Source organism: Galendromus occidentalis, unplaced genomic scaffold (assembly GCF_000255335.2).
Source record: "Galendromus occidentalis unplaced genomic scaffold, Mocc_1.1 scf7180000076630, whole genome shotgun sequence".
Taxonomy (NCBI): domain Eukaryota; kingdom Metazoa; phylum Arthropoda; class Arachnida; order Mesostigmata; family Phytoseiidae; genus Galendromus; species Galendromus occidentalis.
Window position 1 is genome coordinate 168,067 of NW_003804619.1, and position 55,045 is coordinate 223,111.

General features: G+C 52.0%; 2 protein-coding genes across 2 annotated transcripts; one reads left to right on the forward strand and one right to left on the reverse strand.

Moving 5' to 3' along the window:
• Positions 1-492: 492 nt before the first annotated feature.
• LOC100897289 (immunoglobulin domain-containing protein oig-4) lies at positions 493-29,124 on the reverse strand. The gene is made up of 4 exons (XM_003739955.1): positions 29,001-29,124; positions 5,780-6,023; positions 1,052-1,201; positions 493-848 (listed from the first exon to the last, which is right to left on the reverse strand). The coding sequence occupies exons 2-4, from the start codon at positions 5,963-5,965 to the stop codon at positions 690-692; spliced, it is 495 nt and encodes a 164-aa protein (XP_003740003.1). The 5' UTR covers positions 5,966-6,023; positions 29,001-29,124; the 3' UTR covers positions 493-689.
• A 13,368-nt stretch (positions 29,125-42,492) lies between these two features.
• Positions 42,493-46,154, forward strand: LOC100897433 (uncharacterized). Its single transcript, XM_003739956.1, has 4 exons — positions 42,493-42,606; positions 42,988-43,159; positions 43,818-43,918; positions 45,436-46,154. Exons 1-4 carry the CDS (start codon positions 42,561-42,563, stop codon positions 45,804-45,806), a joined length of 690 nt encoding a protein of 229 aa, XP_003740004.1. The 5' UTR covers positions 42,493-42,560; the 3' UTR covers positions 45,807-46,154.
• The last annotated feature ends 8,891 nt before the right edge of the window (positions 46,155-55,045 follow it).

Here is a 55,045-nt window from a genome sequence, read left to right on the forward strand (position 1 = left end):
GTAGCATTGAACCTATTATTATTTCTTCATTCATTCCCAGAAATTTCCTCGAGTCGTCTGACGTATGGCGGGGTCGCCGCGATGGTTCGCAGGCGACGTCTTCTGTGTGCGTTAGTTTATTGGCCCGGTTGTTTGCTTCGCTATGATCTCTCGGGATTATAATGGTGATTCTCCATAAAAAAGATACCTCCCCATCTTAATAAAAAGTTGATGTTAATGAGGTTATTATCTTTCGCTTATTCGCGGCTTCAACGAGCAGGCTGAGATGCCCGCGCCAAGGAGTATATTTCATTCCTCTGGGATTAAGTCGTTTGTGACAACCATAATCTGACACGAGTGATCCGAGTTGATGCGGTCTGCTGTCTCACAAGCGGTGCCCCTCAAGTTGAAATTTCATTGCTCTGACTCGAGTTCTGAGTCGTTTCCTCCGGATGCTGAGGTCCGAGATACCGGACTCTCCGAGAAGAAGACGATGTATTCTGATGCTCCACGCGGCTCCAATCGAGGAATCCCCTTCACATTGTGATGAAGTCGAGTCGCTCGACGTTCGAGAAGTTGAATTAGAGCTCGACAGTGCAGGGGAACGATCCAGGAAGTTTCTCCGTGAGGTCGGGGTACGGAGTGGGAGCCATTAAGTCTGTTCTTCCGTGAACATGTCGCGCTTCTCGTCGGCGGCGCGACACGCTAATTTAACTCGTCAGGGAAGAGAAGTCAGCTCGGAATGTTCTTTGGTCGATGGCATACTTGTTGTCTGCCTGACACTCGTAATTCCCCGAGTCCATTTGGCGGGCAGGATCTATCTCAAGTTTGGATTTGATCCGTCTCTCATCCCGGAGCCACTCTGAGATCTGTGGGAGGAAGTCCGACTTGAGAAAAAAACCAAGGTCTCATCTTGAAGATCGTCATCACAGGAAAATCATTAGAGGCCCCTTGGAAAGGCAAGGCGTGGCTATCCAAAGGGAGTCTGGGGGGCTCATTCGCCTGCAGAACTCCTCGCTGACCCACGCAACTTGTTCCTCCTCCGAGGGGACTGAACATCCTTCCAACATACCTGGACATAGGGGTGGCCAAAAATCTCGATACCGTCTTTGAACCACGTGATCTTTGGTCTCGGGAAGCCTCGAGCAACGCAAACGAAGACGATTTTATGTCCGAGATAAAACTCATAATCGAAGTGCGAGGCTTTTTCTATCACTGCGCCCTGCAACGAAAGGAATCGATGCTGTACATTAGCGAGAATCATCGTTCGCCAGCGTAATAATACTAACTCATCCGAGGGGGAGCGCACGACGAGAATCAGGGTCATTTGATCGCGATTGTATCCCGAGCCTCGAGCACGCCAGAGGCACGGATGTCGGGATTAATTTTTATGTTTCTTCGCCCGGCGGAATCGGAAAATTGTCTTGAGGGCGAGCGGTGCATCGAAAACACGTAGGAACGCGCTGGTGATCATTGGAGACGATTCAATCCACCGATTTTTTTTCTCATCGCGGTCGCGAATCAATACAGCTCTCCAGGTTTGATCCGGGCCCTTCAGAATTCAGGGAAAACCCCGTGAAACTCGGTGGGAAACTAATGTATGTCAACCTGCCAACTATATAGGCAAAAACGACGACGACCATCACCTCAGCCAATACTAGTCAGCGTTCCCGAGGCCTTCGCGGAGAGTCTGGACGCTTCCTCCTAGACGACAGGAATATTCTCAGGCAATTTACAGATCCTTGACCCCGGGCTCCTGCTGACGCTTCGAACCGAGATCATGTCACCCTCCGTTTGACTCGAACGAAATTCGGCCAAATAGAGGAATAGACCCGGACACCTCCGACCCGTTGGTCTCTGAGCGGGATACGAGGTGTACGGAAACGGCAAGGGACGATTCCCGAGTGGAAAATTTATTAATCGCGACCACGACTTGGCCACGTTGCTCTTCCGGTCTCAGGAATTCCTCCTGCGCTCCAGGCTGCATGCGGCTTGTTGCTCCTTCCGATGCAGCAGCTGCGCAGCTCTTGTTCCCCGTTGTTGTCGTGGTCGTTTCTTGAGGAGTCTTTGTTTCTCTGACAGGTGTTGGTAACGGGTGATGGTGATCTTTCTTGGATGACAAGCTTGGCAGATGTTTGCACCGCGTTGACACCCTCTCTCTCGCCGAATCACGAAGCAGAAGAGCGTCTGAGTAGTTCCCCTGTTCCACATTCATGCACTTCCCTGGATAGGAACACTCGGACACGCACTCAGTCACAAGCGCATCAGGGCTACTTGCAAGGGGGACATTCGTCGTCGAGCGACCGTGGTCATCAACCGGAATCTCATGAGTATCTCCAGTGACAAGGAACGACGAGCAAAACAGAGTAAGGAACCCGGGGTCGATGGAAAACCGCCATCTCATCAACGAGACACCTGCTGAAGTATTCCGAATCGGACTGACGAACTCAAACCCTTACTCAATGCTTTGAGAACTCGTTGACCTCATATTTTTCTCTCCTTGTCGCAAACCAACTTCGAAATCGCTGTCTTGGCTTCCGCAGCTCTCAGGCGAGGGAAATGATGGCATTTGAGGCGTGGCCTCGCGAACAGCAATACTCCATACCGCCACGAGGACGAGCACCATCCCTAATTCCATCGCTCTTCTGAAATTCGCATCACGTTCGTCAATCAAACCCCACGATCTTCATTCGGAGCGATGTTCATTTTCCACCCACTGCGACTGACGGGCCCCGAGCGGGTGAGCGATGCCACCTGTGTACACCTTGTCATGGCTCGAACATTTTGAAAAGTTATGTTGAACACCGGAACAGTCCTCTCTTGGGTCGCGGAACGGTTCTACGCGCTATTTTAGTCATGCTGGTATTGGATGCGAGAGCTCGTCTGGTTTAAAGAGGACACAATGGAGAGCCGTCAGAGGATTCCTATCTTATTGTTTGCTTCGGAAGCTTCACCACCGAGAATTCGGATGTCGGGACCGCAGGGACGCGATTAGATCGAGGCCACGTTCGAATGTATGCGTAGCGCACGGCGATTGATTAAGACCGGGTTCGAATGCCGATTGGGTAAACGGCGCTCGGGGGTTCACCGAGGTTCCGGTAGAGCTCGGCGGAGCGATCTGGGACTTCTCGTTAGCCCCATAGACCCGCTTGATAAGATCCTGATTGGTAATAGCTAATGGCTCCAGATTCGTGATAGTGTCCGCATCGACCGAGCTCGGAATCGCCATTTTCGAACAGAGGCGTGAAAGACGACGTCTCAAAAATGCATCAGTTCCCACGTGAAAATTCGTCGGAGGCCGTCACGGTACTGGTTTTCCGTTCTGATCCGATACCAGAATATCGGATCAGGAATCGGAGTTCAGTCTGAATTCTTCCTGGATGCCATGCGTTCGAATCGACTCGCTTGGTGACGGCGGTGCGTTCACTGCGCAACAATCATGGAGAGGAGGATACGTCCGAACTGGATCTTCCCGGTCCGGGGCTCTACGGATCAAAGGCGGTACAGCTTGGGAGGGGAGCAGAGGATCTAGTCGAAAGTAGTGTCGGTCAGTTGCGTGCTACGCGGAGCACATCATTAGTGCGGTTGCGAGAAGCGTCCGCCTATTTCACGCCATCGATCAGTTTGATAGAGGAGGGCGTGCTCCTGAAAGAGACGCGAAGAAGAAGCGGAACGAGAGCAGATAATAAGAGGAGACAGGCCGAAACCTGAGCAACTGACGGGAGGAAATCCGCCACAAACCACCAAGCCGTGTAGCTCCGCCGAAGAGAGATGTATGTAGACGCCAGATCTATCCGAACATCGTTTTCCGTGTCGACAGACTCTATTGAGGATTCCTCCGCAATCTCTGAGAAGTGAGCGGATCGCGGGCCTGCCTTCGAGGCACACCGTGTTAAGTCACAATTGTGCAACGATTACGTCATCGAGATAAGCGGAATTCCAAGCCATGAGAGATATAAGGGAACGATCATTTCTTCATGATGTTCGCGAATCATTTTCAATAATTATTCTCTCGAAGCCTATAGGCGCGTGCGTCGCATGCAGCCGTGCGCTTTGTTGACGCCGCCATCGTCGGAGAGGTGCCGGCTTCAATCCCCGAGGCCGGCGGATATTTCTAGTCGCGAGATTGAGGTTCCCAGTAGTTGAGGTTAGAGGTGGGTCAGGACTGCATTGTGAAGAAGCAATAGCAACGACGCTGATACCCTATCCCGCCGTTACTAAGGCAGTGAAGAGAAAAAAAAACTGTAATTATGATTCATGGTTCTCTCGCCGCGATCGAGAAGAAGTTGAACGGGTCGAACTCCGAGAGCTCGAAATTCCTTATGGCAGTCAACGATTGGAAATTGTCGACTCGCTCCGCCCCGTTCCCGTGTTTACACGAGGAAATCGTGTGGTAGATTTGGTAGGGCATCGCTCGAAGCGGGTTCGTGTGGTCGGGGAGACTGGAATGCCGGCTGCGAGGCGGTTCCCGCGCGGTGCCGTTCTCCGTAATGAGGCTCCCTGAACGCTTGCCAGCACTGTCTTTCGGCGAAAACAACCAATATCGGATTCCAGCAAAACATCGTCTCTGGTTTAGGGGTTTCGGGACGCCAGCATGGCCTCGCTCGCCCCGACGACATCGGTAACTCCGTCCGGTTCCGGCCCCGACGACGGCAACCCTCACCCCGCATGGCGGTACCCTCGTGCCAGTCGGAGTCCGGTGTTTGCGGGGCTTGCAAGCGAGCTAGGCTGCTTGCTAATGCCCCTTATCTCGCCAAGCTCCAACGACCTCGAGGCATTGAGAATAAGATTCCGATGCGGCTCCGTCCGTGTTATTGTTGTAACCGAGGCTGCGCACACCCGACCGATGGCTTGAGGAGGAGAGCGACGATGATGAGCGTGTTTGCGTAAGGAAACGAGCTCCAAGACACAATGCTCTCCGAATGGGAGCGGGAAACGATGCGTTTAGGATAAAGCTCGCGGCTTTGCTCTTCTTCCTTCCCCGCGCCGTTGTTCCACGCAGCGGCGGCATCGGTGTGGACCCAAGTCGGCTTCCGAACTGGTGGATTCCCTGAAGAGTTTCTCGATGATTTCAGGCCACCGGTCGCAGCTGCACAAATTTTTTCGAAGAGAGCTCTACGGTCGGCGATTGCAAGCGGCGAAAAACCGAGTGAAGTGAGCGGTCGGGTAAGCGATGTGAGCGACTCTGAAAACCCGTCGAGGCGAGCGAGAATTCTTCCCCCACCGGACTCCAAGGATTCGGGCTTTCGGGAAAGAAAAAGATCAACAAACTGTGCCCCTCCGGAGCTTGTGCCCTCGATAATAAGGTCATCTAAATGCGCGTCCCGGACACCATCATGACGGTCAGCTTTTAGATTCACTGCAGCGCTCCAGGAAGCGAACACAGGAGGCAACAGTCGAGTCTACGTTCAGCGTCCCGTAAAGGCTGGACCATGACTCTGATCGGGAGCAGAGAACCGTGAACGAACGGCCAGTGGGCGAATAATGAGAAAAATCCAACGAGTCCGTGGAAATAGGCAAGCTCGCTCATATGCGCCAGGCAGAATAGTCCGGCGATAAATAATTCACGTTTCCCGCGACGAGGGTATCCGACCCCCGTGATCCTCAGAATTATGCTGACTCCGGGTAATATACGGCGATCGACGCTTCATCTCGTTTTCTCACACTGGATAATCTCATGCTCGTGTGCATGGCCGAATTCCCGAAGATTGGAGTCTCCATTGAGATACATCGGTATTCAAGATCAGAACTCGCAATGGCGTATCGGATACCTCGACTCGATCGCATGTTTCCCACTCACATTCGGGTTGTCATAGTGATCCTTGTGCTTGTTCTGGTTGAAGAGAGCGTAACGAGAATTTCCAGAGTTTTTTTTGGCGTGGGCTCGGCTCCGCTTTCCCTCAGAAGATGCCGGGAGATGGCTCAGCAGCATAAGACAGAATATCGTTGTCAATATGACGGAGAACTGTGGTCGATTCCAAAGCATATTCCACCCCGATGAAGCCTGGAGACCTAGCTCCGATCTTACTCCGGAGTGAGGTACCCTGTAAGGAAAGACATCGGAATTAGAGCAGGGCCTCAGACGAGCAGATCCGCTACGGATCCGGGATGATCGAAATCATGAACGTCTCCCCGATCAAGCTCCGCGTGCTCCGACGAGTCTTCACGCTGGATTTCTCCGCAGCCGAGTAGTGTTGCAATCGCTCAGAGGCAGCGGAGCACGAGGGAAGCCTATGTTGTGAGCTTTTTTTCGAAGAGACTAGAGCCTCCCTTCCTTTGGATTGAGTGTCTGCCTACCGCACAGTTCCAAACGAGGGGTGGGACGTAGAAGAATAAAGGACAAAATACCCGTGAATTCTGAGCTCTCAGAGAAGGAACACGGTGGAAGACAGGCTTAGCTCAACAACGAGATAAACTGAAGTCGTACCGTCTCCCGCCGTCTCTGCAGTGTGCTTGAGGAACGAGACGGAGCTGCGAACGCAATCTTCCTCAAGCTGTCAAAGTCGAAGAGACTTACGCAAGCCAAGTGACATGCGCGGGAACGAACACCCGACATTAATAACAACAACAACCAAACGAAGACTAACGTCCCTGGAATAAAAACCGGATCTCAGCAAGAAAAAATTCCACAGAAGAGTCGATGTATGCAAAAAACCGGAGTTCATTAGAGCCGAGAGGGGGGACGTCTTCTCTGTCTCCAATATGTTCATTGCCGCTCTTTATTACCGGATGCGAGAACCGGAGTATAATTCGAAGCATGCCGACGACGAGAATCTCACGGCCCCGAGCGGAACACGAGGGGGCGTCTTCGCAGACCTTCGGAGAATATCAATCGTCGCAACGCGTCCTGCTCCATCCGAGGCGATTCCAATAATCTCGAATCGAATGACTCCCGCTAAGTGGCAGGAAATCTCTGTGGGAATCACTCCGCCACTCTGCCCGCCTACCGCTGGTCCGCATCACCGGGGAACCTGTCAGTGGAGCAGTTGTTTGAGTTCCAAATTACCGGGCAATTCGGCGGGCGCCTCGGCACCAGACGATAGACTGCCACCGTGCGCGGCTGTCAGAATTTTCCCGATTCTTTAGCGGCCGGGCCTCGTCGGGGCTTGAGCATCGATTTATCACCGCACGCTCAAGCCGTAGTAGACCGGCCCTAACTGCGGACAGATCGACCGACCGAGGAAGCGAGTAGACCGCAATGGGCTGCAATAGGCCGCAGCTGTTTGGTTTGCAGAGAGAATAAGACGGCTCCGCCGTCAGCCTCTCCAATGGTAACTATATTAAGCATGCTATGAGCTTTCACAACACCCACGGTCCAACTCCCACCTCGAGCGCGCCCGTTCGACGACCGGCCGGCCGGCCGGCCACCCGACTGCCTCGCTGAGCCCCGCACTACAGCTGACAGCCGATTATACAGAGTAGTTATCGAGCCGCTCCAGTCTCCCCTTCCCCCCACGCATGCGGGTAGGGGGCGACGCGAACTCCCGACTCCTCCAGTCGGCGGTCTTATAACGCCCGGGACTTCACCCTCCGGCCGTGCTGGGACCGAGTGTGGCCCGCGCGATTTCCACCGCCCTTCGGAAAGCTACCCAGATGGCCTTCAGAACCTTGACCCTATCCCGTCGGCGGATGGAGCGGGGGCCCCGACAGGAAGAGGGACTCATTTAATGGGTCTCTGGTGAAGCGAGCGATACTGTCTGTGTAGTGCCTTTCTGTCGGTGGGGGAGGGGGAAAAATCGTACCGGCTAAGATCGTAAAGCCGCATCCAATGGTTTCTTTGGCCGTAGTAAGACGATACGTGTGTGCTCGTTACTTTGTGTGGACTGCTGACTGCGTGCCTCCGTATATGAGGACTCTCCACGCTTCAGAAACTTCCGAGGAACATTTGCAAAGTTTTGCGGGAGTCAGCTCACGTTCCGACATTTTCTGTCCGTTCGAATGCCTCCTTTTTCGCCGGACCCCAATCGATGGGGTCGTCTTTTAGGTCAGACAGTTTCGAAATTTCTAATCGCGAGAGTTTTGTGGCGGTCGACGAGCGCGTTTGTCATGAGGTTCGAGCAGGGCCGGAGGCGTAGAAGCCAGTGTCCTACATCATGGTCAAAGTTCTCTTCTCTTGCCCCTGATTTTTTATCGTCACCAAAAACGGGCCGAATTCTCCGGTCGCGGACGTATGGTAAATGGTGGTTATGTCTCAGACCCGATTACGTCTCGATAAGGTGATGGACCTCGCGTGCGGCTTGTAATGACAGAGCTCCACCCGTGTCTCCGGAGCGCCGTGTTCCATCAGCCTTTGCCACATCGAGGGCTAGCTCGCCCCCGACGTCTCGGACTTTATCTCAGTGTTCTTCCGCCTCTGCGTCTACATATACCTACATACAAATCGTTCTCCGTTACTTCGCTATGTCTCGGCGTTATCCGAGTGCACGGGTCAGGGCGAGTGGGAGGTACTTTTCCATGATAGGAATTTATGTGCCGTTATTCGAAATCGAGTTTGTAATTTTCTTGTAGAATACCGTTCTGCTGTTCGGTGCACTTGCGCGTTCCGGAATCCCCTCCGTGTGAGTTCCATTATTCGAGATCCCTTGAGAAATTCCTTCCTCAACATTCTGCGCCGTATTCCCCTCTGAGCACATCTCTCCATGGAAGTCCGCGCTAGGCTTTCGTTACTCGTTCGCTCGCCTGCAGGCTGAGTGCAGGCCCAAATGTCCAGGAAAAAGTGGATGCCACTGCTCTTTGACACAGCAACTCGCTGTGGCGCAACGACACGCTTTCAGTCTCTTTTCGGTGCGTTTTTCCCGTCGTCGGTCGCTCCTCTCTTGTCTTTCAGGAAGAGCAACTGCGACCCACTCAACAGAGCAACTGAAAGGAAGCCGAAAGAGGCTCGTCGCTATTGGAGGTGGAGCGGGTTCCGGTTCCGGCTGCCGGGAGAGTGCACGTATCAGCACCGAGCCCGAACGCGAGGAGACAGCCTCGTGTCAAACAGCGGTCTCTGGTCTCTTCACCTCGACTGCTCGGCCCATCGTCGTGCGCGGGCTAGCGAGTGACGAAGACTCTAGTCGTTTCTCACCATGTTTTCATTCCGCTAGAATTTACGACGTGCAGTAATGTTTGTGGTCAGCTCGCTTCGATGTTCAGCGATATCGACTTTCGGCGAAAGGGAATCGCGGCGAAACGATTCTTCATAACCAGATCGTTCCGGAGAGGCATGCTCTATGCTTCGAGATTTCGCAACGTCCCGTCTCCGCTTTCTCGAGGTACAAAGGTCGAGTGGGTGTCGAAGCGCACATGGTTCCTACGTATTGCGTAGCCTCATTGAGCTCATCGAACTCGTCTGGAAGTTCACCCGGTAGCCACCGAAGTTGCATGAAGTTGGCGTCTACAGTTTGTATGATCGCAATTTGAGCGGTGGCAGCTGCTATCCAAACATGTGTTCGTGGGAAGCGTGTCTATTCAAACGTGTGTTCGTGTTAAGGCTTGTGCGTGACCACTTTTGGCTCAGAGAACCACCGTAGCCCCGGGCGTTGTTGGTGAGGTCTCAAATGTGCATTCGGAAGGAGAGAACACCTGCTGCCCGGTAGTCCAAACAACAGCCCGGTGTTTTTCCCTGTCGGATGAAGTTCTCAGTGAGCTCATGAGACGGCGAAGGACTTTGAGCTTCTGGTGGAATCAAACAGCTGGACTAACGCTGCCGTCGAGTAAACGGGGACTTGCGAATATCCGAGCGGAGGAAATTCAGCGGTAGCTCATACGGGCGAATAGATTCGCGTTGATCGCGCCCAGAATCTCGCGACGGCGAGGATGCCACGAGGATGCTCAGAGTGAGTCCTTCCCAAGAATGACAAATCGACGACAGGAACGGATAGTCCGTGAAGGAGGAGAAACCGCCGTACATTTACAAATAAATTTACGAGCGCCGGGGAACATTAGGCCAGCAGAAACAGATGGAACCTGAGCTCTGTACTGGATCGGCTGCTGGCTACTCGCCGCACGATGGACTCGTCTGCAGTACTCAGTCTCAGTTTCTCTCTGGATCCTCAGATTTCCAAGAACCCGATCCGAGATCCCAGGCCTTCAGACCGCGAAGCTTAGGGCTCTCCCATGACTCGACTTGTCGAGGTTCGTCGGGAATCGGAGCGAAATTCGTGGAACATGTCTCTGCTGCTACCTCGCAGTTTCTGCATATTTCTCGACGAGAATGAAGCAGGTTATCGGTCGGCATCCAGCGCCGTGAAGCGCTCCGAGACGCCTCCGTGCGGCTGTTCGCTCGGTATCGAATGACATGCCATCCCGGGTTCTGAGGTAGTTTTCTAGTCGATAAGAGCGAAAAAAGCGGAGGAGCCAAGGGAGTGGAACGCTAGACGGGAAGGGGAGATGCGCGACGGGAGATACTCGACGACCGTTTTGAAAAAGTTTCAAAACAGAAGCCTGTCATCATCGCGGTACCTCGCCACGCATTGATGCATCAATAGCTCGACGGTGACAGCATCTCGGGCTGTCCCGAGCTGCGTCCTCGTCGACTCCTGCCCTTCTACCCCTCTGCTCTGCGACGACGCAGTGCGCCTCATTCACGCTCAAGAGAATAAGCGAAAATTCCGCCGTGCCTTTAACACAAACTCGCTCAACAGATGCTCGAGCTTTCTGACGGAGTTCGACGAGCTCCGCTCAGAATAGGGAAAGCGCGGTGACGGGATAAATTGGTTTTTTGGAGCTTGTTCTGAAGAGCAGGACGACGCGACGCCGACGACGACGAACGGGGGGATGAAGGGAATAGAAGGTCTTATCTCTTCGTGTACGTCAGTCACGGACCCGAGCTCGATGTTTATCCCGCCATACGACTCCTACTCATCTAGGAATAACAAAATAATTCCGTCCGGAAAGATGATGCCTGCGACTCCTTGCGTCGCGTCGACTGTGTGGGAGGCAGAATTTCTCGGAAAGATCCCAGCACATTAGAAGCACCTGGAGAAATTATTCCCCTGAAAAATGCTCTTGTTCTGCTATTCGCTCTTTGTGGCGATGCCAGCAGGTTCGCTCGGCGATTCGTGATAGTGATGTAAAATCTCGCGAGGTCCAACGTTTTTCCAGTCTGTGAATCGCGTTTCCGACGTGGACAATTTCTGGTGGCGAACCTCCACAAAATTTGATCGTACGCCCCATTGCCTTCAGCCATACGGTCGAAACCCGAAACGGCTACACGTTTCAGAGATTCGGTTCTTTCAGTCGGATGCCCGCCCGCCTGGCTCGCCAATTTGAATTCCTAACCGTCTCATGCTTGCCCTGGAGCCTCGAAGAATTCCCAGACTTCTCAAGTAACGGATTAGGATTCAACAGGGTGGCGTTAATCGCAGCCCGATATTGCTTTTGAGACCGATCGGGAAAGCGGTGGGCAATAACTCTGCACCCGAGACGGCACTGTTTCATAAACGTCCCCACTCTTCCTTCGACGGGTTCGTTCGAAACTCTGCGACTGTTCAGGCAGGATTGAAAGAAGAACGCAGGACTGAACATGTCTCGTCGGATGGCTTTGGCACGTCAGACTAGAGTAATCCTGATATCTTTTGCTGCTGCTGCCGCCGCCGCTGACGGAGAACGCCACTCAGTCAGCCATGGGAACGAACGGACGGAGCGACGTTTCCAAAAGGGACAGCGTGCCTGTCGAGCAACGGGACAGAGGAATGGATGCGCAGACGAATGGACGCAAACACATAGGGACGACAAAAACGAAGCCAGATGGGGCCCTCCGGGAGACCCAAACGAGACAGAAGAAGGCGACGCGAGGCAAGTCCCCGCTTCGGGGTCAGCTGCAGCGGGAGGGATCGGCCGGAGTCGGCGTGGTGCGGAAGGAACGAACGAGGGGAGCCAGGAGAACATCGGAGACGCAACAGCGCGTTGATCCGTGAAGATCCGAGAAACCACCGCCGACATCGACACCGCCACCGCCGCCGCCGCCGCCAACTCTGCTGATGCTCCCGACAGCCCGTGCAACGGAAAGGACCTGGGGATACACCGGACGGACACGAGCGACGATCAATTTGTCTGACGAAGTGAATGAAAATATCCCGGAATATCGCCACAAAAATAGCGAGGGTGCTTTGGATTATTCTCTCGAATCTCTCTCACGGTAGAGATTCGAGGCAAATCAGAAGTTTCTCTTGGGTGGCCTTCCGTTCTTTTCATGTTTCCGATGTTTCCGCTCTCTAACCCGCATCTATTCCCCCCTCCCTCGAATTTGCATTGGCTCGCTCCCGAAACGAGTCTCCCCAGTGCTTCTCAATATCCCCTATCGGAGCGGTTCTCCCCGTTCCGTGAAGTCGTAAAGGATTTTGTTCAGGAATTCCCTTTGCCGACCGCGGTATCAGTTTTTTCCCCATCGGGCGGGATCGCAGCAAAGTTGCGAGCTCTTTTCCCGAGAAAGGAAAAATTGATGTAGAGAAGCCGGAGTAGCTTGTGGAGGTGCGACGATGGCAGCGCGGGAAAAAAGCGCTCCAGCTCTTGATGGCTCCCCCATAGCTGACTCGTAGCGGCGCTGTTCGACGAGTTATTGAGGTGATCCGATGATTTTTCCACAGATTTACCGATTTGCCATCAAGGACTTCCTGTGCCCGCGAGGTTGACTCGCCGGCTTCTGTGCGGCTGGCTGTGGGGTGTAAGCCCGAGTCAGGTCGGCTCGGATACGGGTTGTGTATGATCGCGCAGAACCCCTCTCTTGAACGTGGACGGAGGATCATCATGGGAACTGATGCTGCTTCTTTCATCGTGCGTGTGGGAGGTGCTGCCTGTCGATCGATGGAGGTGAGCTGTCGTGGAGGGGCGTGTTACGGCGATCCCGCACGGGACCATTCTCTTTATATGGATTTGCTGTCAGCAGCAGATCGGACAGCGTGACGACTATAACTACGACAACTGCACCGACGACGAGGAGTCCTTCAACGGAGTCGGTCGCTCCCGACGCTCGGAGACTCAAGACTGAGTGAGTTCCCTGAAGGAGGCTCCTCGAAATGATTCCACAACCTCGAAGGCCGAGGAATCATGTGACTTGGGTCTCTGGCTCCGGAAAGTCTCGATCCAGTATTTCGGGAGGGATAGATTCGGTAAAATTCCCGAGGAACTCGTTCCGGGGGCTAATGAAGTTCCCAGGCGACTCGACAGCATCCGCGTAATAGCTGTTCGATAGCTGTTCGTAACGAAAGTGTTCGGCTTGAATGACAGAAATGAAAGACGCAACGAGAGAAGAAAGGGGAACGCCTGCTCCGGCTTCAGACGGCGGAACGAATTCAGTGGGAATCGTACCCGAGGGACGAACAACTAGAACTGCGGCTGAAAGCACAAAATCCAACCAAGCGACGCAACCACACTCCAGACGACAGACGCTTTTAAAAGGCCTTAGCTGTGTCGTCTTTTCGCAGTTTCAGCATCAAGGCTTGCGAGCGTTTTGCATCCTTTTTGGAAGCCGCCGCGCACCTCTCTCTCTTGGCTCCGCCTGTGTGTCCTTTCATTCGCTTGCTCTTGGAGTAATGACGCGAGAATTCGCCGGAGACGAGCCTCCTCCACACTGCTGATGGCAACTATGTTTTTTTCCCTCTTAGCGGTCTCCCCGGTTTTGTGAGCGGCCGTTTAACGTTCAACAGCAACGCTCTCTTTGGAAACTTGACTTTCAGAGGAGTACCACCCGATTGCAGCTCCCCAGAGAGAGGCGCGTCGAGCGCCGTCGTGACTCTGAGGTTCCCACGGAGACCGCGAGACTAGGGAAGCTTCTCCGCCGGAATCCGTCGCCGATTACGGTTTTGTGACTGGTCCCTTCTTGACGTCAATCAATCACGTGCTGAAACCTGCTCAAATGCGCGTCATCGGAAACGAGGCTTGTTCAGTCTTTGCCCGAGCCATTTTCAGTCCTCCCAGCCGAACAGGTTCTACCGAGCTTCTTATTCCTATGTCAAGTCGAGCCCCTACACTGCTTTTCTATTCGAATTATTATTATCGACTCACGCACACCCGGAAATACGCTAATTAATATACGGAATTCGTTTCAGATTTGGCGGATGCAGAGACAGATATTGAGGCGTAAAAGGAATCTCGGAAACGGAATATCGGGGAATCTTTGAGGAAAGCAAAACACGCCTCTCACAATAGTGACTCTCCCAAAGGTCGAGTGGGGGAAATCTGTTTTGTCAAGGGATAGAGCCACCTGGAGCCGAGGATCTAATGAATCTCGCGAACATTAAAAGTGCATTAGGAAATCGATCGTCTCCAACTTACTTGGAATGTTCTGCTGTCTGAGGAGTTCGATTCCTATACGGAAGAACAACACCACTCCAACACGCCATCAGAAACTATTAGAAAATCCTCCAGGCATCCCTGATTAGTCTGTAGAAGCATTGCTCGCTTGGATAGGGTCGGAAACATTCCCAGCGAGGAAAGGAGTCCGCGCAACGAACATTTTTGGAATCCCTCAAGTACACGACGATCTAAGCGTCGGACGAAAAGTCACGAGTTGCTTACCTGCACCTCATGGGGAATAGTTCGTTCTGAAAATGACCACGGTAACGAACGCGTCCCCTCTGACCCTTGCAGCAGGTGCTCGGAATGATATATGGGACCACTCCGCGGATGAGCGCTCGCGGGAAAAAAATGGGAGCATCGGTCAGATGCAAAAGTAAAGTATTAGTTCCGTGAGGTTTCGACGACCTCCAAGGAAGTCTGAGAAGGAGGAATGATGCGATGTCAAAGAATCAACCCCAGGGACGTCATCGAGTCCGAGTGAGAGCTCTGCTCATCAGGTAAGCGAGGTTTGATCGCAGCACAGCCAGCTCAAGCCAATGGATTCGCTCAATACGGAATAAGACGGCCGAAGGAGCCTGCGAATTCGCGATCAGTTCTGACAGATTTCGAACAAGGGATAGGAGACATACGAGCAAGGAGGGGGAAGTGTCGAATCGACAATGAGGAACTCGGTCTGACGGCGTTATCGTTCTCTTGGCAGCCGGCGATCCAGAAGCTCGGAACGGATCGCTCGAATCGAATCTTCGAACCTCTTCTCAAGGCAGTCTCCCGCAGCTCTCTCGCGACCGAGCTCGAATCATCGAGTCAGGCTTGAGCGATGGATTACAGCTGAATAAATATTACGGCGAGTGAGGAACCGACGGCCGGAATCTGATGCCTCGACGATAGACTACGGTTTATAATTCATCGTTATTCCGAGACACATCTCGACAGAGCCGTAAATGGAATTCGGAGCGCATGTCTCATAAGATCCTTTTTTGTCTCGATACGGCGTTTCCAATCGTTCGAGCTGTCAACGCAAAGACGGCTCGCAAAGTTCTCAATCGTCCAATTTCGAATGTTCTCTTGGTCTCCTCGAGAAAAAGGAGTGGAGGGTACAGCTTCGAAAGACTCATAAATTGGACATCAGAACAAGGTTAATATCCACGCCAACTCATGAGCGGGATATGGCGAAAGTGGTCGTAAAGAAAATTGGTTTTTGCAGGTCAGCGCCCGTCCCAGCATCGACCGAGTGGTCGTATGCTCGATTCCAACGAGTCAGAGGAGGGCCGACTCCGGAGCACAAAGTCGCACCCCAGGTTGTCGCACATCAGGAACAATAAACGCCGCAGTCATTGTGACTCGTATCCCGAACGATCAAGTCATGAATATCTCCCGCATCGGATTGAATATCATATGTGGCATATATTGGTACGTAGATTGGTGGCCGACAAAGAACACCAGCTCGCTGGTTTCTGTTCGAACAGCTTTGATACGAAGTGGCGAGTCAGACCAATAAAGTCGTAAGCTGTAAATGTTATGACTGTGCTTCTAGCTCCCGCTTGCAAAACCGACCGAGAGGGGCCGGGAGACCGAGATGAGGAGGGGGATACCGCCGTGCGTAGCGCCGCATGACTTCAAGACCCCGGAGTAATAATGGAAGCTTTCCCGACAAATCTCCCGGGCCCCGGGTCGGCAGAACAGCCTGTTGTTGATCAGTTCACAAACAAGGGAACTATTCCGATCTGGAATCAGCTCCGTCCTGGACAGATCGATTGTCCCGCAATTTCCGCGGAGCGCTACGCCCACGTCGACGCATATTAGGATCCGGAACGTTTGAACCTGCGGCGGATCTGAACGTTCGGTATGCAGAAGAGCGAAGACGAGAAACGCGCATGAGATTGGGAAAGCGGAGGGAGTTTGGGAGTTGAAGACTGCCGAGTCCCCCGACTGTGTGTTTCTCACCAGCAACCAGCGCCCGGGAAGTGAAAGTCAACCAAAAACACGATCAGCGACGCCATCCTTTTTGCCGCGGGAGTCACGAGCGTGCGGTCCCCAACTCCGTGGAGCGCTCGTTTTTTCGCTAAGCCTTCTTTGTTACCAAGTTATTGTGGTGGGGCCGGTTTTCGTTGACGCTTCTGCAGCCGCCAAAAGTTCTAGCAAACAGTTTTTGTGACAAGCTCCAAGACCTAGTTTGAGTCCTCGAGTTCTTTCATGCTTGCTAGTCGATGTGTACGACGGGTTGGAAGGGTCGGATCTTGCCCCATAGGCGAAAATTCAAACTCGTCTTTTGATCGCTTCGAAGGTCTCCTTTCCGATTCGGAATCCAAGCTTCCGGCTGTCATGCTCGAAATTCAATAGCGCTCGTGTCCCTCTTCTGTGCGGTTCTTCCCATTGAGGGAAGCTGCTCCGTCCGAGAGGGACGCAAGCTCGTATTTATCAAGCCGCGTCTGCTGGCCTGAGCGACGCGACGCGTCTTACGTCCATAAATGTATGCTCGATTCTGTTCGCCTTTATTCGCGTCCTCCCGCTGCGCCCTCTCAGCGTGCCTTCGGTCCCGCTGGATCCCGCTCGCGTCCGCTCAGCCGTGTCAAAGCGTGCTCAAAGGCGTGCGGAGCCTGTCCGATGTTCCGATAGAGCTCTGGCCGCCGACAGTCCGCGCACTCGCAGCTCCTCTGCGACAGCGATGGATGCGCGGTGGGCGGACAGACTGATTCTGTCCAGGGGAGTTCGACTCCGCTCAGAAATTAGGACCCGGGTGGAGCTTCATTCCGGATCCTGCGAAACTTGCTCCATACAGGAAGGATACGGAGACGCAATTCATTAGCTTGCGCACGTTCCTTAAGAGCCTTTGGGTCTACGCGGGAGACGTGGAGCGTGGGATATGAGGAAGCACTGGCCTCGCCCGGTCTAGAGTTTATATCCTCCTCCGGACGTTTTACAGCAGTGGAATTAGAGCTCGCGCGCTCCTTTTTCTGAGTCTCCATACAAGAGCCCGTACCTCGAAGTTTGAATCTCTCAGTAGACCTTCCCGCTCTCGTCGGGGTCGACGGCTCGCGGCCCGCCGGTTTTGTGAGCGTTCATTCATCTCTCGCGCGTTCCTGCCACAGGATCAATTTCTTAGTCATACCTTCGAGGAATGTCATCTATTAGCAAACCGAAATAGGATTTTCTCCCCTCTTGATTCGAGTCGACGTTCCAAGAATTCTCCTTTCCCGTTCCGGTCCGGGAGAGTTTTCAAGAATCTGGGATTGCGCTGTGATGAAACCGCACCGGATACGGCTTCGACCTTTCTCGGAACAAAGCAGATAACAAATGTTCTTCAGATCAAAGAGGAAGAGACGTCGGAGAGGTTTTCCATCTCTACAAATACTCCTTGAACATCGAGCTGCTCGGATCGCAACAACGGAGGGGAGGTCGCAGACCTCGTTCGTTCGTTTGTTCCAACATTACAACAATCAAATCTAGATAGCGATCAAGCCGAACGTAATGGCGCTCCGACGGCAAATCACTTTTCCGTTTGAATCCGAAACAGCGAGCGAATCAGTCGGGCGGAGAAGAATAAAATATGAATTTGAACAACTCATTCCCCTGGCGGCTCCGACGTCCTCGCTGCCAACTCCCTCGTCGTCCGCAAGCTCGTCCGATCGACCTATCCCGCGCGCTCGAGCAGAATTCGTATTTCCACCGACAAAAACCGGTCTCGAGGTGCTCGTCGGGGTTCGGTTCGGAGATTCGGTCGGAGAAATGAAACGACATCGTGGAGCCAAACCTCATCGAACGCGAAGAGGACGTTGACTCGGGTGAATGGAGAAACGTCTCAGAATATCATACATACATCCTCAGTGTTTCTTCGTTTCGAATCGAAGATGTCTGTCGTCATGCAAGAAAACGAGAGTGCCTACTTGTGAAACCTGCGCCTGTGATACAAGCGACCATTTAGGAGAGTGCGTCAGTAGGCGAGTACGACAGCGGGCTGAAATTCCAGTCACGCGTCGCGCAACGTGACACTATCTCGAGTCTAGCCCCTCGCTCGGATTCGCTATCGCGACTGGGAGCGGATACGCTGTAGTTTTTTTCATCCGTCCTCCCTGATCGGACTACGCATCTGTAAACAGAAATCCCACTCATGTCGTTCAACTCGTGGATTCAGCCCAGAAAGAGCCGAACAGTGTTGCGTCGGCTAAAGGGGATCGAGCCCTGTCTCGGGAAAGCTTTTGCGTTTTCGAATTCCGCACGCCTCGGAGAATCGAGCCGTTTCGGCCTTCCGGCAAATTGGTGGCTTTAGACCCTTCGAGAGCTCCATACAGATAGGAAAAACCTTGCCCGGACAAAAGCACCGGAATTTCTTCTGGTGGCTCGGGTCTCAACCCTCTAATTCGCTGAGCAAGGAAATTTCACCCGGTTGATAGTTCCCCTAGTTGCTGAGCTCAGGTGAGCGAGGCTTGATCCTCCCGCGAGCTTGCTCTCTCCAAGCATTTCATTCCAATCCATTCCGTCTTTCCGCCGCTAGAAATTCACGACTTTCCGACTAATGACCGTGGTACCGTTCCTCAGGAAAGCGAGGCTCACCTTGCGGATAGACTAGAGTCCTACATTAGACAAGCCCGGCCGAGGGGATCTACACAATGAGTTGATGCCAATTACCTGGAAAATTAAGTCCGTGATACACTTCTCGATAATTGCTTGCCCTCATCATACTCGATCATATTGCTCCTTCCCGTGATTCCCTTCAGCGCGGCTGGTCCTGATTCGCGGACTCCGAAATAGTCACTCCCGACTCGGATAGGAAAACGATCTGAACGTTCATGCGAGACTAGTCTGAATCAGCGAAAGCAAAGTTTGTTTTTCCCATGTTCGTTAGATGACAGCCAGAAAAAGAAGAAAGAGCTTACGCGGAACTTTCGTACATCATTAGAGATGTGTCTGTTGTGTGCAAATGTGAGTCCACGGGAGTGGGGGGAGTGTTGCAACGTGTGAGACAATCGGTGGCGTAGGGCGGTCGTCGTCCCCGAGACTGTCGAGCTAGCAGGCGACATCAATCTCTCCTGCAGCAGGACATAATCGACCTCACAGCGAACAGACGGACGGACGGGCGAACGAACGAACGAACGAACGAACGACTGAGCGAAGTCGCAAGGGATCCGAGCATAATCAAGAGCGTCACATCTGCGAGTGACACAGGGAGATCGCAGACACGCCGATCGTGTCACACAAGTTTGTCATCATCTATTCGCAGTGTTCAGGAAAAACGCGCCAAACGAATCAGCAGATAAGCAAATGTCAGAAGCTCGGAGTTTCACGGAACTTTCCCGCCCCACCCCTCGCTCGGTCGTTCGCTCGCTCGTCCAGACGAGCGTAATATTCTGAGCAAGAGTGAGATCGCATTCCCTCCTGCGACCGAGAATGATATTGGGCTACTACGATTGCTCATAAATATCCTCACAGCTGTGCGAAATGGCGCGGAATATAAGTCAATATTTATCCGTTGTTGTGACGTCGCCTGTTCGTATATCAGTACGACACGGAGCCCCGTTGCGAATAAAGCGACAGAGAGCGGATCGGAAGAACTAGAAAAACGGGAACCGATTTGCAGCAAAGGGGAATTCTAGGCGCCCGTTTCCTCAGAGCTCACGGATCGTGACCTCTGACGGAAACTCGCCCTTCATTCGTACGCATGGAGTCCAGTCTCTGAGGCACTGCCTTAACCCCGTCGATTCGAGATCCACTCAAAATCGCATTTCGGATCACACAGGAGAAGACTCCGCTATTCGACGGCCGACCTGGGCCTATTAGTAAATCAGCATCCGATAGGCTGATTTGTGATCGCCGACGGGAAACGGCAGCGTCGTCGTCGTCCGTTTTCGCAATTCACTGTACTTTCTACCGCTTCGGCGTGAAGGTCGTTAGGCCGAGCAAACCTCATCAGCATGCGGTCGGTAGCTTTTTACGCTCGGACTGATATACAAGCCACCCGACCACCAGTCCGCCTGGCAGCTCACCCGACCCAGCGACCAACCAACTAACGGTCGGCGACTACCGTGGTCCTGCCCGCCGCCTCTTCCGTCGTACAAAGCGACGGTCGATGACATCGCAATCGTTGAAGGAGGCGACAGCTCAGTTAGTTGTTCCCTAGTTTGCCGTTTCGCTCAGATAGTCTCGGCACACAGCTGTGACGCAATGGCTCCATTTGCATATCCGTAGCCACGCGTGAACGTACGCGTGTCGACCGAGTTAATGAGTCCAGTGTTGTTCGTCCCCGGCTAAAAGCGACCTTGCGCCGGAGACTCCGGAACAGGTTGGGCAGGCTTTTCATGATGAAGAGAACGGATCCGATGGACTGTCGCAAAGTCGACGTTTATGGGACGGATCGTCGATCGACCCACGAAAAAAGTGGATTCGACCCGACAGATAATGACCACGATATGATGGGCTCGGCCAGGGTCATGAAGGCGATGTCGATCGGTCCGGCCAAGGTCACCTCGCTCCTATGGAAATAGATACCTTCGGTTCCGATGACTGATCAATCTGTCCGAGCGTTCGCAGGAGCCGAACGCGTCGGTTCTACGAGCCGGAAGAGAAGAGAGGAGCGGCTCGTATGCATCCAGGTTATTAACACCGTCCGACCGACAGCGTGGCCGTCATCATCGCCTCGGACGCTGATCGAACGTATCGGGAAGGGCGGTCCATACGATAGAGTTCCGAGTCCTGAATTCTCGGAGACTCGGAGCAAAACATGGGCCCCTCGAAAATTGTCATTATGGAGCATCGCTCAGAGGGGCAGGAAAATGAAGCTACTCACCCTCGCTCGGGGAAGCTCTATCTCGAATGAAAAATAAAAAACAAATCCTCATTCCTCCCGCCTCCTACCCGCGACGCAGACAGGCCCTCGGAACACAATCGACGATGGAAGGTGATAACCAGGAGGATTTGACGATACCCCGAAAGAAGATCCGCGCTCAAGAGCAGGAGACTTTTGTGAAAAGTTTTTATTCTCCTCAAACCAAACCGCGGTAGCAGAGAAACGTACGACCGGGGTAGGTATAGTGCGCTCGACTTAAGGGATTCCGAAGGAAGAGACCCCAGGAGACGTGGGCCAAACGAACAAAGGAACGAACGAAACTGTATCCCAAGTCCGCTGAATCGCATTTACCGGAGCCGCTTGCACTGAAGGGGCTTGCGGTCCCGGCTCGCTCACGGCTCAGGCCTACTGAAGACCAGGACGACCTCACTGAAAAATATGAGTTTCTCGCGTGGTCCGTTCTCGGCTCGGGTATCCGATGGATGTTCGTGAACGTGCATCTTCAGGAGCTCGGTGTTTACCCACTCGTCGATTCCACGTCCCGCAGACTTTTTGAATCGATTGCTCCCCGGGATATTCGAGCCATGGTTGGTGATTCTCTCAGAGCTCAGTTCCGGGGCAGCGCAGAATGAGGAGCGGCTTGAGGCAAGTCTTGAGCAAACATATGCAAATTCTACGGTCCTCAGACTTGCGACGCGATCAATACTGGCCACGGGATTGAATTTTGAAAATCTTCCTCGATGAGGATCCGCGGCGGAATATTTGCCTTGAAATAGATCTCGCACGCATGCGGGAGATTTTCGAGAGCTCGTCCCGAACTCCCCCCGTCACGGAGCGATGCTCTCAGGGCGGCGGAGGGGGATGTTTTCACAAGAGAATGGGTCTCCCAAGGGATATCCATCCGTTCAAGGCGCTACAGAGACTCTGCTCGTGCGTAGATCAGCCGTGCTGACGTAGAGTTAGGCATGATCAACAATCATGAGACCACACGAGTGTCTGTCTGGACGATATGCCGCAGAGCACAAGAGCTTTTCAGAGGTTTCTCAGCTAAGCGAATCGGTCGTACTCAGTAAAACGTGGAGGGGGAACAGGGCGATTGTGATTCGGTCGTGATACCCAACGTGGGGCCCGTGGGCGTCAGGACTCGTCTTGCCGGAACGGAAGCTATCGATTCGAGAACCGCCCCAATGCTCACAGCCTATCAATGCCTCCGGGACGTGTCTTTTTAGTCGAAGAGCCGTCGTCGCGTTCACTTGGAGCCCGGTGAGCGATTAAAGTTTTTCCGTCCGCATGTTTGCGGTTGGGAGAGGAAACATGTGCGGGTCAATTTGTGTTTACCTTTTCTCCATCGAATCGTTGGCTACCGACCTAAGCCGAGTTGGCGGAGAGCATTCCATCGTCTAGGTCCGCTTTGCCCACCGGATGGTGTCAAAGCTCAAAGCCTTCTCCTGCTTCCTTTGCTCACTCCTTTGAAAGTAACTTGCGGCCGACACACCGGATCCCCACCTTCGAGTCTAAAGACCATCACGTACGAATCCGAGAGGAGCTTATACACTGGTGAACTCTTTTCCAGGAGCGTGCTATGTGCAGATCAATTGCACCCTCGGGGAAGCCAGGTAGGTAGATTTATACGATTTCGTCTTTCGGTCCGGTCTCATGGACTTACTCCGCATCTACGTGTCCACTGGCCCACCAATGGAAGGGGAGTATTGTTACGGGCTGCGGTACGTTGCGAAATCCTCTTCGTAATGCTCTTGCTCAGCGAGCTTTCAGCGAAATAACTCCGTGCTCGCAATAACATCATGAGTATTACGCGACGTCTTCCCGCTAGTACTTCACACAAACTTTCTGCCTGCCGCTCCAGTCCGAGGGAGAATGTTCCGTCAGACGATGGTCAGAAGACTCGCTTTACCGAGGTTACTCGATTCGGGGAAGTTCACCCCGACCGAGAGATAAGCGGGAGCGACTCAGCTCTGCTTCGACATCCAGCTTCCGCCTTGTCCCATCGAAGGTTTTCCGGGAAAGGATTTCTGCGATTTCGTTGCCCTTCGAAGCCATCGATCATCAGTCGTCACTGACATTGAAAGAATTCATTCTCGTCGATTGATTAGGGGAACTCCCTGCCGCAGAGCATGTCGAAAGAGGACGGCGAAATCTAATGGAAGTCTCGTTCGGAATACTGAAGCCGAAACCGTCGTTAATGTTCCCCTCGTGATGCTCTCCGCGTTTGATATCATTTGTCTTGTCGGAGCGCGTTCCACGAATTATTATCGAGTTCACCTGGAGCCGTTCCGGGATTTTCTTCTGACTCGCCCCCCTCCCCCTCCGCGCGGAAACCCGGTCTCATGTCTCATCGAAGATTTCTCCGGACTTCACGCCGCGCAAAATTTCTCATCTCTCAAATCCGCAAAACATGCAGGGATCACAATTCCTAGCGAAAGGTCTCGCTACGGAGAGTCAATATTCGGATACAATGCGCACGGAGCGAGTGAGCGTCTGATTGCCGGAAATGAGTAGGGAAACACTTTGCCGACGCCAACGGGGGAATACAAGGAAACAATGGTCCCCGATAGGAAGAAACGAGATCGTGACTTTTGTCTAATGGAGAAGAGAGATTAGACTCGGGAAGGGCGAGGAGCGACCATTTGTGGGCGGAGAGGAAAGATGGAAGGCCTTCCGCCGACTAGCCAAATGGAAAATATCGCGTTCCCAGCGTCAGAAGAGGAGCACTCAGAAAAAGGACATTGAGATGGAGATAACCGAGCGATCTGGGATTCGTTCCAATCAGATCAACTTCCGCGTGATTAGAGACAGTGCCCTGCAAACGTTTATGTAGATCGGCTCGGTAATTTCATCGTGGCGGAATAGAGAAAGACGTGGGCAAATTCGCGACAAATAGTTTCCTTCCACAATTAGTGTGCGGAAGTTGGGGAGAGAGAAACGGTTGTTGTTGCCGTGCCTTCTAGCGCCCATGTCTTAGGATGCTAGATTCGGACCCGACGGCTGCGGCGTGCAATGTTGCTGACTTAGCGACTAGTTGCCCCCCTTCCCCCGAAAGTGTTGTCGCTGCTTTTCCTTCCTGCTGCCGGCCTACCCCATCCCTTCGGCAAGTCGCACAGCAGGTGGCAGTCAGCTATCTTGTTTCCTCTTCCTTCGGTCTTTCCGTCTTTCCTGAAGTTCCCCCTTCTCTTCCATGCTTCCCTCTTCGTTTCACAGCTGGCGAAAGCTATTTCTCCGTGAAAAGCGCCCCACCCCGTGTGGTTTCCGCGCAGACTTGAATCACGGTGAGTAAACATCAGAAGAAAATGGGAAGGAGCTCGATACGAAATGTCTGTTCGCCTCCGTTCGATGTCCCCGCCGACGATTCAAAATATGTGCGTCGCTCGGGAATCGGGGACCAAAAGCAGCGCATCAGATGAACACCTCTCCGCAGAGATCCGCTCCAGTCCGCACCCGCGGCGCAGGTGGGCAATTCACAGCTGCGGATTGTTCACAAGCAAAATTGTCCCTGCGGACCGCTACCGCTGCCCCTACTACAGGACTGAAGGGTCTTAATCTGATCGCGTAGTTAATCTCTCACCCCGCTTCGCGAATAAAACACAAGCCTCGCTGATTCCGAGCTGTTGTTCCAGGAGTCCTCGGAACAATAGGACACAGCGGTGAAATCTCAGCGATATAGGGGGAGCGGGTGGTTCACCGAGCGGGCAGTGGACACGCTAAGTGTTGCCGAGTGAGTTGGATCCAATGAGGCCTCAATATTCATTCCGATGAACTTTCCTAACAGACGACGACTAGCGAATTCAGAGGACGAAGAAGAATGCCACGAACCGCGTTGCCAGTGAACGTAGCATCTAGGAGGTCAGGAGACCGACCCGGCTGCGGGAGATCGGTCGTCCTGGTCGGAGCATGTCCGAGAGGAATTGCCGAGAGAACGCGGCAGTACCGCCCACCGAGGAGATTGTCTGATGGTCGACCTGCTTCGTCTTTGAACAATGAACATTAAATGCAGTATCGGGTATGTTCACAGGTGGACTCGCCCGGGGACTCCGGAATTCTCAGACATCCCGTTCATTGTTCCCGCATCAGTCCGGAATTGAGATGATTCGCGCCGATGGAGCGAGAATAGGCACAGAAAGCGGTTTTCTTTCTCGGGAGAAAACGCGACAGAAACGCAAGCGAGAAATGGAACGAAGAAGTCTGGCGCGGAGGCAAAGCTCCACTGAAGAAGGATTTAGGTAATGTGCGCTTTACCTCCGCTACGCTCACCGCTCGCCCCACGTGCCGCCGACTCCGGTGTAGAAAAATGGTAGACGGCAAACAGGAACGTTCTTAGCGTTCTGTGAAGCCATGCGAAGAAGCCGCATAAGTTTGCCCGCGTCTCCGTCGCTAAGTCCGTGTGCTGAATGCGCGCTTTCCGAATGGAGTTACGAAGACGGAGCAGAAGGATCCCCGCTAATTTCAACTGGAAGCGAGCCCTGCGGGATTCCAGGAGCTGCGAATCCGAACTCTTCGGCGAGCGCCTCCGAGACGCAATACTGGTTCGAAAAGCATGGTTCTTTTCATGAACTGATGGAAACTCAGCAGACTACCCAAATACCTCGATGTTCGAGCTTAATCGAATGGAGGATGAAATTCGGGGTCTCCGTGGAGGAAACGCCATCATTGCGACTTGCGACGCCTCATCACTGGCTCCAAGTCCTTCATTCGCTGCAGTCAATAGATCAAAACCGATAAATGACTCGGCTGATTGGCTATATGGAGTCATCGTCCCCTCAGGACTACGCGATGAGAACTGCTCCCTCAGATGTCCGCTCCTGGATCCGTGAGTCATGAAATTCCTTGAGGCGAAGCTCCTCGAGCAAGGAGTGACTTTCTGATACCCGCTTCGGAATTCATGAGGAATGTGATTAATTTCGCCGCTTGTCGAAACATGGGTAACGGAGGACCTGTTTCTGCTCAAAGCATCTTTCCATCTACGAGAATCCATCGTTTACCCCCCTCCCTCTTCCTCCCAATATCGTCCGTTGTGGGTATTCTCGGATCGGAACGTGGACGATCTGTTCCGTAAGAGATCCTCTACGTAAGACGCTTGCTCCGGATAGTAAATCAGCTTCCTTGCCTCTGACCGGCTCGTCTCATGATCTCGGCTCACTGCCCAACGGCTGCCACCGAATGAGAGGAAGGAGTTTCTCAATAAAGCTGTTCATTATTTATAGAGCATCGCTGTTGATACGCTGGTTCTGCTGACTGGTCGACCGGCTGGCTGAGAGCACAGCTTTATCTGCCGGTGATACGAGCGATGACCCCTCTGTTCCCGAGCGGGGAAAAGGATCTGGGCTTCGCCATCAAAAACAATGAGTCCTATAATCCATCATTGCGTTGCGACTGGACGAAAATATCCATCGGAAATAATTTTATCGCACCGGAGATAAGGAACCGAATCAGTAGATTATGAGGAAACAAGACGATTATTTTCTCAAGGGTCCGTTCGAGAATATCACGTCGGATGTCAAGCTACCGAAACTGGAGTTGGCGTGGACGGAATGATTCTTCTCAATCGCTGCGTCCAATGAGGAGGGTCCTCGAGGGTGCCGTCCGCGAGACGTCGACTAATGAACGGAAATCTGAGACGACAACTCACGATGGCGAGCCGCGTTCATTGCGGGACACTCGTCCGCGGCTTTCGGCATCCTCGAGACTAGGATATGAGCGTCCCCATTTCCAAGGTCGACTCGACCTCACAAGAAGCAGCGCCGTCACACATCGTGTCTCCGCTGGCCGAGAGTGTTCACTTTGTGCTCCGTCGTTCCTTCCTGAAGATTGCACAGACAACGTCGACGTCATGAAGCCCGCCGGCGCCTCCAGCATCAACTAAGTCAGTCGACATCATTAACGACTTTGTTCTGTCGAGCACCTTCAAGCTTAACGCCTCCCGTCGTCATCTCATTCGTCCCCTTTCGGTCGAGGATTGAGTTCTTTTAGGCACCTCGTACCCTCCGAGAGAATCGCGATCCCATCGGAGATATATAACCCTCGCATTTGTTCCATCATCGAGAAAAAGCCTCCGAGCGATGGGTGTGAGAATTTCCCGATTTTTTATGGCTTGTTTACGACGCTCCAAAAACTTTTCCGATTTACAAAACGTGTGTCCCCCGGAGAAAGCGATGTGACTTCGGCAAGCCTCCCACAATCGTAGGAGGGCGGAGAGAAAATGGCGCGAATGAGTCGAAGGGCCAGACTCGAGCGAGTTTGACTGCCGTGTGATTGTCACATCGAGCGTGACACGGAGCTCGTCGGCCCTGTTAGGAGGAGCTCGCACAGAACTGGGAGAGGCTGCTGATTTCGTAGTTAAAAGAGAAATTCAGAATTCGGAATTCCGAGCACGTCGGATGATCGCTCTTCCAGACGCCACCGGTCCGATCGGAACCGAGGAGGACGTCTCAATGGGGAGCGAGGCGACACGCACAGAGACGCGTCAGGAGAATGAGGAACGACCGGGACGAAATAGAAAAAAAATGAAGATTGAGAAAGAGAGCTGAAGCAATAAGGACGAAGATGGATGACGGTCCCCATTCCAGGAGCGCCAGACTCGATGGCGCAATGTGACAATTAGCGATCGACATCGTCCGGGAGCCTGTTTTGTGGAGAGCGGGAGCCGAATGACGGGGATTCACACGGTGAGACGCAGAGACGATTGGGGACGTATGTGACAAATTTGATCCACAGAATTGGGTCCGAGTCGTAAAATAGAACGGAAAAGGCATCAGCGGATAAGAGTCAGGCAGGACCGGCATCGCGTGTCGCGTCTATCTTTCCTCCAGAGATCGATCTGTTCTGCGGGGATCATTTATTCAGGCCGCCTGATGTGTGCATCAGAATTCATCTGCATTCTGCGTCTTTTCGGCTCGAATTTCGCGATCCGCCATCCTGAAACCGAGAGTCTCCCTCTGCCGCGGAATCCCTGTCTCCTCTGAGGAGTTTTTCTCTTCTCGCGAAGCACGCGCACGTGCAGCTTTGGGCTTCGTGGGGGCTCGGAGCTCAAAATCTGAGAGCGATCGGAGCGTGTTTGGATTCGAACAGAAGAAGTTGTTCCCCAAACCTCTCGAAATTGATTGGTTCTCTTAGGATAGGAAGACGACGCCGATGCGACGTCGAGTCGGCAAAGCAGCGAGCCATGTGCAACGTTTTCAGTGGGGTAGTTCCCCATTCGGTCCAGGCCTTCCTCTAGCGGTGTCATGAAAAGTTGTCGGTGTTTCCGTGAGCTTTCAAGGCTGTCTTGTTGTCAAGACGGAGAATATTCACTTTTTAACACGAAGTTCTACGACGCTGCCGCTGTCTCCCGCTGTTGATCCATTTTTTACCATTCATCCCCCGCTTTCATTGTTCTTCACCTTGGTCATCCTCGGAAAACTTCTGCCGCATTCCCCGCGAATCAATGCATATTCTCAGGCAGTCATCGAAGCGGTCGAGTAGGAGGGTTTCCATGTGCCGTTTGCAGATCAGAATTTATTAGAGAATGAGGAGCGATTACCGATTGCCGAGACGTTCCCGTGATTTCTACTGTTCCTCGTGGATGAAGTCAAGAGACATAAGACATAACGCACCAAGCGGTTGAGCGACAGCATCGGAACGTTCTACGAAGGAGCTCTCAGACGGTCGTGTACTCGCGGGAAGTTGCGAAATTCTCTAAAACTTGAAAGAGCACGAGATTCTCGCGTCGAATCGCGTCTTCCCCGAATTCCGTCTTGTTCCTAACTCTCCTTGAAGTCACCGGTCCCCTATCAGTCGGACGACCACTCCGTGGGGAAGCGAATGTATCAACACCCCGCTCAAGGCACTCCATTTTAGAAAAAATATTTTTCATCAGAACAATTTCCGAACTATAGCCGAACTTTGGAGGACTTCGAAGTGACATCATCTGCGCTCATTCGACGTTCATTCGTTGGTGTCTTCAGCTTACCTTCTGTAGCCCTCAGCGAAACACGACGCTTGCGAAAGCTGCCAGGAAGTTCAAGCACGTTGCGCGGCCGGATTTACTCGACGAACGTGGGGCATCCTTTCGAGAGCACAGTCGAGACTCAACTGAGGGCGGGAAGACGTTATGTTGCAGGGCTCGTCCGCTGGGGGCGCGCACGTCGCTCGTGGGAGGATGGGGTTCGCTAGTCGGTGCGAAATTACCCTGGCATCCCTTAAACCCCCGGAACAGTCCAGCCGGCGACTCGGACAAAACAGACACATTTTTCAACCTGCCGAGAGGAGCGAGGGAGAAAGAACAGAGGCAAAAGGTGGCGGCGCAGGAAACATGGTCGAGGCCGGGCAAGTACTTTTGATGGCGGGAGGACTGAGGAAATTCGAGCGGGGGAAGAGAGAGCGAGAAAGCGAGAGTGGGAAACGAGAGGTGACAACCTGGGCGAGGTGAGGACTGATTGCGGGCTGTGGGCTTTTCGACTTCCATTTGTCGGAAGAGAAACTACGGCCCCGCGCTTGAATAGCATTACAGGAAAGAGAGGGAGAAAAGCTCTCTAATGCATTCTGCAGTCATGCGAATTTCTCTTCGCGCGGAAAGTCCCGGAGCCTTCCAGGGGGAAGCAGTCCACAGCGGAATTTAGCGCGAATTCGAGGATGGGGACGAAACTACGGAGGGACGCAGCGAATCAGACGAATATTAGCGGAAACAATTTCCTTCGAAAATATCCAAGCCGTCCTCGAGGGGGCTTGAGATTCTCCTCGGGGACAACGAAACGGCCGGGCCTGCGCGAGGAGTATCCGGATGAATTATTTCAGGAATCGACTGAGGAAAACGCCTGGCGGGAAGCCGAAAACACTCGCGCTTGCGTCGATCTCACACCAGCTCGCGCCCCGAATGTCACAACAGTGTCGCTCGTCTCTCATAATTCCCGTAAGTGCCAGAGTCGCCAAGGGTGCCGACAGCTCGCCCGTGTGTCTCATGCATTATTCCGCAGTGTTTGCGATATTCAGTAGATCACATAGCCGAGCAGTATCGAACAGGACCATCGAGACTGCCAGCACGACAACGACCTTTTCGCCCATGCAGTCGTTGATGGTGTAGACGCTCATGACGATAACGCATGCAGTGTCGATTCCATGCCATTCTCATGTCATTCGATGATGGTGCTCATCATACACGATGAAGCCGTGGTTGCTCGGCTGATCGGCTTGGAGGTGGACAGAGTTGTTGGCGTCATGCCAAAACCTGTGGAGTGTCACCGATGCGGCGAACGAAGAGCACGCCGCACTATTCGGAATAACGTCGTAATATCGTTATTCATTGAGCGTCATTGAGGATGAGTGCTTCCCGCTTCTGGCTCATTCCCCCGGATGGAATTGCGCACAGCTGAACGGAATGAGTCACCGTGGAATTTCGCGAGTTCGCCGGCACCTCCGCTATACATGAATACATACATCGAGACACATATATGTATGGAAGAGTGGATCTTCTTGGGGGAAATCATGCTCTGGGAGTAATATCAAATTCTGAGCTCGCGATTGAAATAGTTTCGAGGGCCCTAGAATCGGCGGTCTGTCCCGAGACTTTGAGCCTCGAATACCGTCGGTAGATCGAGAAGGAAAAACTCGCGCTCAGGCAATGCGTTCAGGCCAAAATCGTTCGACCGTTCTCAGACCCGGGCAATTCGTTGTTACTTCTCAGTGAATTGCACCGCTGCCCCGGTCCCCCCGCTAAGAGACCGAAAACCAACCCGACGACAAATACTTTCGGGTTCTCCCTCCTCTCGCTGCTCGAATCGCTGCTAACAGATCCATAAAAATCGAATTGTTCACCTGAGTGAGCAACTTGTCGAGCGCCGCGCAATTTCAAGTCAACGAAGTGGAGGAGGAATCTAGCTTCAGAGTTACAACCTGGAGCCCTGAAGTACAAGGAGAAGAAGGACGCTTGAATAGAGTCATGAGAAGAAACTCGAGCTATATCGAGGAGCTTACTATTCCTCCCGATCAGCAAGGTTTGGATATCTAGAATCGATGCTTAAATCTCTGAATGTTCGAGGAGGTCCTTCGACATTTCTATGAGTCTCGAATATTGACCTACTGCCATATGTGAGGTATACATATACAGGCCATCCTCCAGAGCCAGAGAAAGACGGGGTATCCGAATCAGTCATCGATAGGAAGATGACTAATCGCCTCGGAAATTCACGCGTCCGCCAATAGAATGGATTTCCCTAAATTGAAGCCTCATCCGATCCCTGCACAGAGAGATCTCAGAGCATCACGCTGGACTCTCGAGGTCTTCCTCGCTCACTAGCGTCGCTCGTTACGGAGGGACACGGGAAACCTGGATACACGGCTCCGATAAGTATATCTGCATTCAGCATCGAACGAGATCAATTTTCAATACGAACGTGACATCCTTCACTGTGCGCTTGTCAACAGAGCCAGGGGAATCGCAAGTCAATCTACATACATCGCCCATAAGTCACAAGAATCAAGTCGAAGCTTAGATAGAAAGCCCGATGTTTGCCCTCCCACGGACTCCACGTGAGCTAGACCTTATCGAAAGAATATCCGAACTGATCTGGGTTTATAGGTACTCGATTTCTGCAGCACTTCGAGAACTTCAGATAGGCTTCCGTAAACGGGACCCCGAAAACGCATGGCATTGGAGAATCGTCCAGGCATCGTTTTGCACGGAACCCACACTGCGTTGTGGACGCTCGAAGACTGGTGATGGATACAGCCCTGGGCCGGGGAATCTTATTGCGCGACCGGCTGAAATTGCCGGGGACCTCTCTTTTGTTATTCGAGCTCCGAATATTGCGAATCCCTCCCTTCCGTTCTGTGTAGACCATGTCCTCGCCGCGGCGTCCGGTAGGGATGAGCTATTGCGTCGCAAACGTTTCCGAAAGTGAAGTGAAGCTCCGAGGCAGAGGGTAGGGCGAGCATGGGTTTCTCCAATCCAATGCAATACATTGAGAGTCTGAGGAGGAATAAATTGAAGACAGGGAGAGGAGTGGCTTGTGTTGGGGAAACTCCAGAGGAAAGGTGACGAAGAGAGGAACAAAATAGAAGGAACATCGTTACCGAATGGACCCGATGCTCGTCTGGTCCGTGATTCTTAGAGCGCAGTCTCTCGAGAGGAACACAGAGAAGACCCTTACTGACTGAGTGAGTTCCCACCTGGAATTGCACACAGAACCGGAATGGAACGCGATCTCCCGGCAAGTTCCTGCACCTGTGGAGATTTTCCCTTCCGTGCCGGCTTGTCGAATGGCTCAAGTCTGATGTATTTATCCAGAGTACCGTTGGAGGACTCCTTCCATAAATTCCCGCATATATGACTCGGGGATCGATCTTTTCGTTCCAACAGAAAAATGCCGAACAATTTGATGGTTCGCTCATCGGCGAAATATCCGCTCGTAGCCTCGCCGAATGTCTCACTGACTCATCAGCTCCACCTGCGGGGGATATCGCGGATGCTGTTACTTGAAAGCTGCTTCGCTTGGAGCCGAGCGAATAATTATGCGCTCCGCAGGCCGAAGCATGAGGACATACGGAAACGCTCTGTACGCAATTTCCGGAACGTCGTGATTTAAGGCGATAGATATGATGTGAGCGAGATCGTCCCAAGAAACGTTGTCGAAAGAGCCGCGCGTTCTTGTGGGCGGTCGTCATCTCGAAGGAGAGTCTAGATAGCTGCCTCGATAAACTCGCGACTCCGATCCAACATGCGCTCCTCGCCGCTCACATTTCCGCATTCTGATCCTAGAGGTCGCATCGGGGACGACAAGAGAACATTCTCCCCCGTTCCGAGATTCTAGGAAGGTCACTCATATCAATCTCTATGAACGAACTGCTGGCGATCGCAATGACTCGAGGTGGGATTAGGAGCAGGTCTCTAGCCAAGATGACGAGGCTAGTGTTCGTCTCGGAGGTCTCGAACGGAATCACCAGTCCAAGGGAGTTGAGCGAAACAGTAAGCCTGTCGAGACTAAGTGAATCGAGAAAAATAAAAGTTCCTCAAGTATTCGAAGGAACTCGGTCATCCGTCATCATCCGCTTTCTCGGTCGGCAATCGGTCGGTCGTCCCAGCGGCGCGGCGCGTCCAGCTGAACCAAAAAGGGTCATAAAGATTTTTATATCTGCCTTTTTTTCTCGTCAATGAAAGACTCCACTGATGCAAGTCGTTCTTCATACGGCGGCGTTCTCTGATAAAATATCGGAGCATTCCTTGGAAAGAGGGAGACTCGTCGATGATGCTCCCAGTGTTTGAGCTACCTCCGTTGATCCCGGAGCTCTTATCATGCGGCGGTTCGGCGGAGCGGGCTCCAAACAGAAAATCTGCGTTCTCAAGATAAACTGTGGAAGCTGCCTGAGGCTGGCCGTTACGGAATCTCCTTTTCGTTTCTGATCGGGCATCTGCTGACGCATCCTTCGCGCTCAGCTCCCGGGTCGCGATCGACCGTAGGCGGCTCCAGGTGAAGCTCACGCGGACGAGCGAATGATATAAGCATCAGAACGAATCCCGACAGAGAGCCCGCTATGACTCCGCACGCTGCTTGGCGAGCCGGCCGGCCTGTCGGCTAGAAATCGCGATTCCGCTCTCAACTCGATCTCTGCGGACCTCATGCTTCCCTCGAGAGCTTATAGAGGAACCTCGACAGATTAGAGGACTCCAGTGACTCCCCAGGGGTGTCTGACTGAGAGTAATCACCGGGATGATGTTCTCGGGCCTTCTCGTGCGAAAACTTGATTTCGAGAGCGGAACCGGGCAAACTTCGCGTCGAACTACGCTCCAGGGTATTCCCAGTTCCCGCGCTGAGGCTCAAACCTGCGCAAAAATCTGAAGAAAGACATGAGCCTTCATCTGCATCGGTATATGCCTCGACCTTTAGTATATGTCAAGGCACAAACCGATGCCGATCTCACTATACCCACGTAAACTGAGATCGGTATTCGGTTCATTTGCATTCACCAAGGATCGACGCATCCCATAGACGGGAAACACTGGAGATCTCTTCTGACAAAACTTTCCTGAATTCTTGTGTTGCTACTCGGCGGATAGATCTCGCTCGAGGAGAAACCATCAGTCTATAGCCCTATAGGAAAACAGAGGAGAACATTCGTTCCAAATGCGACCAAGACGCTGCTGGGATCACCATTGCGTCTCCATACGATGCAGGAAAGAAATAAATAAATAAATCTGCCAACTTGCGCAGATGGTGCCAGATCCGAAAGACTGGAACGATATCATTTCTATTATGGACTTCTCTCGTTCCGCCAGATGTGTCGTAGAGGGGCTGTCGTCGAGATTGCAACTGCAGAGCGCGGCTGGACGGTTTGGATAGGGGAAATCTCCGCTGTGCGAACGCCGACCCGAACGAGTCTCAGGAACCATTTATTTCCGACCTCCTGGAATCGTGAGGCGGCTGACATTCGTAGACTCGGCTGTCAGACGCCTCTTTTTCGACTGCTGGGCTCGCACTTGCACTCATCAAGAAAGAGCTTCCCGATGTCGGATCGGTGCCTCGAAAATGATACGAAGCCATAGGGAGGCTCCGACGACTTCCATCAACAGGTAGCATTTCCCTCCTCAGCCTCGGTTATCTAGACGAGGAATCCTCTTCCTGCCCTTCGAAAGATGTATGTGTATATCGTCGCTCCGGAAACATTCTCGATGGACGGGGCCTAGCGAGGGGCTCCAATCAGCTTTGGCAGGAAACAGGAACTGACATGCGCCATGGCGGAAAAAATGCGTTGTACGTTCTCGTTCGCCCTCTTCGGAGCTACCCTTCGCGTCGATTGGTTGGCTGGACGAAGGGTCGGTCGGCCGGCCATGGACTTTTGTTCAGCTCTTGGACCCCCCCGTGGGCCGTCAAATATTCAGGTGGATTTGTGGGTCGGTTATTTGTCTTCCGCTCGCAGAATACAATAAACTCGCCGGCAGCCAACAGTGGGTTTTGCTTGTATGCTGATCAGGAAGCCTCGAGTACGGAGCTATCGCCCAACGCCTCTCCATCAATCTACTGTAGAACCCGTCGCTCCGCTTGGAAGGGGAGGGGGAGAGCGGGCATCTATTTGCTACTCTTCCGAGTAGTGAATTTTGAGAGTTTACCACCCACGGAGTACACATAGGAGAGCCACTCGGACTAAAAACGATAGTGGAGCGCCTCGCTCGACGGAAGGTTTCGAAGACTGAATGAGATGATACTGTGCAAGTATACGGGCGGGCTCCGTCATTCCGCTTGCCGAAAGCGGTCCCAGAGAACTGGAATGTGTTCATGGCCCCACGAGCGGATGGAGAGGAGAAATTTCCGATCGGACCTCCCCAGTTCAAGCGGATTCAGCCTTCTTCCCATGGTGTATCCGAAACAGAGAGCTCAAAAAAGGAAACGGAACCGCAACAAAAAAGTTTTACAAGAGACACCACCAGGTGCCGAGGCTCTCAGTAGTTGACGACGGAAGAAACTCGGTTTCACGGCGACCGAAATCGGGATCGCTTCCCTCGGCTTTGCAGAGGATTGTCCAGATGAGGGCGAAGGTCGCGGGACCTGAGATCGCAATCACAGCTTTTCCAGCAGAGGCTTAGCGGCTGTTGCCGCAAGAAGGCCTTCGAAGATACGGGGGAGGGGAAGCGGGGAACTCTCGAGAAGGTCCAAGTGGGAGGATCAGTACTCGCTGAGTCTCGAATAGAGAGAGATAGAGTTATAGATAGACAGAGGGATGGGTGCGAAAGGAAAACAGGAGCACTGTGGAGAACGAAAAAAAGCATTAGCGAGACATCAGCTAGAAACCAGCTCACGCAATGCGCCGAAAAGGAACCGAAGTCTATCTTGCGTGTCCATCATCAGGCGGCGGGTCTGTTGAAACGATTCGTCTCCGAAGGCGCTCAGTACCTCAGACGAAGGGATCTGCGGAGGAAGAGGCTTAAGTGCGGGGATGTCCGAGACAGGCTCGAGATAGCTTGATCAAGCGAAAATGAGGAAGAGTGCTAACAAGAACAATATGTTTATTCCGTCCCGGTATGGCTCACATCTTCCGCAGCAGTTTTTTCCCAAGAAATATGGCAGTCATTCTCAAATCGACAGTTCATTTTCGAAGATCAGGCAGATCTTAAATAGCGTCGACCAAGCGTCATACCAACTCGATTAGTGTTCACCTGACCTAACCTCTTCCTAGTCGAGCGATCCGATAAATAAAACTGCCGACTTTCGAAAGGTGAGCTGCTCAGCTGGAGAACTGCGGCTTCTATGAACCGAACTGTCCGGGTTTTTACTCCCCTTCGGGCATCCCGTATTTTAATTGAATACTCCCGCATCGAAATCGCTAAGACATCCTGAAATGCGCTGAGTCTCGAATAAGCTTCCACGACTGGCGAAGCCGCGCGGATGTCTGTCGTTAGGCTCGACGTGCTACAACAGAACGTAATGACAGTGAGCGATTCCGGTGGCGAACGTGAAAACGAAAAAGGACTCATTTCCGGAATGCTTGTCAACTTCGACTGGACCGTTATATGTTGGACGTCCACCCGGAGAGTCGTTTTCCCCTACGACAGACCGGTTGACCGACTCCAATGCTCAGCTTTCCCGTTTGGACGGCTAACTCAATGGATGACAGCACAAGCGAAAAACGTGTTAGTGACGTGTGCGTAGGAGACATCTGAGCACCGCTAGCAAGAGACATCCGAAGAGCGAGTCTTGGAGGACAACGAATAAGATCTTCGCAATTAGCACACTGGCAAACGAGCTCCATCCGTCTCCGTTCGTCGCGGTGCTCCACTTTTGTCACGGAGCTAGTAAGTAATGCCAGAGAACACGTCGGGCGCCATGAGTCTACTGATCACAAGCAAGTAGAGGCTACGGCATCTCCGGCTTCCCGCGGGGTTCCGGAAGCACTGCCGTCTTGACTCCTTGAACGAATCCCATCCGAGGCCCATACGATTTGTCGCCACTCGGGACTGTCCGATTGAAGCTTATCTGAAAGTCTCATCCTATTGCGTAGTTCTCAATCTCGATGATCTAGAGACCCCGAGAGTGTCGACGATGCCGTACATATGCATTTATGTGACTCAACTCCACTATTGACTGCGAACAGGGCTCGGATGCTTTCAAAGAGATCCAATAATTCGCTACCCGCGCCGTTGTTTATCCTCGGCCCACATTCACTCGAAGCATCGAGTTCTTCCCCGCTCAGCCGACCCTTCCCCTTCCCGCCGTGTTGTCCTCGTGTTTCTCTCCCTCTTCTTCGCCGTTATCAGCACGAATTTCCGTCCCAGTCATCCTGTCCGCAGAGTCGAGTTAAAGTTTGAGCGGAGATTTTCCTTGAGTACACACGGGGGAAGCTGGCCGATCCGTTTGATAGCTGCTTCGAGCCGTCATTGCGCCTGCGGTTCACGCGATATTTCATTTTGAGCCGGGAGTCGCCGAACGAGACTTCAAGGCCCACTCTATCGATGCTCAGAGAATACACAATGCAAAAAACGCGCGTATCGAAGACTTGTGGCCTTTGCTCAAGTTCTGAGGCTCGGGTCTCGGACTCCACTGGAGTCGAGGAGGAAACGAGCTCCGCAGGGTCGCGAGACTGCCCTCGAGTCCTCTTCCGTTCGAATCCGGTCGCGTTCCTTCAACTCTGAGGCAATCTAAGAAGGCTCCAGGCAAATTGCTTTCATGCAAGTTTGTTGATGCCCAAGCGGAAGCTGCTTGAGATCAGTGAGGGAGTCCGACTCTGAATACAGACTCGCGAGGGGGAAAGATGGAAAGAGTTGAAGCAAGGAGAGGAGAAAGCTTAGTGTCAGCTCAGCGGTACTCCAACTGCTTGTTTCAGGTGGACGAAGAAAATAAGCCCAGTCAACAGCCGTCGTTTCCCCTTAGCTCGGCTCGGCGCAGCTCGATTTCTACCGCTCTCTCAGCCCCAGAGATTTTCCCGGAATTAGCGAAGTGATAATCCGCGAAGATGTCGCCTTTCGCCAACCGGGTTGTCAATTTCTGAAAAATTGCTGACCATTTTAGTTCGTACAATATGTCTCAGAGTATACACGGGAGCTTCATAAATAGAGAGTTTCAGTCTAAGTTCGGGAGAGTCATCGAGCAGCCGTGAGGAATCACTACCAATGGAGGTGTGGACCTGGCCCGCATTGGTGGACTTGTCCATCAGTATCTACAACCTTTTTCTTTTGCACACGAATACATGTTGGAATATGCCTACATGTGTCTTCAGACATCAGAAAGGATGGTGCGAGCAGCCGTACTGACCGCTAATCATCCGAGTATTGTCGAGACTCTTCATGTTCTGATCTAACGATGAAATGTTAGGCAGGGATAATTCCGCTCATTTTATTCATGACGGTGCTAGTGACGGCAAAGCGCTTTCGGGAGTGGACAGAGGAGCCCTTTTCTGCAAATAAGCGGCTTCGATTGATCAAGCTGAGTGACTCAAGCCTATTCTAGTTTTGATCGTCCTCTCCTCCGAGCAATGTTCTTACCTGGCTGTAGAGAGAGCGGAACTTCTTCGCGCGATATTTCCATCCGATGAATCGACCGCTGATCACAGATGAGAGAAGTCACTCGGGAAAGTGTGTGAGGGTCTCTGAGAGCCCCGTCGACTTTCTCGGAATAACGTATGCCGAATTACTACCCCACTGGCCGGCAGAGGGAGGGCTAGGAGTCCCCTCCGGCTGAGGCGCCCGGAATCCAACTCCAGCTCTTTCCAGACCGCTTGACGTCGAAGAACACGATAATCTCTCCTGTCTAGGAACACAAGAGTTCGGAAAAATATTATCGTGACCCATCTGGAACTTCCCATCCCTGCGGTCTAAATAGTTTCATAAGCATTACAACATCTATTCATATCTGCCTCGATTATCTCCACATGAATCTCGCGGTTTGATCGATGTTTTTCCTCTGCGGAACACTGTCATCTGTGACTCTTAAACCTCCCTCACTCTACATCACCGGACAAGACTAGAAGCCGCTGGGGACCATTTCCGTCAGAGAAACGTTCATCGGATCACTTCCTACTTCCATTGTTTAGAACCGTTTCTCATTCTATTGCTGCGTTCATTTCTGTGACGCGACTCAAGTTTCGATAAAGGTCTCCACACTCGGCTGCTTCTTTGTGAGGTGGTCACGCTGGACGGCAAGCTGGCCGTTAATATTTCGAATAGAATTTCTGACTGGATTCGTTCATTTCGTTGCAAGCGTCAAGTTTCGTTCGTTCGTGCGCTTGCGTCTAGGTTCCCCCGCCGGTCCGTCCCGTACACAGAAACGCCTGGATCGAACACTGATGTGAGACTGCGTGTTCCAATCGCTTCATGTTCGGGAAACACTCGAAACACGACGAGCTTCCTCAGTCGATTGTATCAGACCCGCAAGCGCCCTCCGACGGGGCGGACCGCCCTGCACAACCATTAGGGATGCTTGTTGAGCGCGAGAAATCAGAAGACAACTGGAGGAAAATAACCGAGACTTCCAGATGACATAGCAACAGAAAGAATGGAGCCGAGCATTCTCCTTCCGAAATCTGGACATGCCGCCCGATTCGCATTCGGAGATCTAGAATCTAAAGTTAATTGAAAATGAGAGCAGCTCATAAATCGTCGGCTCTTTTCAGAATTCTCCCAAGACCAACGCTGATCGATGCGCGGCAAGCCATACGACGTTCAGCTCAGAAGAGTGCGTAGCAACAAAATGAATGTTCCCAGTCGGATTTTATCATCATCCCCACCGAGTTCAAACGCATTCGGGCGTTCGTACGCTCCTCAGACGTGAATGTTTCTAAGAGTCGGTCACGGACGGTGTGTCATCCTTTTCTGAGAGAGTAACAATTACGGAGCTTCCTATGGGGAAAATTATGAGCGAACGTCTCCATCGCAACGCATCGATGCTCATCACGAGTCTACGTTTTCCATTCAGTTATGAGTTTCGACGGGATACCGTGACCGATTATCGGGAGGGAGATCGAAGTTCGGGCACATTCTTCTAAACTGCTGATTCGAGTCACGGGTAGTAGCTCTCTGGTCTCAGGGGGTACCAGGGATGACTTTATGATGAGGAATTATGAGCGCCTATCAATTCATTCCGGACCGAGCAATCGGATCCCCATTCAATTCGTGGGAACACGTATTCGAGCTGAACCAACAGTTCGTTTCCATTCATCCAGCATATGCGAATCCCAGTCGAAGGATGTTTATCGAAAGGGTCGAGCCAGAAACGATCGAATTCGATGAATCGCGTGATTGAATCGCGTGAATGAGCCGGATACTGGGAACGAAGATGGGTTCCAAGGACCGCGACGGAAAATCGTGCGGTCGGAGGAGGAACCGCTATGTGTGGTGCCTCAATCACAGGGGCCGCCTCAATGCTGACAGAAATATTTTCAGTCGAGCTACTCCGTGTCCCTATCGGAACGTCGGATTGGAAAGCGAAGCGTAAGCAATTAGGTCATTGGTGAAGGCTAGAATTCGCAGTTATTTCTGGAAAACTGAAACTTCGAGTGGCAGCTTTGGCGAAAGCACCGCCTTCAGACGATATTTGGCTGTGGTGTGCTCTTGAGCCTGAGTTTGGATGGGTCTGGAGTCAATCCGGATGATGCCTCGTCTTCGTCCACCCCGGCACCTCGACTCTCCGTAGACTGGGGCAATTCACTCGCACTGATACCAACGGGCTTTCGCAGCTCTTGTTTTCTGTTGATGATAATCGGTCATCCATTACACGCGGTCTTGTTTGTGTCTATATCTTACTTAGTGGTGATCGAGATTTCACGCGGGGTAGATATGAGATTTTATAGATCTCGTTGGTGTGTATATATTTATCAAAGCGAAAGCTACCCCATTATGGCTGGCAGATATATTCATCGGCCCTATGAAAGGCACCTAGATTCGATTTTTCTGGGCTCAGCGCGGTCCCAAAGTTTTGACGGTCAGGTGAGTAAGATCTCCAAGAATCCCACGCGGTTGATCCTGCGAATCACATTCACACATTATCTGAGTTCTGTGCGTTTCACATCCAGAAGAAAGGAATCTCAATCACTTGCGCTCGTTGACTCGGTTCCGACGAAACAAGTGAAGCTACGAAATAAATACAAAGGTGCAATCATATGCATAGCTGAGGGACCAATATATCGTTCTGTGAGCTCGTTCCTCAAGGGATTCGTCTCCCCGACGGTTCGAATCAACGGGCCTCCAAGGGTCCGTTGAGGCCGATCCTGACGGAGTATGGGTCACGAGTCGCGGAGCAGTCGTCGAGTCTCTAAAGGAGCCTAGACATCCGTTTCGGGTTTCATATTCCGGTTTTCATATCACCGAGCACGCAGGACGACTTCTCGACACTACGCGAAGCTTGCGGCACTCCACTGTTTATGACGATACTCACATGTATTATGAAACAGGAAATTCAACATGAGTGCATTCTGGCGGGGAAAGCGATCCCCCGGTAGTCGGGAAGCCCGGGTTCTCGGGCTCCTCCAGCGCGGCTCTCCCCATATATCCCGGCAGATTATCCGGCTCAATTCTACGATTCGGACAGCGAGAAAGCGCTCAAGCCTAGATCTAATGGGGTTTCATATGAATGGACATCGATTAAAAGAATGGATGCTCCCATCGCCTTTCGGTTTCCGAGTCGCGAAAGAGTCCTGTCAGCCGATTCCGAGATAACGGACCCGTGCTTAGCCCGCAGTGACTCATCGTGTAGAACCACAAAGCGTGATAGGCGGCTTTGGAACATTTCTGAGAAGTGGCGGATTTGACGGCTTGTTGAACTTAGAACGGCTTTCTTCTGAAAAACCTAGAATTCTGTACTTCCCGAGGAATCTTGCATCTGGGCTCCCCGGATCGACGACATCGTCAATCTTGAGTGGCTTAACTCCGACCGGGTGTGAGATTTATAGTGCCCAAATATATCGATCCTCAGAAGTTCGGGATGCGGATACAGTGTGGTTTTCAAGGGATTGTCGCAGATGTATCACTATCGACTCATATAATGAAACTTCTCCAAAAATACTTGTGACCTATCCGCACGATTTGGATTCAATGATTAATCCACTCCTCGATGATCGTCTAATCGGAGCCACGTGAACAATCATACGAGACATCGTAGCATTATCCGAATTTACATTGCGGCTTTTAGTACCTTCACGAAGTTGAATGACCTATTCGATTGTGCTTATTCTCGCTGCATCTGATGTCTTCCGCGCCATCTTCTGTCTTTCCGTCTTGCCACCGCAATCGCTCATCCCTTGCATCTGCCGTGTCCATTCTTTATGTTTTTCTGTATGCCCTGTATAGAACTGAATCGTCCGAGCGATGGTACTCAAAATGTTAGGGGATTCCCTGATGGACGAGTGGCAGGCTTGTGTGTATCTGTTTTTCTTCAGTTTTTTGGGGAAAGCTCAGCAAGGTCGAGGTCTAAACCTCCCTCACCCGCTGCTGGTAAGAGCGTTGCGTTGGTATAAAACACCACAACTTTCGCGCAAAGGTCGATGTTCGCGTTCAATCCCGCAAATAAGTGGACGGAATCCATTCTCCCGCGTGTTACATATCCATCAAGTGGAAATGGTTGACAAGTGCACGGTGCTCCTCTTGGCTGTGGCGTTTATGGGTACGTAGAGTGGAGACAAAAATGCAACGATTCCACACCACTCAAATCGAGCTTCCGATGCATCAGATGTGGTTTATTCCCCCTCATGGGATTAAAGATTTATTCGAAATCATGGGATGATTACATTCTGCCGTGTTCGTCTCCGGACCACGCCAAAACTCGACATCCACTGATTATATCCTACGAAATTCGCATGAGGCCATGCTGAGTCTGAAGCCCCGCAGTGTTCCCGACCTTGATCGATGTGGAGCGCCGACGAATTCGAATTGGATTCCCCGTGACCTTGGGGGTAATCCGAATTCGCGGAAAAAAGAGCTCTCAGAATATTTCTATGCACTTCGCTTAATGATGAATCGTCGTTAAAGTCAGTGTTCTGCTCAGGTTCGCTGACAGCTGCACAGTCCTGTCACCTGCGCGAGCTGGATTTGTGTTCGGCCACACTTTTACTTTTCAACCAGAACCCGAGCGGAGTTGCGACGACTGACAATGAACTTGACAAGCAGTGTGGATTCCTCGGAGAAGCTCAACAGTGCTTCAAGAACTTCACTAACAGGTTAGTTCGGTAGCCCCGTCGGAAAGAAACGACCTCAGACTCCAGCAGTGACCGATCTCTCCGGAACGATGTGCACCATGACGCTGCATCTCCTCCTCGAGGATGCGAGACTTGATTCCGGAATTATCACGGAGTCCGTGACATCCCTGCGGAGATGTTTCCTTAATCGAATTTCGAGACTCATAGAAGCATCATTGAGGGCCTCGTCGTGTTCCATGAGCGCAGGGATCTCTCCGGAGCTGACTTCTCGAATCTTAGTTTTTGCTTCAGAATAACAAAAAGTTGTTCTATTACCGACTTTCTCAAGACGCTGAGTCGTTGTAGGACTTACTCAGACGGAACTAATGCGTTCCCTCAGATGTATTTTTCTGCCAAGACCGTGATGTCAGGAATTTGTTTTCTGTTTCTCATGATCAACCTATGCTTGATACGATAATGAAAAACCTCGTACAGGAAAGACCTCCGGCTACATATGCGTACCAGCCGAAGCTCCTCGAGGTTAACTTCTTCTCTTCCCTTGAATTTGGTCACTCCATTTCTAATGCATACGTTTTTTTTCACATTCAGCCTTCATGTCGCGTATAGAGTTTCCTATACAAGGGGATGGCGCTCTGCACTCTTAATTCGTTTCTTCTTCAGAATTCTTCTCTATTCTCAGGTGCGCGACGCCTCTCCAAAGAGAACTAATGTCGTTCGCTACCGAAGGGTCTAACGAGCTCCTGAAAGAGTTCTGCGAGCGAGGAAGCAAGATTCGCGTGGGTAAGTCATTCTCTCTTCTTGGTAGCCCGACGGAGTTTGGTGACGGAGCTTCGCTGCTGACAGCGCACAGTACTGTGTCATAATCCGGAGCTATTGAGTGTCGAGACTAGGAACTGTAAGGAGAAGGGTAAATCGCTTGCCGCTTGTCCTTGAACTTATTGGTACACCCTTTTCACGATGAGAGAATCGAGTGATTCGGAAACCTCACCAGAGATGGGTTTTCCCGATTGAATGGAGGAAATCCTCCACTCCGCTTAGCTCGCTATATCACCTACACACGACTTCTCGTCCATGTTTATATATCATAGCTTCCCATATCACTCCCGAAGTATTCTCGGAGTATCCTTCTCCTCCGATCCAATCACTTCTCGGATCCAACAAACTTCCCCGACAAGAAAACTCGGTCCTCGAGTCAGCGGCATTTCCTGACGAGGATGAAAGGGTGGAGATTGAGTCGCGGAGTCTTCTGTTGCGTTTGCATGGACGAAAGTTCGGGAGTTCGAAGGACTCGGTGACAGCCGATAATAGACATCGACCCGCAGAAGAGTACACGCATGTGGCACGAGCCATAAATGGCGAAAACGGGGGAGACGTGCGGCTGAAACGATTAAAGTCAGCTTATTGAGGGGCATCGAGTGACTTGCCTCCGTCTTTCGCTTCATGGAGCGAAAGACGGAATGCGAAAAATTCTTTCGCATACGAGACTCCCGAGTTTCAGGAAAAGAGTTTGCTCATGAATCATAACGGGTACCGATGCTGATTTCGAGAGAGATCCGCCCGAGAGTCAATGAGCTCCATGACAGTGTTTGACGCTCATTGAGTATACAGCGAAAGCGCATCTGACCTCAAGCAGATAGCGACAATCGATGAAGAAAAATTTACGGTCCGCATGGAATGGCGTGTTTGCCAGTCAGCCGGCCACTCTTACGTCAACACCCCATCGAATGTTTGTAAGCGAGGAAAGACCTGCAAGAGCGGGTCTACTTCGGTAGAAGCTCGCCCCTTCCTTCGGCGCGGTAGCACCGCAACATTGGTGCTCGGCCCCGGGCTACGCGATTCGTCGCCGCCGCCATCTGATGATTACCAACTGAAATAGCGTTTCTTATCCGTAAACTAAAACGCGGTGTATGCGAGCCGATGGACGATCAGTCGAACGAGCGAGCCGAGCGGCCGAAGCTCGTTCGAGCTGGCGGCGACGTTGTCATCCGATGCGCGCGCGCGTTCTCAACTTACAACACCGCAGCTCCAAATTGCCATGCAATAATAATTAACGCTTCAGTCCTGTTGATACGCAACGAATATCCCAAGGTACAACCGACTCAGTGCCTGGAAAACTGAACGTGCTCTGCCGGGGAATTTTCCTCCAACTCCAGTATTTGTTCACGCCTGGACCCCTACTCAGCCATAGAATTCTTTAGCTCGTCTTCTTGACAGAAAATTCGGCGAGACGAAGAGAAACTTCCATGAAAAATGTCATGATGCTATGATCCGATTTTCTGGAAATTCTTCTGTTTCAGATTATCTCAAACATGCTCCCTGTCTCGGACAAACTCAACCCGACCAGAAGAAATGCTTGAACGACGTTCAGGTGGGTCTAGAGCGTATCACGGCTGCGAAATACACTCAACGGATTCCAACCGCTTGCTGTGTGTACGCTCGGCACAACCTATGCACAACGGCAGCTGTGGAGAAGAAATGCGGTCGTGAAGCAGTCGAATTCGGCCAGCTGCTGATGAAGATGGCCGCATCGAACCTTCCCGACACCATCTGCATGAGCTACAAGGAAAATCCAATTTGCGACGAGCTTCTGCCCCCGAAGGGCACCAAGTCGACAGGAAAATCTAATTCAGTTCTGTCGCGTCTGTTCTCGGCATACCTCGGAAATTAGTTCATGAAATTGAAATTTATACCATGATTGTATTCTGTGTTTTATCGTTATCGATCGATTGATACTATATTCTATCGATCGACTGATCAAGGCGCATCTACGACATCTATTTGGCTGGATGTACAACCAGTTAGCTAGAGCTGAGCTAGCACACTTTTTCGGCAGCACAAGACGTTGTTCGGATGCGATTGATGACGATGATCGAGATGGTGATAGTGGGGGTGTTTTTATTGAAACTAATGAATGAATAAATTATTATCGATACGGTTGTAATTATCGAAATGTGGGAAGCCTCAATAAACTGAATGGCTTCGGATGTAGGTGATAACAAGAGAAGCAAAAATATCACAATCGTTCCGAGTTCTTTTTTCACGACCGAACAGCGCCCGGAAAATCGCTCGCTCCTGAAGAATTGAATTACGCCAGCAGAAAAAGTGAGGAGTTCGCAAGGATGACGGAGTCAGTCAAACGAGGAATTCATGTTTATGATATCTGATTTGTGATTTCGATATCTCCCCGTATTTGCGTTGTCCGTTTGCTCAAATGATCTGGAAGCCAACAAGCGGACCGGCAAACAGACAGGCGAGCAGCGCGCTATGCCACTCGGTGACGTTATGTAACCGAACGCAAGGGAGTCGAAACTAAAAGCCGGGGTTTCGCTCCCTATCGATTCATGTCACCATTTTCAATGCCAACAAATATCTTCGCACACACACACACACACGACCGCCACGAACCAATGCACAAGCGAATTTCCATCCGCTCAAAGCGGAGAAAAACACTCTCCCTCTCACACAAACGCTTCCATGATGACACAATGGAGCCAAGTTGGCGAATTCAAAGACAAGTCAATTCGTGGGGAGCCGGCGAGACGTTCATCTGGATATCAGACGAGAACTGCAGTTAGAAACCGATAGCGGACTTCTCCAGGCCTGTTTCATTTATCCGGTCCGTGCTTCTGTCCTTCCTCCGGGCTGATATTCTGTGATCTCGTGTCCCTTCCGAACCGACTTCGAGCCTCTCCGGCTCTCGACAAGATCCACGCTCAGGTGTACATGTGCCTTGAGCGGCGAGAGCCTCGCGGTCCGGACGTGCCTCCGGTTCCCCGTCGAATGACGAGAACAAAATCCGTCCCCCAGAATGCTCAAATGGCGCTGCCGAAGGAAGAAGAGAGACACGGGAAGGGAACAGAGATTTCTCAAACTTTTTTTACGTGAATGTATTCACGGAGACGTATATGTAATACATTAAATAGCTTGGCGCCGCGACAGGCGACAAACCAGGAGTTCGGAGGAAAAGGTCGCACGGAATGATAGGGAAAACCGAGCTTGTGAGTTTCACCACGGAGTTTTTCTCCCCGGGAATGAAAGGAAAATGTATCCTGCCCGAGCTACCCATGTGAACCATGCTCGTCTCCTGCGAGGACAATCACATACAATGAGCATCCTCCTCTTTGCCATGAAGACTCCGAGATGCGCAGAGAACGGGCTCTGTCCCCCGACTCGGACCGACGTAGTCTATCGCGGGCACACAGGCGGGCGGTGCGCTTCGCGGGGAGATCTCCAGAGAGTGCTTTGACTTTCTGACCAATGAGGCTGTGTCCATATATGCGTTCGGACAGTTGGGTCCACAACAATGACTTCGACTCTTTCCGTTCAGATTGCGACGATGGATCCACTCGAGTCAAATCCGTTCCAGGCGCCTACTGATAGGGCTGCAACGAGGCTTCAAGAAAACTCTTCGCTTGCATTTGCGGCACGTCAATCCACGTTTGCAGACAGGAGCCAGCCGGCTTCGAAAGCTTTATCAGCTGAACTGTGTCAGGAATTCGAGTGGATAAATCGTCCCGAGTCATACTCCGAATCGTCGCTTCTCCCCTTCCTAGTGCTTCTTTCAGGCGACCTATGCTGGTTAGGGCTCGCGTGAGTACCGCGACCAAGTCCTGGTTCGATATACGTGTATAGCCTGGATTTTCGCCAGAACGGGCCGTGAGACAAGTTCTCACAGTTTTTGGGCTGGACCAGACAGCCGAACTTCGATTTCTCGAGGATCATGGACTGGGCATTGCTTCCGACGAGAGGTTCCGGATGCAAATGTTCCCGGGTGGATCGACGCCGGGAAACTGGTGTTGCGTCAGGAAATTCGGTCGCCAGCAGAGATCGAACCCTCGCCTCGTCTCTTGGGAGCGACGTCGTCCCACGGAGTGAGTTCCAGTTCGTGACGTGCACATCGGCATGAGAAGTTACAGACGTGCTGACCATCCGACCATCCGTCGGTCGTCAGCCAAGTTGTGTCCGAAAAAATTGAAGAAATTAATGCAAGGGCGACGATTGCGTGTAGCATTTTCCACTGTCGCACAATCGATCCTCTGCTCCGCCAAATTTGGAGTCGACTACTGTATTCGAGTCCACTCTCCGGCATAGGGACCCTCGCGGAGCGCATCCGGCCGATTCGGAGCTCGAAGAGGCACTTCTGTAGACGACTTGGGAGTAGGCGCGATCTGAGTTGGAAACAGCCTAATCGCCCTCCATCAGAATCAAGCTCTTCAAGCAAATTCAGCGAATCCGCGTTTGCAAACCCGAATGATCACTCTCCTGGGCTAAAGCCGCGTTTTTGTGTATCTGTTTGTATTCCGCGCGCGGCCCAACACGACCAGACTTTCGACGTCTCGAGTCTTATCGATTCTGAGTCGCTCCCGAGAGCGGATTCCGGAAGCATGGACATGTACATAAGCATGGTGGTGTAAGCATGGTGGACATGTACATGAAGTGTTCTTGAGTGGACTTAGTCTAGGTACCCGCGTGTTGATCGGCAAGAGATCGAAGTCTCGCCACCTTCGGTATCGTTACGGGTGTGCACGTTCGCACGATAAGTCGAAGCTTTGACTGAACTGAGCCGCGAAGTCATTCGGGACTTATTTGATCGTGGTGGGATCCAGAGAGCTCTCTTCCTCGAGAGGTCTCAGGTCAGAGACCTCTCTATCCAGCCTACGGCCACAATGATTCCTCGGACGACATAATATCAAGCTACAGATCTTGAGCAACTCTGCTGGTTGAACAGGGTGACTGACCAGCGTCCGTATCGGGCCACGGTCTAGCCCCTCGAGGATGCAACGGCTAGCAATCATGTCGTGATAGTAAGAGGGCAATGGAACATCTCCGGATGTCGACTGGAATAGAATCTATCTCCACCCAACTCTGGGCCAACCTAGAGGATCCCGAGAAGCGTGCTCCGAGAGGCAAGATGCCGAGGGAGGACTGACAGAGCAAGAACTGGACTCTGTGATCAAAATATGAATTTTATCAATCTCGCAGCAGATCCGACATCTCTGTAGCCTCATTCGGGAAACTGGAGCTCCTCCGTAGAGAAAAGTTTTGCAACAAGGTATCTCGCATCTTCCAGCTCGTGTTCCGCGTAGTTTTTAGACAACTTCGGCAGATCCTTCAGGAATGCCGTTTCACGAAAAGTGAGTAGGCTTCCATCCTTGGAGGCTTTTAAATCGCTAGAATCCTTAACCACGTCGCCTTCGGCCGACTTCGGTGGCGCTGCATAACTTGCGGATCGCAGAACTTGATCATCCCGCTTATCGGACTTCTCGTGGCTTTCTACCGGCATTTTCTCCGCTTGATTCATGTCTCCCGAGCGTATCAGCCCAACCACTCTAACTTCGTTATTTTAAAAGTTCAGCTCAGGAACTAATGGAGCTCTGGAAGACATTGAATATTCCTCGATTGGTTGCGGAGCTAGGCCTTCGCTAAAAACTGTGACAAGGCAGGAGGCATTCTCGAAGGTCATGGGGCCCCGAGATAAACATCGGAGACGCGAACATCATGCATCAAATGAGATGATCCCCAAGCGAGGAATGCCTGCGAACTGTCTCGTACCGCTCATTGGGACTGTGAAGCTGATTCTGTTTTACCCAAGATTCCACATCGGGCTCAACTCGAGAGGGCTCCTGTGACTTCATTTAGAGATCTGGCCACCACATCCTGCACCGACATTGGATTTGCCGCCAGGGACCTCAGCTTCGTCCGAGATGGAAAACGTAAACCAGTTTGAGTCCTCATCTTGTAGTAGGGTACTATCGAGCGGCAATCTATCCGGAGAATCTTCATCGACAAAAGGGAGACGCCATGCATAGACTCCGATGCATCTTGATTGCTTCGGGTCATTCTTCCGCCACTGGAAACTTGGAAGGGAAGTACACAAGCCCAGGATCCCGTACCGAGGGTAGTTTCCGAGGCACTGCTGAGTCAGGGGCCGTGCGAATTATACCAATGAAACTCATAGGAGCCGAATTCCACGACGGTCGGCTTCTGGATTCGAAGCAGCGAAGCACCACAGCAGCCTCCAAGGCGTAGCAAGTCAAAGCCACATCTGATGTTCAGACCGCTCTAACGACTCGACTATTGGGCGACCATCAGTCTTCGAGGAAGCGATCGAGAGGTTCCTCGACTTCCACAATTGTACTCGAAGGTCCGATCATGGGCCTTTCCCGCCCACGGAATACAACGATGGATTCTAGACAGCGAACGGGCTGACACCGCGGGTCCCACTCTGGTGATTTTCGGGACGCGGTCGGATCCAAGACAGAACACAGCTACGAGCGCACGAGAGAGGCGCTGAATCTCCGCGCGAAGTGGTATTTTGGATCGAGTGTCATGGCCTTCCGCCACCGGGATTTCGACCGGAACTCCGACGCTTACGATTAGCTGGCGAGAGGAAATCCCAGGACAGCTTCGGGACAATAGTCTGCGGGCGGTCAGAGATGGGCTTAAACGAACAGATGCATCGGTAGAGTATTTATTCTCCAAGTCAACGGAGAATAAATTCTTATCCGATCGGGCGCTCAACCAGAATCCATGTTCACGTCGAGAAGCATAAACGGGACAAGCAGGACGCCAAAAGCGACCGTCGAATCCTTGAAGGCTACGATGAGAAGTCTAAGTCGTAACGCATGAGGCTCCCCGGTACTAATGATATCAAGATCTCGAGAGACGTCCGTTTTGTTGAATCCACCCCGAAGCAACCAGCGGTTCTTGAACTCGGACCTGAAGATGATCTTGAAGTTCCGGTTCTCTTGCGAGTCAAGGAGGGTGAGAACTTCGTTCCGCCGACCGAGCCATCGGTGTTATACTTCACGCGGAAAACCCATTTCGAGCGAATCACATTGGCTCCGATCGGGCGCTCAACCAGAATCCATGTTCCATTCGACATGAGCGAGTTGTACTCAGCGGCAATCGCTTTCTCCCACTGTTTCGAAGCACTCGAAGTCATGGCTTCAGCGAAAGTCGAGGGACATGAATCCTCCGCGAGCTCGGCAAGTAACGCACAATAACTAGCCTAAGCCATCGATTCATCCTCCTTTTCTTCATCTTCTGCAATCTTCTTGAACAACTCCTTAGCTCTCACAGCTGCTTGGCGTTTTGGCCTCTTGCATAAAGGACTTTTGAGGAACGGACTGCTCACATCTCCGTAGGAGCGTTTACGAACGAAGTTCTCACCCTCCTTGACTCGCAAGGGAACCGGAACTTCAAGATCATCTTCAGGTCCGAGTTCGAGAACCGCTGGTTGCTTCGGGGTGGATTCTACAAAACGGACGTCTCTCGAGATCTTGATATCATTAGTACCGGGGAGACACATGCGACACGACTTAAACTTCTCATCGTAGCCTACCAGGATTCGACGTTCGCTTTTGGCGTCCAGCTTGCCCCGTTTATGCTTCTCAACGTGAACATAGCCATAGCTTCCCCAGATTCTCGGATGTTCGACCGTTGGCTTCCGACCATGCCATAACTCATGAGGAGTCTTTCAGTCTAATCTCTTGATCGGAACTCGATTCCTGATGTAACCAGCCGCTTTTGCTGCCTCAGCCCACAAGTATTTGGGTAGATTCGAAGCCTGCATCATTCCAAGTGCTGACTCCATGACTGTGCGATTCTGTCGCTCGACTCGACCGTTCTCAGCTGGAACGTATGGCGTCGTGGACTGTTGCTTTACGAGATGCTTGTTCAACGACATTTTCATTTCACGCGATTGATACTCGAGAGCGTTATCACTGCGTACCGCACAGAGTCTGTGTCCTGCAGGAGCCACTTCCACGAGTACCGAATGCATAGCTTCGTAGATATCATCTTTCCTCCGCATCGGATATACGAACAGATACCCACTGTAGTCGTCAACGAAGACTGCGAGATACTGGCACCCACCCGGCGACTTCACGCTCATAGGGCCACAGGTATCGAAGTGTATGAGTTCACCACACTGAGACGACCGCTTATCCGATTCACGTACCAGGAACCTGGCTTGTTTTCCGAGCAAACAAGCTCCACAGAGACTATTCTCCTTCGCTGGCTTGGACGAACCCTTCAACTCCCTTTCAAGAACTGCTTCTTTTCGATGAGCTTCTTCGACACTCCGGTAATTCGCATGACTAAAACGTTCGTGCCAGACTTCGAAAGATTGAGAAACGTGAGCAGTAGCTGCTCTAGTTAAATTCGACGCGTCGACCACAACACGACATTCCAGCAGATACAGACATTCAGATCTGCGAGTACCTGTGGCGACCACCCTCGTTCCACTCCTGATCTTCACACCAATCTCTGAGAATTCGGCTTTGGGTCCACGATCAGCCAGTCGACCAATCGACACTAGATTCTGTTTCACATCCGGGACGTAGAGAACATTCGTGAGAGTTGCCGAGATACGATTTCCGTCGACAAGAGTCTCTAGGGCGATTGAGCCGGTTCCGAAGCCATACATGATATCTCCGTTCGCTACGTAGACCAGTATTCTTGACTTCAGTGGACTGTAGTTCCCGAACCAACCCAGTCGATTGCACATGTGACGTCCGGCACCCGTGTCGACTAGCCACTCTTCGGCATCCACACCCGTCGCCACACCAGCACTAAACAAGACTTCTCTACTCTCAGCTCGATCCACACCATGACAATGAGCTCCGTCGTGAAAACAGACACAAGCCTTCTCTCTGCGCTTAGGTGTCGATTCCTTCGGTTGATATTTCTTCTCGTTCTGGAATTTCAGACAGTCTCTCTTGCGATGTCCGACTTTGCTACAATGATAGCACTTGCCTCGGAATTTTCCCGTTGTAGGATCTTTCGTCTTCGCCGAGAATGCCACTGAATCATCCTTGTCTTTACCTTTCTTCTTGTTCATCGACTCGGTATTTGCTTCGTCAGCCGCCTCCGATTTTTCCTCTTTCAGAAGTCTTGGGATCAGATTCTCTCTTATCTGCAGATTAGGCCGGCATGCTGTCCCAAGCAGAAAGTAAATGTCTGTACTTTCTTGGAAGCTGGAGCAATTTCGCGAGAATTTCCGATTCATCGGTCTTTTTCCCCAGGTCGCTGAGTCTCAGAGCCATGGACTCGACGTTAGCGATGTGACTCGCCTTATCCATGTCGTCGGTCATCCTGGAGGCGTGGAATTCGTGCAACAAGAGATTCATCGACACTTTACAACGTGATTCGTAGAGTGTTGTCAGACGAGTCCAAATCTCCAATGCTGTAGACTGTAGAGAGCGTCATTACTGCTCTGACCACAGGTCGTTCCAACGCATTGAGAATGATAGCCTTGGCCTTCGCATCTGCTCTCATCCACTCTTGAACTTTCTCTGGTGGACCTTGAGCAGGCTGTGGGAATGATCCGTCGATGGTTCCGAACCAACCATTCGTAAACAAGTAAGCTTGAACTTGGATCTTCCACACGAGGAAATCATGCTGTCCATCAAACTTGGCAATCTGGATCTTATCCATTTCCGAGACAGTTATCGAGGTTCACACTTGCTTCAGCTAACAACGCACTGTGCCCATAACCTGTTGAGAGCGAAGAACCCGAACCTAGTCTGCGGAGATAACCAAGAGATTACACGTGTCGTGTACAGCACCGAACAACTAAGTGTGTCTCACTTCGTTGATTTTCGATTTATTGTTTTTGATCGGTCTACTGTCGCATAGGCACTCTCTCCCATACCATAGCGCGCGATTTCCAACATTATTCTCCAAGTCAACGGCTATGCTTATATCGGTGGCACCTTTCCAAAACTCGAGGGTCTTGTAGTGGGCCGCCCGCGGCGGCCAACGGACTTGATTCATTCCCGGAGAACGACGATGTGTAATAAACATTCGGCTATCCGCCATTGACTCTGCTAGACGTATTCTCAGTGTCGTAGTGGTGATCTGCCACAGTGGTGACCCGGACGTGATATCCCGTGATCAAGATGAGCCAAGAATCATTCCAAGACACGCTGGACGAACCCCCACAGGCAGCCGCAGCCGCCCCGCGCGTCGCCGCGGTCGCACTGAAATTGCCTCCGTTCTGGCCGAGGCAGGCGGTCATGTGGTTTACAACGATTGAAGCCCAATTCAGTCTGAGGAAAATCACAGAGGACCAGACGAAGTTCGACCCACTCTTCCGCTTCCACTACCTCCAAAAGTTGCCACCACACGTTCGCGATCAGGTGGTCGCGGCCGACCATCTTGAGCTGAGAATACGTCTAGCAGAGTCAATGGCGGATAGCCGAATGTTTATTACACATCGTCGTTCTCCGGGAATGAATCAAGTCCGTTGGCCGCCGCGGGCGGCCCACTACAGTCTCATCCGACCCTACATTATCGTGGCTTGCTCCGATAGATACGCGGCAGACTCTCTGCAGATGGCCTCTTTGATTGCATCGATCGTAGATGATTTCCGATGAACTCTGGTTCGTTGTTCGTCTCGACCATGAGAATCGGACATGGCGTCTTCCCTGAACACGCCATCAGTACTTGTGAATTTTCCTTTGATCAATCGCCGAATTTATGAGGCCTCAACCGAGGCCGAATTCTCACTGAAGAGTTCAGTTGTTAGGTTTGGACGTATTGAATTTAAAAGTATGTACCTTCCGGCCGTATTTCCGATGTTGAAATTCTTCTGCTGATTTCTCCCGTCAGCTGTCTTCGCCTTGGTTGCATCCGGGGGTCTCAGTGCACCGCTTACTACTTCCCAACAGTAGGAATCCCCATCCAGGACTGGGGGCATTGTTGTCTCCCAGATGGAGTAGTTCGAGCCGTCTGGCTGCAGGACCACGTTGCTCACAACTTTCGATCTTGGGCTGCACACAGTAGGGACGTCATCGGGCGGCGGCGCCGGTGCACCGACGTCTCCCAGTACCTCGAATGGCTGGTTGTGAGCCGTAGGCAGGCCCGACGGAGCTCACTTTCGTCGGCTTTTTTTTTTTTTTT

Excerpts from the sequence above, each read along its gene's own strand:
- LOC100897289 (XM_003739955.1), bottom strand. The coding sequence starts at position 5,965 with ATGCTTTGGAATCGACCACAGTTCTCCGTCATATTGACAACGATATTC. Across the intron at positions 1,202-5,779 it reads ATCACTATGACAACCCGAAT|GGCGCAGTGATAGAAAAAGC; the intron begins GTGAGTGGGAAA and ends CTTTCGTTGCAG. Across the intron at positions 849-1,051 it reads TTGGCCACCCCTATGTCCAG|ATCTCAGAGTGGCTCCGGGA; the intron begins GTATGTTGGAAG and ends TTCCTCCCACAG.
- LOC100897433 (XM_003739956.1), top strand. The coding sequence starts at position 42,561 with ATGGTTGACAAGTGCACGGTGCTCCTCTTGGCTGTGGCGTTTATGG. Across the intron at positions 42,607-42,987 it reads CTTGGCTGTGGCGTTTATGG|GTTCGCTGACAGCTGCACAG; the intron begins GTACGTAGAGTG and ends TGTTCTGCTCAG. Across the intron at positions 43,919-45,435 it reads AGGAAGCAAGATTCGCGTGG|ATTATCTCAAACATGCTCCC; the intron begins GTAAGTCATTCT and ends CTTCTGTTTCAG.